At 48.1% G+C, this 72,089-nt stretch overlaps 2 protein-coding genes across 2 annotated transcripts; both read right to left on the bottom strand.

Moving 5' to 3' along the window:
* Nucleotides 1–14,170: 14,170 nt before the first annotated feature.
* LOC127329349 (uncharacterized) lies at nt 14,171–25,783 on the bottom strand. The gene is made up of 4 exons (XM_051355875.1): nt 25,237–25,783; nt 24,491–25,174; nt 24,159–24,283; nt 14,171–14,392 (listed from the first exon to the last, which is right to left on the bottom strand). The coding sequence occupies exons 1-4, from the start codon at nt 25,781–25,783 to the stop codon at nt 14,171–14,173; spliced, it is 1,578 nt and encodes a 525-aa protein (XP_051211835.1).
* A 22,766-nt stretch (nt 25,784–48,549) lies between these two features.
* LOC127335859 (zinc finger protein ZAT9) lies at nt 48,550–50,080 on the bottom strand. Its single transcript, XM_051362593.2, has one exon. The coding sequence runs from the start codon at nt 50,068–50,070 to the stop codon at nt 48,940–48,942; it is 1,131 nt and encodes a 376-aa protein (XP_051218553.1). The 5' UTR covers nt 50,071–50,080; the 3' UTR covers nt 48,550–48,939.
* Nucleotides 50,081–72,089: the final 22,009 nt, after the last annotated feature.

Below are 72,089 nucleotides of genomic sequence, written 5' to 3'. Positions count from 1 at the left end.
CGCCGACTGGCTGGCCATCGACGCCACCATCATCCGCTGGCTCTTCCTCACCGTCTCGCCGGACATCTTCAAGACCGTCGTTCGGGAAGGCGATGATGCCCGCACGGTGTGGGGAAAGATCAACGGCCTCTTCACCAATAACAAGCTCCAACGTGTTGTCTTTTTGCAGTAGGAATTCTTCGGCACACCCCAGGGCGATCAAACCTTGGACGCCTACTGCCTGCGCCTCAAGGCCATCTCCGACGAGCTCCAGGACCTTGGGTTCCGGATTGGCGACGAGCTCCTCCTCTCCACCCTCACCGCCGGCCTCAACGAGGACCTCGGCAACGCCGCCTCCAACCTCACCCTCATGACCAACCCTACGTTCGAGCGGGCGGTTGACTACCTCCGGCTGGAGGAACGGCGGCTGAAGGGTGTGCGCACCCGGGCGGTTCACACCGCTCTATGGGCCAGCGGCAACAGCGTTCTCCCTCATGGCGGAGGAGCTCCACCAGCGCCCACCCCCGCCCCTCCACAACCTGCGCCTCAGCCGCAACAACACCAAGGAGGAGGGGGCGGTGGCCGCGGCCGTCGCCGTGGCCGTGGTGGTGGCCGTGGCGGTGGCAACAACGGCGGCCCCGGCATCGTCGGTCCGCGCCCTGGGTACTCACACCCCACTCCGCCGTGGGCGGGCGGACACAACCCCTGGACGGGGGTCGTGCACGCCTACACCATGCCCGTCCCGCGCCCCCCCCCCGTCCCCGGCACCGTCGGCCCGCGCCCGTCGACGCACCAGGCCTTCATCGCCGCGCCACCGCAGGCTCCCGCCGGCCTGTCCTATGCTCCCGCCGGCCTGCCCTACGGCGGCATGATGCCGCCTTCCCCGACTGCCCACTGGGACCCCGCGCTGTACACCGCCCTTCAGCACGCCCCCTCGTCGGGCGCTTACTCTGGCGGTGGCGACTGGTTCATGGACACCGGAGCCTCCGCACACATGGCTGCTCACCCGGGTAACCTTTCCACTTCATCTCCGACATCGACTTCCTCTCGCATCATCGTCGGTAACGGTGCTGGTCTTCCCATCTCTCATATTGGCTCCACTCCTTTTCCTTCTAACTCTACACCATTGTCTCTTAATAATGTCTTAGTTTCACCACAACTTGTTCAGAACCTAGTTTCCGTCAAAACTCTCTCTCGTGATAACTCTGTAACTGTGGAATTTGACGAGTTTGGTTTTTCTGTAAAGGACGCCCGTACCCGGATGGTTTTGCACCGCTGTGAGAGTCCCGGCGACCTGTACCCCGTTCAGCCGTCTCCCTCCACTCACGCTGCACCTCGGGCGCTCTCTGCCGGCGTCGACCTTTGTCACGCTCGTCTTGGCCATCCCAGCTCCACCTCGCTCCATCAAATAATGAGAGGCTTTTCTTTTTCATGTAATAAAATGGCGGCTCACTCATGTGACGCCTGCCGACTAGGCAAACATGTTCGGCTTCCTTTTAGTACTTCATCCACAGTTTCATCTTTTCCCTTTCAATTACTTCATAGTGATGTATGGACGTCCCCTATACCGAGTCATTCTGGTTTTCTTTATTATCTTGTTATTCTCGATGATTTTTCTCACTTTGTCTGGACTTTTCCTCTTCGTAAGAAATCGGACGTTGCCTCCACAGTCACCGCCTTTTATTCTTATGTGTCTACGCAGTTCGGTCGTCCCATCCTCGCCCTCCAAACTGACAACGGCAAGGAGTTCGACAACACCACCATCCGCACCCTCCTCTCCACCCACGGCACCATCTTTCGCCTAACCTGCACATACACCTCCCAGCAGAACGGCCGCGCCGAGCGCGTCCTACGCACTCTTAATGACTGCGACCGTACCCTCTTGTTCCACGGCCACATGCCCCCCCAGTTCTGGCCGGACGCCCTCTCCACCACCACCCCTCCTAGTCAACCTACGCCCGTGTCGCCCTCGCTGGAATTACACACCCCATAACCTCCTGTTTGGCTCACCCCCTTCATACGACGGTCTCCGCATTTTCGGTTGTCGTTGTTTCCCTAGCACCGCTGCCACCACCCCTCATAAACTCGCACCTCGCTCCATTCCGTGTGTATTTTTCGGTTACCCGGCTAACACCAAAGGCTACCGCTGCTATGATCCGGTCTCTCATCGCGTCATCACGTCCCGGCACGTGTACTTTGATGAGCACTATTTTCCATTTGCGCAGGAACAGGTGAGGACTTCTCCTCCCGCGACTGACAGTCCGCGGCGTCGCGGCCCTACCTTGGTGGAGGTCCCTGGCTCGGCAGCGCCCCCGCTATACAATAACTACAGAGGATACACATCCGGATATACAAGATATGTATCTCAACACACATCACCCCTGATACTAGTACTTTTCCAGGTGCAGCTGAATTGACAACTCAGTTGTTAAGGCTTATAAGTATTCTTTACCCCCCTTGTGTCGAATCAATAAATTTGGGTTTTACTTCCCTCGAAGACTGTTGCGATCCCATATACTTGTGGGTTATCAATGATACGTGTATTTCCTATAATGAACTTGTTGAGTATGCTCGTACTCATCCCTCTCTGAATCCCCTGCTTAGTTATGGAGGCACCAGAGGAGAAAATACCGTGGAACTCAAAGACAAAGGAGTCAACTGCAACGTGATGAAGAATCCAATCAAAGAAGTCAATGGAGTCAACTTCTGCGCGCATCAGCTAGAGTGGAAACTTAGACTAGTAATAGAAGAGAACTCTTCCCTAATTCTAGCACCTAAGTAGCTAGAGTTCTATAGCAAGCCAAGTATCTCTAAAGCTAGAATTAGCAATAAGTTAGACTACGAGTCGTTCTGCTGGAGCTTTATTTGAAGTTTTACTTCACTGTAAACTAGGAGGCTGTGTTGATCTTATGTAAACAGTTTGTGTATCCTTGTATAGACATGCCTTGGACTCGCATATGTTTCTGTTGTACCACTCTGAGGGATGCAATATGAGTGGAACGGTGTTTCACTTGTGTTATGTCAACGACTTGCGTACTACACCATGCAGTGGTATGCTGGGTCACCGCATCCGCCCCCGGTGACGGTTCGGCGGTGGTACGCATGATCCACGCTGCCGTCCTCTTCCCTGGTGATCCGGCAGGAGGGACTGGCAGCGTGGGGGCTGCTGGTCTTGCTTTGTTTTTGGTGGCGGTCCTCGGGTTTCTCGCAAGCAAAGATGAAGATCTACCGGAGGTCAGTTTTCCTTGATCTGGCTGGAGAGATGAGTTCCGGAAAGCTCCGCCGGCGAATGGAACAGTGCATCTTTTGCCTGGAGTTTGCTGGATCGGGTGGTATCCGATCGCGCGCACCCATGTTTTTATTCCGACCGTTTGGTTCCGGAGGGAGGGCGCGAAACTGTATTATGTGTTGACATCAGGTGACTTTTTGGTTCATGGTTAAGTCAGAAGAAGGAATATCATGAAGATCGGATTGGTGGACCGACTAAAGGAGGTTCGAGTCTCCGTGATGCTGAGAGATTTGCTTGGCGTTCTGGGCTCCGCATCAGTGGTACGCATGTGGGGGCGGTAGCACAAGTAAAGTTCATAGTCTTACATCTCATGGTGAAAACTCAAGGTCTGTCCTTAAATGGTTGTGCCTGGCAATGACCTTGTTGGAGGCATTGTTTTGAGAGTGGGGACTATCTTCGGGATGAAAACCTAAGACCTTTGATCGGGCGCCGACAGGCTAGTGCATTGGTCCCTTCTTGGAGGCGTCGCTTTTCGAGAGTTTGTATTTCAGGTGTTGCCACGGTGGTGATTGTATTGCTATTGCCAGGTCTGAAATGTTATAGCGGGATTTTTATTTCTTAGTTTTCTTTACTCTTTTTTGGCTGTGTGCATCCATACTGTCACTAGGACGGGGCGTGTTGCAGAGATTGAGTGTAATTTGTATCCTTTGATATTAATATATTTCCTTTATCTAAAAAATCTCACGGAGTAGAGATGAATGGTCAACTTGGAAACTTTACCATTTTGTATGAGAACCTGATATATGTCACACAAATCAGCAGCGCCTTTCATTTTAAGCCAATCATATGCTCCAGAAAAAGGTTGGCATTCATACATTTCACCAGAACTGCACTCACCCTTTATAGATTTGCTCATAATAGGCAAGGTTCTTTGCTCTTATTATGCAATGATTTCGTTCTCCAACTAGTTCTCTCTTCCACTTTCTCAATGTACCATATCTAGGATAGGTATTCGGTTACTAACTGCTATAGTGACTTACCAGTTAGTATAACCAACCCGGAGAAAGGAGCACCCATGTTCTCTTGAATCCTTCACCAGCCTAGCAACTCCCCCTGAATTTTTTGTCGCTCTCTTTCTATTGATCTTGCTTCACTCATTTAGAGTGCTCGTGAAGCATATTAGAGCATCTCCAGCCGCGTCCCCCAAACCGTCCCCCAAACCGCGCCGGATCGAGCGTTTGGGGGACGTGTTTCGTTCGTGCCGCGTTTGGGGGACGTCGCTCCCCAGCCGCGTCCCCCAAACGCCGCCCCCAAACATTTAAAATAATTTTTTTGGCTTTTTTATTTCAATTTCCACAAACTAATACATAATTTGGAACGTGGTTTACACGAAAACATAATTGGGAACGTGGTTTTCCACAAACTAATACATAGTTTGAACCATCGTTGACACAAATATAAAATTTTGCAAAGAAACTAAACCTAACTAGGCCGTGCATCGAAGGTTTCCTGTGTTCGCTGCTAAGAAAGAACACTCGAGGGCACACCCAGTCACCTAAACTGGAAAATCCAGGTGGTGACGGTGCCCTTGTTGGTTCTACCGAGGAAGAACAGACAGAGACCTCCGTGCACGTATTCGCTGCGAAGAAACAACACTCATTCAGTCGTCCTCCTCGTCGGTGCTGTCGTCGTGGGAGTCCCTGTCGACGTGGTAGTCCCGGAGGCAGCGCCTCTCGTCGAAGACCTTGACGCTCATGTCCCTGTTGCCGAAGTAGGAGAACACGAGGATGAAGCCGGCTTCGAGGCTGTGGTGGCGCGCGAACTTCTCCCAGCCGATGTTGAGGTACATCTTGCCGCGCGCGTCGTAGATCGCCTTGACGATCCACCGGCAGTAGCCGCACGAATGCTCCCGCAGATGCATCGTGCGCGGGCGTACGCCGCCGACGTACTCGGCGAAGGAGTCCGGCAGCCTCTGGATGCCGCGCGGGTCGCCCTTGAGGACGTGGACGAACTCGAACAGGACGTCCGGCTCCACGTCCATCTCCGACGATGAAGACGACGGCGTGGGAGGCGACGGCAAGCGTTCAGCTATGCCGCGGCCACGACCATGACCACGACCACGGCCGCGGCCGCGAGGTCGGCCTCCGCCTCTACCAGACATAGCGTCGAGTCTTGTTGAGAGATGGTGGCGGCTAGGGTTTGGGAGAGAGGCGCTAGGGTTTGTGTGTGAGAGGGACGATGAGAGGCGCCCCTTTTTATAGGCCGGAGGGAGGCGGAGGAGCGGTGGCGCTCATTAACGCCGGCACGCAGAGCTAGGCGCGACGGGACGCGTCGCTGCGCCCTCTGCGGGAACTGCACCGTCGCTGCGCGCCAATAACTTCCGTCGCGAGGTAGGCGACGGTTAGGTTTAAATTAATTGTGCCGCTGACGGGTCGGCCCCGCCACTCCCCGCCTCGCTTTTCGTTGTGTCCGGCGTCCCCGGAGCGTCCCCTGTGGGACGGGGACGGGCTCGGGGCGCCGGACACCGTATGGGGGCGCGCCGGACAAAAAAGGGCTTTGGGGGACGCGGCTGGAACGCATTTTCTGTCCGGCGCGCCCCAAATCCCTTTGGGGGACGGTTTGGGGGACGCGACTGGAGATGCTCTTATTATATGATGATAGGTACTGAATCTGGTTGTCCTCAGTTCAGGTGGAATTAGAGCATCTCCAGTCGCATTCCCCAAATCTTCCCCCAAAACGTGTCGGATCGAGCGTTTGGGGACGTGTTTTGTTCATGCCACGTTTGGGGGACGTCGCTCCCCAGCCGCGTCCCCCAAATGCCGCCCCTCCGTCGCAGCTCTTGCTGCACGCGCCACCTCTCCGTGCGTAGGGCGGTGTCCAGACGCCACTGCTCCAGCAACGCGTCGACGTCCGCCCTCCCCTGCTGCGCCGCCTGGAGGGAGAGCTCGACGGCGCGACGAATCTGCACCTCTTCGTGGGCATGGGCGTCGTCCTGGAGCTTCTTCTCCGACTCAAAGGACTCGACGAGCGCGCGTTGCTGATCGGCCGTCTCGTCCGGGTGCGGCCCGTCGTCGTCGGACCACTCGAACTCGGCGTCATCGTCGTCCTCCACCTTGGTCTCCTCCTCCTCCTCCGCCTCGGCATCCTCCTCCTCCTCCTCCACATCCGTTGGCGCCTCCATCATCGCCGCCGCCAACTCGTCCGCCCGCCTCCCCCAGATGGCCGCCAGCGCCGCCTCCCGCTGCTGACGCTCCTCCGCGCCAGCTGCTGCTGGTGCTCGATCGACTCCCACCGCCGGCGCTCAATCGCCTCCCACCATTCACGGTACAGCACCTCTCGCTCCTCGCGCTGGCGGCGGCGCTCATCAACCCACCGCCGGCTCCTCCTCCATCCAGCGCCGCCGCGCCTATTCTGCCATCGAGGCGTTGAACGCCGCAACGGTGTCCGCCAGCGCCTCCTCGTGCCACGCTGCTGCCGCCGCGGCCTCGTCAGCTGCGGGTCCAGGGGCGTTGAACGCCGCTACATCCGCCGCGTGCACCACCTTACGCTGCTGGCGGGCCTGCTGCTCGAGTGCCTCCCGCTGCTGCCGACGATGTGCACGCCAGTTCTCTATCCCTCGCCGCCGCCGCTCTTCCCGGGCGACGACGTCGATGCCGAACTGCGAGTCCGGTGGTGGAGGAGGTGCTGGAGGAGACGATGGTGGAGGGAACTGGCCATCGCCGGGGCAGTTCGTCATTGTGCACTGGTGGTGGAGGAGACGGTGGTGGAGCGACGAGGGCTGTGTTTGTGGTGGAGAAAGGGGTGCCGGCGGCTGTGGATGCTGCCATTGAGCCGGGGGGGGGGGGGGGGGGCTTTTATAGACGCCGGCGTCGGGAAGAAAGCGCGGGAAGAGGCGGGAAGAAATCGCGGGAACGGGCGGTGGCGTGCGAACGCCGGTGACGCGTGGAGGCTCGGCAGCACCGACGAGACGTCTCGCCTGCCCCTCCGTCGCCATTAAGCAAAGATGCCGTCGTGTGTCACTGCGCGCGAATAACTTCCGCCGCGAGGTAATCAACGGTTAGGTCCAAACTTGAATGAGTCGCATACGCGTCGGGCCTGTGTCGCTTCGCCTCGCTTTTCGTTGTGTCCGGCGTGCCCGGTGTGACCCCTGTGGGACGGGGACGGGCTCGGGGCGCCGGACACCGTATCGGGCCGGCCCGGACAAAATTCGGCTTTGGGGGACGCGGCTGGAACGATTTTTTTGTCCGGCGCGCCCCAAATAGCTTTGGGGGACGCGACTGGAGATGCTCTTATTCCTACTTTTTCTTTTGAGGTCGAATTATTCTTACTGTAGTCCATGTCAACAAGTAAAGAAAAATGCAGTAACCAACTGATATTAAAGAAACTCTGCATTCCAGAGACAATCTTCAAATTTTGATGCCACTGGATGATACATACCTTCCTTCCATGATCCTTTGCTTCATAGATGTATCTATTTACCAAAAATAGCTCGCATGGCCCCTTTTAGGACTGATGGCTCATAGATAGTGAGGGCAATAAAATATGTTGTAACTGACGGTGAGCTCTGGAGATGGAAGAGGCGAAGAACGTCTTGGCCGCAGAAGCAAGCAAGAATCCTGCTACCACTTGGCGTGAGCACTTTGAGCCTACTAACAATAGCCCCTCAACAGTCCGGGAGGGCGCTGCACCAACCAAAGTGTGTGACCGGCACACTGATGATGGAGTGTCGGTTTGCAATAAGAGCGTCTCCAGTCGCGTTCCCCAAAGCGTCCCCAAAAGGGATTTGGGACGCACCGGACAGAAAATGCTTTCCAGCCGCGTCCCCCAAAGCCCTTTTTTGTCCGGCGCGTCCCCATTCGGTGTCCGGCGCCCCGAGCCCGTCCACGTCCCACAGGGGACGCACCGGGGACGCCGGACACAATGAAAAGCGAGACGGGAAGTGGCGGGGCCGACCCGTCAGCGGCACAGGGAAAATTCGTCTCACACTCCCGCCAAATCCCGCCGCTCCCGCCAAATCGCGCCTATACCGCCGCGCATTTCAGGCCTCCCAAAACATATCCCGCCGCCGATTCATTTCTCCTATCCCGCCGTCCACCCGCCGGCGCTACCCTCTCCACATGGCGCCGCCGACAGCCCCCAAAAAGATGGCGAAGAAAGCGGCCAAGAAGCCGCCTGGCAATGGGACGAAAGGGGCAACATCGCCGTTCGCGAGGCCGCGGAAGGCGCCGGCTTTGAAGAAGAAGCCTGAACGATGGACCGACGATGAATGGCAGCAAGATTGCCTGCGCCGGAAGCTATCGACGGCGGAGCGGAAAGGACGGAGGGCGGTGGAGCTGGAGAAGAAGGCTCTGGCGGCGCGCCAGCACCAGCACATACTGGCCGGGTGTATCGCCGCCACCAACGCGAGCCCATATAGTACGAACGTGCCGGTGTACGTTCCGGGAGTCTTCTCTCCGTCGTCATCCGCCTTCTACAACGACGGCCCCTCCGGCACTCCCGGGTGCGTGACACCAAACTTGTCGCCGCACTACCAGGACGCGCTGCCGCACGGCGGCTTCAACCCCAACAACCTCTACTCCCCGGCGTACGAGCAGCGCGAGCCAGGACCCGGTCCGGACGGCGTCCCTTTCACCGGCCGCAGGGGTCCGCTCGAATACGACGGCGCCGGTGCTGAGGAGGACGGCGGGGTTGAGGAGGAGGACGACGAGGAAGAGGACGACGAGGAGGACGACGATGAGGACGAAGAGGGCGGCGAGGAAGAGGACGACGAGGGTGCCGTTGACGATGATCTCGTGGAGGTAGACGCGGACGGCGTGAGGACGAAGAAGAAGAAGAAGAAGGCGTCGGGCACACGAGGCCCGAAGTGGACGCCTCTGGAAGATCTTTGTCTGTGCGAGTCGTGGGCGACGGTGAGCCATGACTCCATCATTGGCGCCAACCAAAAAGGCGGGAAGTATTGGGCGAGGATCAAGGCCGAGTTCGATGAGCGCAAGCTCATCAACAGCGACTACAACAAAGTGACAATGAAGAGGAGCCAGAAGGCAATGTCGACGCGATGGGCCATCATCCAGGCGTCGGTGAACTCCTTCCATGGGTACCATCAGGACTTAGAGACCAGAGGCGACAGCGGCGCCGACGTCGCCCAACTGGTACGACTCTTTCTTCCATAATCCATAGCGCCTACATTTTGTTCGATGAAATGACTATGCTTCCTTTGGTTAGTTTGATAGGGCCATGGAATTGTACTCGAGGCACTCGGAAGGTCACAAGCCGTTCGCGCTGATGCATTGCTATAGCAAGCTCAAAGTCAATGAGAAATGGCGGTTGACGCGCCTGTCGCTGTCCAAGGGGAAGGACGCCATTGATCTGGACGCGCCGCTGGCAACTTCGACAGGGCGTCCTACTGGCAACAAGGCTGCCAAGGCCGCCTTGGCCGACGCTGCGTCGTCTGAGAAGACGCAGGCGTCGATCACGAAATGCCTCGCCGACGTCTCCTCGACCTTTCTCTCCCGCGCCGAAAAGAACGACGAAAGGTGGGCGGAGCTGCTCAAGAGGCAAGAGGAGAAGCTGGAGCTCAAGAAACGCAGGGACGACATGTCCTGCTGAGAACGTCGACAGAGGGAATGTCTCCGCGGACGCGAGCGGCGCACAACTTCTTCAAAGGCCAGATTCTCGACGATATCGAAGCCAAAATGGCGGCGGCGGACGCGGCGGCCCGGGCAGCGGCGGACGCGGCGGCCCGGGCAGCGGCATCGGCGGCAGCGGCAGCGCAGCAAGAGCAGGCTGACGCGTCTTCTACTGCTACACCTGCGTCGGCCTCTGCGTCGGCGACGGAGCAGACGCACCATGCACAGCAACAGGCAGATCGCGACGAGGTCGTCGTGCTCGATGGGCCTGCGTCGACTCAGGATACGACGCCGTCGCCCAACCCCTTCCCCTTCTTCTAATTTGCATGCACCACCGGTCTGTAATATGATCGTGCGCCCAGTACTTTGATCGATCGCCGCTACTCTGATCGCGACGAATCGGCGGAAACGATCTCTTTTGAATGCATCTATTTGAATTTCTGATTAGGGGCGGCGTTTGGGGGACGCGGCTGGAGAGCGACGTCCCCCAAAGACGGCACGAACAAAACACGTCCCCCAAACGCTCGATCCGGCGCGGTTTGGGGGACGCGACTGGAGATGCTCTAAGTTTGCCAGTCACGAATGTTAGATGGAAGAGGGCTTAAACAGGTGATGAAACAAGATGTGCACATTTGCAAGTAACAAGCGAATTAAGGTGATTTCAGCAAATCAGATTATGCGGTATCTGAAAGTTCCTTTACTTCTCTGCAACTAGTCTACAGAAACGTGTGAGTAAAAGGCAAGATGGGCCTCAGTCGTAGACACTGAAAAACGACTAACACAATCAGCAAGTAAACATCGACTGTTAGTATACTCACACGGCCACACGGCTAGGATGAGTGTGAAGATGGCTCCGGGCGAAAACCCTGTCCGGTTCCCGGTGCCAACGACACAATGGCACCTAAGGGTGTCGTTCATCTTCTTTAAGGAGTTGCCATGAAGTCTGTTTTTTTCCCCTCATATTGGTCTTTGGTCTCTGGGTGACGCATTCGTGTCGTCCCCTCCTTAAAGGCGTTGCTCTTGAGTCTTTGACTAGCGTCCTTGCTCAACAGCCGGGTGCTGCTCATGTTCATCACATTTGCTGAAGATTTCCCTTGTGGATGCTGCTATGATGACTCCGGTGATGTTTCTAGCCGGATCCAGCAACACCCTATGCTCTTCTGTTGATGCCAAGGAGGTAGAGACATCATGCATTGTGTTGTATTGTGTTCCGAAATCTATTTACCTGTTGTACTATGGAAGGAGTCCTAACGGACTATGGTATCTAGACGTAGCACAGTACAACTCTATTTCGTGTCCGCCAAGAAAGAGAGTTGTTTGCCCCTATATATAGTCCAAGGTAGTCATAGAATAGAAGAGAGAGAGTTTCTCTATATTGATAGCACGTAGAGGGTCTGTCCTCTCGTGTAATGTAATACTCCTCCAATTATAGTGATACGCCGCCGTGCGTTCCGTGGTTTTTTCACGTTTGGGTTTTCCACGTAAAAATCTGTGTTCTTGTTCTTCGTTTGATCTACTTTTATTTGCGCGATTTTGTAACAAGTGGTATCAGAGCATCAGACTTCAAGATCGATCTGCTGCCCGCAAGACTTTCCGCTGCACTCCCGGGCAGCACCGCGCTACGTTGTTTGGATCAGCAGCCGCAAACCTCCGGCATCAAGCAACTTCACCTGATCAAAGCCATGTTGTGATTTCGGAGATTGGATCTAGATCGCAGTTGTTACGGGGCGTTACAAATCTCCAAGATCGAGGCTGTTTCGTGGCGTTCCGTGCGCCGTCTATCGGGATCATGAGTTCCTCAAAATCGCAGGCCACGACAAAAATTCCGCCGCACCGATCTTCCAAGACAAGGCGCTCTGGTGGCTGCACTTTCATCTCGCGTTCCGATCTGTTTCATGCTGCCGTGTTGGAGTCTGCTTCCGGCATGGATTAGCAAGGAGAAATCAATCTGCAGCAGTACTACTTCCCGTCCGTCCAGCCAAAGCAACTACAACAACACGTCCAGATCGATCAACGCATCACTCGATCAAGTTCCCGAGCGAGGTATCAAAAGGCCATCTGCTAGTTCAAGTGAAGCTGATATGCTACTTCTTCACGTGAAAACAATTTGCAACAGGACTGCTAGTTCAGATTTGTTTTTTTGGTCTTTTGACTTTCCGTGCTGCTTCGTCCACACAAGAAATTTATCAGGTGCTATCTGTTTATGTCATTTACTGTGCAGTTCTCTTGCATCTAGTACGAAGGACGTCACGTACACCAAAAACTGCCGATCTGTAATGGCTAATGAAAATCCATGACATGGTCAAAAATATCTCTGTAGAACAACAGCCGGATGAAGGAACCTCAACATGCAATGAAGCTTCAACTCTGGAATAGACCCTCTTGAAAGAGCATAGACAACTGAATTGCACTGAAACTTACAGTACTAAAAGTTGTAGTATCTAGCAGAAAATGAATCTCCTTCTTGCATGAGTATTGTTTGCCGAGGTTTGTGCTTTATGTTTAGCACGTTCAGATTCCATGAGATGAGTTCTTCACAATGTTATGTGCACGAAGATGTTGCACTATGAGCTATGTGCTCGTTCAAGCACCACAGGAGATATGATGACTTATGTCATTTGATGATTGAGCAGTTTTAGTTTTTCTTTGAGGTCAGTGGCACAGACTCAGACTTTTGCTGGGGTTTACAGGATGCCCAGGTTCACATGTCTGCTTTGTTGATAGCTGTGTTGTTTTCTGGACGACTCAAGATAGATTTGCTCAATTTGACTTCATGAGAAGTTTATTAGTCATATGGACGTTTCAAGGCACGAGGTTTACTTGTGATGACTTTAGTTGAGGAGTTGAATGCTATCTATGACTGTTGCAAGGGATTTTGGCTCAAGGTGGAGTTTGTTGTATTGTGTTCCGAAATCTGTTTACCTGTTGTACTATGGAAGGAGTCCTAACGGACTATGGTATGCCAAACGTGCTAGACGTAGCACAGTACAACTCTATTTCGTGTCCGCCAAGAAAGAGAGTTGTTTGCCCCTATATATAGTCCAAGGTAGTCATAGAATAGAAGAGAGAGAGTTTCTCTATATTGATAGCACGTAGAGGGCCTGTCCTCTCGTGTAATGTAATACTCCTCCAATTATAGTGATACGCCGCCGTGCGTTCCGTGGTTTTTTCCCGTTTGGGATTTCTACGTAAAAATCTGTGTTCTTGTTCTTCGTTTGATCTACTTTTATTTGCGCGGTTTTGTAACACATTGGACAACCTCTTTTAGCTTTTGCATGTTGTAGGCTCTTTCTATACTTTTTAAGGTTATTTTTTTTTCTTTTCAATTTGAGGTTTCATTGTAAGTTGGTAACCCAGCGAAGACTTTCGTTTACACTCCTCACTGGTAAAGCTTAGTTAATTCAGGGCTCTTTGAGCCTTCAGTCTAGTCTAGAAAAAAAGGAACAATGTCTGTAGATCCATAATTTGCTCGTGGAGTCGCAGTAAAGTATACACGCGCCATAACAACTGCTCTATCAAATCCGATCTAAATAAAAAATTACAGTCATCTACTCCATGACCAATATGCATCCTGGTGCCGTGGTGCTTCTGTGTATACATGCGCCATGACCTACTCCATTAAATCCGATCACAAGCGGCTGTGGACTTGACGAGCAAGCGAGCAAACCGGCGGACGTACGTACGTATTCGGTACTCTGTACCGTGTACTGCGGAATGCGGACCTCTACGGATACAGTTAATGGAAACGTTCCCATTTCATTCGCCTAAACGGTGTACTGCTCAACGCGCATGCATTTCTACCTGATTTTATGCACGTCACGGTACGTGACTGAAGCTTAAAAGAAGCAAGACTATCTCTTAGCCAGCATGAAAAAGTTTTCGCTGAACGATGATCCAAGGTCGATCGCAGCCCACTTGAAGCACGCACTGAGAGCTATGCGAGATCTGAACTCTGATCTCTAGCTGTCATCAGGGTTTCGCCGAAATCTCGGAAATTATGGCCGAGTAAAAAACCCCTGGCTGTCATACGGCAAGGCCACACTAATTTGTTTGCCCACACTACTCTACTTGGTGGTTGATCAGGCTTGTCGCCATGCCATTTCATCCGTTTGCTACTGCAAAAGAATGGCCGCCTAAACTGAATAACAAACAACTGCAGAACTCACCACACTTCTATTACTCAACCTCAGTTACATTTATACAGAGATCAGCACATCGTGCCGTTGTGGCATTGCCCACTACTCTACAATATCGGTGGATCTGAACTACCTCTAGGCTAAGTCATGTTACAAGTGACCGTTACATACAAAACGTGACAGGTACAGCTACAGATACTTCAACAGCCCCCCTCAGGCTGAACGTCGGAAGGGACGATGTTCAGACTGTATCGGAAATCTTGAAACACCGGGGTTGGCAATCCTTTCGTGAACACATCAGCAAATTGGGAAGATGATGGGACATGCAGGACCTTGACCTCACCAAGAGTGACCCGATCACGAACAAAGTGGAGATCGATCTCCACATGCTTCGTTCTCGGTTGGAGGAGAGATACACTGCACTGACATTGTCGCATAACACGATCATGGCTTGAGCAGGGGGACGATGCAGTTCTTGCAAGAGCCGACGAAGCCAACAAGATTCAGCGACACAGTTTGCGACGGCTCTGTATTCTGCTTCGGTGCTCGAACGGGAGACAGTCGGCTGGCGCTTCGATGACCATGAGATCAGGTTTGCGCCGAGAAACACACAGAATCCTAAGGTGGACTTCCGCGTATCAGGACACCGGCCCAATCGGCATCGCTGTAGGCGAGCAGATTCATGGACGATGAGCGGAAGAGTTGTAGCCCATAATGTGTTGTGCCGTGGAGGTACCGGAGTATACGTTTGATGAGCTGGTAGTGGGTGGTTCTCGGAGCGTGCATGAAAAGACAGACTTGGTGCACGACATAAGCAATGTCCGGACGAGTCAGCGTCAGATATTGCAGAGCTCCGGCAATACTCCGGTAATGGGAAGCATCATGGTAAGGTTCGCCATCATGAAGGGAGGGCTTCGAGGGGGTGTAAACAGGGGTGGAGATTGGATAGCAGTGGGACATGTTGGCGCGGGCAAGAATATCAAGGGTGTATTGTTTCTGCGACAGAAACAGGCCGGAGGTGTTGCGGTGAACTTGGATGCCAAGAAAATGGTGTAGGGGCCCTAAATCGGTCATCGAAAATTCAGAGGAGAGTGAGGTAGTGATGGAATGAAGCAGAGGCATTGTGTTGGCTGTCAAGATTATGCCGTCGACATATAAAAGCAAATAGGCAATGGCAGATCCTCGGCGAAGGATAAAAAGTGAGGTGTCACATTTGGAACCAACAAATCCAAGAGACGTGAGGAAGTTGGTGAAACGAAGAAACCAAGTGCGAGGTGCTTGTTTCAATCCATATAGAGATTTGTTTAGACGACAAATATGATGGGGAAAATGAGGATCAACAAAACCTGAAGGTTGTTGAGCATAGACCGTTTCCTCAAGCTCGCCATGCAAGAAAGCGTTTTTGACATCCATTTGGTTGATCGGCCAATTGTGAGAACAAGCAAGAGAAAGAACCACACGGATTGTAGCCGGCTTGACGACGGGGCTGAAAGTTTCTCCATAATCTACCCCGGCTTGTTGAGTGAAGCCCCGCACAACCCATCTGGCCTTGTACAGTGCGAGAGACCCATCCGAGTTCAGCTTGTGGCGAAAGATCCATTTGCCCGTTACCACATTCGCACCTGCAGGACAAGGAATCAACGACCAAGTGTCATTCCGTAACAACGCGTTAAATTCATCAAGCATTGCGGCGTGCCAATTTGGGTCTTTGAGTGCTTGGCGGTGATGACCCACAAGTATAGGGGATCGCGGCAGTCTTCGAGGGTAGTATAACCCAAATTTATTGATTCGACACAAGGGGAGGTAAAGAATACTTATAAGCCTTAACAACTGAGTTGTCAATTCAGCTGCACCCAGAAAAGCACTAGCAACAGGAGTGATGTGAAAGTAGCAGTAATATGAGAGCAGTAGTAACAGTAACACAGCAGCAGTAATAGCAATATGAGAGCAATGGCACCAGAAAATAGTTGATACTACTTCCAATGACATGTAGAACGAGTATGTAATGATGAGAGATAGACCGGGGTTCCCAGCGACCTACACTAGTGGTAACTCTCCAATAACAAGTGACAAGTGTTGGGTGAACAAATTACAGTTGGGCAATTGATAGGAATCAAAGCATTAAGCTAGAACATCAAGATTATTAATTATGTAGGCATGTTTTCCGTATATAGTCGTACGTGCTCGCAATGAGAAACTTGCACAACATCTTTTGTCCTACCAGCCGGTGGCAGCCGGGCCTCAAGGGAAACTACTGGATATTAAGGTACTCCTTTTAATAGAGTACCGGAGCAAAGCATTAACACTTGGTGAAAACATGTGACCCTCACATCACTACCATCCCCTCCGGTTGTCCCGATTCTTGTCACTTCGGGGCCTTTGGTTCCGGACAGTGACATGTGCATACAACTTGTAGATACAATCTAAGCAATACATATAGAGCTCAAATCTAAGATCATGCCACTCGGGCCCTAGTGACAAGCATTAAGAATAACAAGATTGCAGCAACAATAACTTCACAAACTTTATAGATAGACTAATCATAATGTATCATCCATCGGATCCCAACAAACACAACACCGATTACATCAGATGAATCTCAATCATGTAAGGCAGCTCATGAGACCATTGTATTGAAGTACATGGGGGAGAGTATACCGACATAGCTACTGCTAGAACCCGTAGTCCATGGGGGAACTACTCACGGAGCATGATGGAGGCGGTGGCGTCGATGGAGATGGCTTCCGGGGGCACTTCCCCGTTCCGGCAGGGTGCCGGAACAGAGTTCTGTCCCCCGAATTGGAGTTTCGCGATGGTGGCGGCGCCCCTGGAGTCTTTCTGGAGTTTCGTCAATTGGTACGGTGTTTTTAGGTCGAAAGGGATTTTATACGCGCAGACGCGGCGCAGGGGGGCACCTGGGGGCGCCACACCCTAGGCCGGCGCGGCCAGGGTCTGGCCCGCGCCGCCATGTGGTGTGGTGGCCCCCTGGCCCCTCTCCGACTCTTCTTCGGTGTTCTGGAGCCTTCCGGGAAAAATAGGAGGTTTGGCGTTGATTTCGTCCAATTCCGAGAATATTGCCCGAACAGCCTTTCTGGAACCAAAAACAGCAGAAAACAGGAACTGGCACTGTGGCATCTTGTTAATAGGTTAGTTCCGGAAAACGCATAAAAACATCATAAAGTGCAAGCAAAACATGTAAGTATTGTCATAAAACAAGCATGGAACGACAGAAATTATGGATACGTCGGGGACGTATCAGCATCCCCAAGCTTAGTTCCTGCTCGTCCCGAGCAGGTAAACGATAAAAAGAATAATTTCTGTAGTGACATGCTACTTACATAACCTTGATCATACTATTACAAAGCATATGAAATGAATGAAGTGACTCAAGACAATGATCTATAGTTGCTAACAAATAGATAACATATAGCAAAACTTTTCATGAAGAGTACTTTCAAGACAAGCATCAAAAGTCTTGCACAAGAGTTAACTCATAAAGCAATAAATTCAAAGTAAAGGCATCGAAGCAACACAAAGGAAGATTTAAGTTTCAGCGGTTGCTTTCAACTTTCAACATGTATATCTCATGGATATCGTCAACATAGAGTAATATGATGAATGCAAATATGCAAGTATGTAAGAATCAATGCACAGTTAACACAAGTGTTTGCTTCTAAGATGGAAGGAAGTAGGTAAACTGACTCAACATAAAAGTAAAAGAATGGCCCTTCTACGAGGGAAGCATCGATTGCTATATTTGTGCTAGAGCTTTGGTTTTGAAAACAAAAGAGAGCATAAAAGTAAAGTTTTGAGAGGTGTTTGTTGTTGTCAACGAATGGTAGTGGGCACTCTAACCCCCTTGCCAGACAAACCTTCAAAGAGCGGCTCCCATTTTATTTTTATTTTTGTGTGGCACTCCTTCCAACCTTTCTTTCACAAACCATGGCTAACCGAATCTTCGGGTGCCTGCCAACAATCTCATACCATGAAGGAGTGCCTTTTTATTTTAGTTTTATTATGATGACACTCCTCCCAACCTTTGCTTACACAAGCCATGGCTAACCGAATCCTTCGGGTGCCGTCCAACAATCACATACCATGGAGGAGTGTCTATTTAGTTTAATTAATTTGGGGCTGGGAATCCCATTGCCAGCTCTTTTTGCAAAATTATTGGATAAGCGGATGAAGCCACTAGTCCATTGGTGAAAGTTGCCCAACAAGATTGAAAGATAAACACCACATACTTCCTCATGAGCTATAAAACATTAACACAAATTGAGAAGCATTTTGAATTGTTTAAAGGTAGCACTCAAGCAATTTACTTTGGAATGGCAGGAAATACCACATAGTAGGTAGGTATGGTGGACGCAAATGGCATAGTGGTTGGCTCAAGGATTTTGGATGCATGAGAAGTGTTCCCTCTCAGTACAAGGCTTAGGCTAGCAAGGTTGTTTGAAGCAAACACAAGTATGAACCGGTACAGCAAAACTTACATAAGGACATATTGCAAGCATTATAATACTCTACACTGTCTTCCTTGTTGCTCAAACACTTTTACCAGAAAATATCTAGACCTTAAGAGAGATCAATTATGCAAACCAATTTTAACAAGCTTTACGGTAGTTCTCCACTAATAGGTTTAAACTACATGCAAAAACTTATGATCTTCTTGAGAGCTCAAAACAATTGCCAAGTATCAAATTATCCAAGACATATGAGGCATTTTCTGTTTCCAACCAAATAATAATAAGTGCTATAGCTTCCAACTTTTATCATTGAACATTAAAAGTAAAATGAAGAACAAGTGTTCATATGAAAAAGCGGAGCGTGTCTCTCTCCCAAACAAGGATTGCTAGGATCCGAATTTATTCAAACACAAACAAAAACAAAAACACACAGACGCTCCAAGTAAAGCACATAAGATGTGACTGAATAAAAATATAGTTTCAGGGGAGGAACCTGATAAGTTGATGAAGAAGGGGATGCCTTGGGCATCCCCAAGCTTAGACGCTTGAGTCTTCTTGAAATATGCAGGGATGAACCATGGGGGCATCCCCAAGCTTAGACTTTTCACTCTTCTTGATCATATATCATCCTCCTCTCTTGACCCTTGAAAACTTCCTTCACACCAAACTTCTCATAAACTTCATTAGAGGGGTTAGTACTCAAAAAATTTGAATCCACCTTGGTCCTGTAGTGGCACATTGCAAGAACTCAATAAAACATTAGCTACAGCTCTCTATGTCTAGAAAAGCTCGCTTAAAGTCCACAAGAGACAATGCAAAAAACAGAGACAGAATCTGCCAAAACAGAACAGCCAGTAAAGACGAATTTTAATAAAATACTTTCATTGCTCAAATCAGAAAACTCAAAACTGATGAAAGTTTCGTACATATCTGAGGAACACGCACGTAAATTGGCATATTTTTCTGATTTTTCTACAGAGAAAACAGCCCAGATTCGTGACAGATAGAAATCTGTTTCTGCGCAGAAATCCAAATCTAGTATCAACCTTCGATTAGAGGCTTCACTTGGCACAACAAAACACAAAACTAAGATAAGAAAAGGTTGCTACAGTAGTAAACAACTTCCAAGACACAAATATAAAACAAAGTACTGTAGCAAAATAACACATGGGTTATCTCCCAAGAAGTTGCTTTCTTTATAGCCATTAAGATGGGCTCAGCAGTTTTAATGATGCACTCGCAAGAAATAGTATTGGAAGCAAAAGAGAGCATCAAGAGGCAAATCCAAAACACATTTAAGTCTAACATGCTTCCTATGCAAAGGAATCTTGTACACAAATAAATTCATGAAGAACAAAGTGACAAGCATAAGAAGATAGAACAAGTGTAACTTCAACAATTTCAGCATATAGAGAGGTGTATTAGTACCATGAAAATTTCTACTACCATATTTTCCTCTCTCATAATAATTTTCAGTAGCTTCATGAATAAACTCAACAATATAACTATCACATGCAGCATACTTTTCATGATCCACAAACATATATTTTTTATCAAGTTCAAGAATAGTGGAATTAAAACTTTCAAGCTTTCTTTTATTAATAATATAACAAGGTAGTTGATCAATCTCAAGAGATATGGGACTCATAGAATAAGTCAAGAACTCTCCAATCCCATTTTCATTAGTAGTACAATTAATAGTATCAAGTAACATAGGACCATCATCTAGAGCTTTATCATAAACATTTGCTAAGCAAAATTCTTTAGTACCATACATTTCGACATCAGGCACAAACAAAGCATTATCATAAGATTTATCAAAGTAGCATGGATTATCATAAGTAACAGTAGCATAATTATTCTCACAAGTTTTACTCATAGGGAATATTTCAAGAGAATCCACAGGAACATAACATTCAACCTCTTTCGGTAAGCATGGCGGACAATCAAATAGTGTAAGAGATAAAGAGTTACTCTCATTAGAAGGTTGGCATGGGTAGCTAATCCATTCTTCCCCCTTTTGTTCGTCACTCTCCTCTTCTTTTTCATCCAATGAGCTTTCAGGTTCATCAATTTCCTCCTCTTTTTCATCCAATGAGCTTTCAGGTTCATCAGTTTCTTCTTCCACAGGTTCCTGCAAATTGTGAGTGCATTCTTGTGCATTAATGAGTCTCTCTTTATAATCAATGATATAAGGATTATCACCGAAGCATTCTATGCAACAATTAATGATAGAAGAGACATAATCTTTAAGGTCCTTACAAACAACACAAGTTTCATAATTCTCAACCATGAAGGATTCGATCTCAGAGGCTCCCATAAACACGACAAATTGTTCTACCTCTTCGAACCCATAATGAATATAGCAATTCCGATTATAGTTCTTAATTAAAAATTCCTCACTAAAGCCACATTGAAATTTAAGATGTTTAGTATCCTGTTGAGAGCAACAGTTTATATCATGGCGTTTAAGCAAGATTTTAGCAATTGTATTCACTTTTTCTATCATAGCACTCATTACTTCACCAGCTCTTGATTTCCTATAATTATTATAACATTCTATGAGCTCCAAGTAGGTTGTTGGTTCTCCCATAACAGCAGTTTTTAATTTTTCGATTTTTCAAATTTTTATGGATTTTTGGGTATATGAGGAAAATAAAACAGGACAAAAATAAACTAAGCAAAAGTAAACTACGCAAACTAATACTAGACAGAAATAAACTAAGCACAAATAAACTAGGCAAAAGTAAACTAAGCAAAGCAAAATAAAACAAATTAAAAACAGAGAGAGAGGTAGAGTGTACTCCCCAGGTGAACTTATGAGTAGAGCTATGCCTCCCCGGCAACGGCGCCAGAAAACAGTCTTGATGACCCACAAGTATAGGGGATCGCGGCAGTCTTCGAGGGTAGTATAACCCAAATTTATTGATTCGACACAAGGGGAGGTAAAGAATACTTATAAGCCTTAACAACTGAGTTGTCAATTCAGCTGCACCTGGAAAAGCACTAGCAACAGGGGTGATGTGAAAGTAGCAGTAATATGAGAGCAGTAGTAACAGTAACACAGCAGCAGTAATAGCAATATGAGAGCAATGGCACCAGAAAATAGTTGATACTACTTCCAATGACATGTAGAACGAGTATGTAATGATGAGAGATAGACCGGGGTTCCCAGCGATCTACACTAGTGGTAACTCTCCAATAACAAATGACAAGTGTTGGGTGAACAAATTACAGTTGGGCAATTGATAGGAATCAAAGCATTAAGCTAGAACATCAAGATTATTAATTATGTAGGCATGTTTTCCGTATATAGTCGTACGTGCTCGCAATGAGAAACTTGCACAACATCTTTTGTCCTACCAGCCGGTGGCAGCCGGGCCTCAAGGGAAACTACTGGATATTAAGGTACTCCTTTTAATAGAGTACCGGAGCAAAGCATTAACACTTGGTGAAAACATGTGACCCTCACATCACTACCATCCCCTCCGGTTGTCCCGATTCTTGTCACTTCGGGGCCTTTGGTTCCAGACAGTGACATGTGCATACAACTTGTAGATACAATCTAAGCAATACATATAGAGCTCAAATCTAAGATCATGCCACTCGGGCCCTAGTGACAAGCATTAAGAATAACAAGATTGCAGCAACAATAACTTCACAAACTTTATAGATAGACTAATCATAATGTATCATCCATCGGATCCCAACAAACACAACACCGATTACATCAGATGAATCTCAATCATGTAAGGCAGCTCATGAGACCATTGTATTGAAGTACATGGGGGAGAGTATACCGACATAGCTACTGCTAGAACTCGTAGTCCATGGGGGAACTACTCACGGAGCATGATGGAGGCGGTGGCGTCGATGGAGATGGCTTCCGGGGGCACTTCCCCGTTCCGGCAGGGTGCCGGAACAGAGTTCTGTCCCCCGAATTGGAGTTTCGCGACGGTGGCGGCGCCCCTGGAGTCTTTCTGGAGTTTCGTCAATTGGTACGGTGTTTTTAGGTCGAAAGGGATTTTATAGGCGAAGAGGCGGCGCAGGGGGGCACCTGGGGGCGCCACACCCTAGGCCGGCGCGGCCAGGGTCTGGCCCGCGCCGCCATGTGGTGTGGTGGCCCCCTGGCCCCTCTCCGACTCTTCTTCGGTGTTCTGGAGCCTTCCGGGAAAAATAGGAGGTTTGGCGTTGATTTCGTCCAATTAAAGAATATTGCCCGAACAGCCTTTACGGAACCAAAACAGCAGAAAACAGGAACTGGCACTGTGGCATCTTGTTAATAGGTTAGTTCCGGAAAACGCATAAAAACATCATAAAGTGCAAGCAAAACATGTAAGTATTGTCATAAAACAAGCATGGAACGACAGAAATTATGGATACGTCGGGGACGTATCAGGCGGTAAGTGGAAGGTAGAGGAGATATGGTGGAAACGGTGGTCTCAGAAGTGGCGGTGTTTAGGTTAAATAATTTGGGTGGCATAAGATAACCAAGTTTGGCCCGAGTCTGCATTCTGTGTGCGTTTTGGGGTGGCTCTACCAGAACGGCATTGTTTGGCAGGTTGTGGTGATGTGGCGCGTCAGGAGTGGTGGGTGGTGGGCTCAGGTGGGGAGCAGGCCCGGTGGATGAGGAGGATAGGTGGGAGGGCAATGATGAGGACGCGCTTTCTGCCGCGGGGTCGTTATCTGGCACGGAATGAGAGGAGGATCCGATTCTGGTGGATCCCAAGGAGGATACAGTGGCTGTGATTGGTTGGAGACGGATCCCGGTGTGGATCATGGGTGGATCGTGTGCGGCTGGGGAGTTTGTGGTCTCGGCTGTGGCAAAGTGTGGGGGAACATATGGAAACCTGGACTCGTCAAAAATTACGTGCCGTGAAATAATAACGCGGCGAGAGGAGAGATCAAGACATCTGTAGCCCTTGTGTTCACGTGGGTAACCAATGAAGACGCAGCGTGTCGAGCGAGGTTGGAGCTTGTGATCAGAAGTGGCATAGAGGTTGGGAAAACAGAGACATCCAAAGTTGCGGAGATGGGTGTAGGTTGGGACTTGACCAAACATAAGGAAGTAGGGTGTGGCATGGTTGATGACGCGAGAGGGTCGAATATTCAAGAGATAGGTTGCGGTGTGGAGGGCCTCGACCCAGAATTCTGGGGGAAGATTGGCCTGCACAAGGAGAGTTCGGAGGACGTTGTTGATTGTGCGCAACATGCGTTCAACTTTACCGTTTTGTGGTGAGGTATGCGGGCAGGAGAGACGGAAGGAGACACTGTTGACGGAGAAGAAAGAGCGAAGGGAGGTGTTGATGAATTCGCCGCCGTTATCGCACTGAACACACTGAATAAGTTTGTTGAATTGTGTTTTAATGTAGGTGAAGAAACGTGGTAAGGTTGAATCTGTGTCGGATTTTGTTTTGAGAGGAAAGGACCACGAGTAGTGCGAGTAATCATCAACAATAATCAGGTAGTACTTATAACCAGAGAAACTTGTGATAGGGGCGGTCCAAAGATCACAATGGATGAGCTGAAAAGGTACAGTAGTGAAACTAGAAGAAGAAGCAAAAGACAGTCGAGGTTGTTTCCCCAGATGACAAACCTCGCAAACTGAAGAGCTACTGCTAGGTTTATTACAAGTAATGGGTAATTCATGGGAAATTCTGGACAGACTACTGTTATTGGGGTGTCCAAGCCGGCGGTGCCAAAGATCGCGAGTGGTGGAGACCGTCAGGGCTGCAGGAGAGGAGTGGATGTCGCCGAAGAAGGGGTAGAGCTCGCCGCTGCTGCTGGAGCGCATAAGGATTTTCCGACTGGCTAGGTCCTTCACAAATAAGTCGAAGGGGTCAAATTCTATGGAACAAGAATTATCGCGGGTGAATTTACGAACAGATATGAGGTTTTTGATGAGGGAGGGAGAGAAGAGCACATGGTGGAGATAAAATGGATGATCAGTTAATTTAGCGGAGCCAACAGAATAGATGGGTAATTTAGACCCATTGCCAACCACAATGCTACGAGAATCAACGAATGTAGGGGAATGAAACGAGGTGAGATTACCTTGGTTGTTGGTGACGTGGGTAGTGGCGCCGGAATCCATCACCCATTCGCCGCCTGGATGGAGTCCTCCGGTGTTGCTTGGTGCTGAGTTGAACATGGCGGCGTAGTTGTACGTGTGAGCTGCGGGAGGCATCAGCACGGACTGCAGGGGCGGCGCAGGAGTGGGGGCGACCGTGTGGTACACATGCTGTGGCATGCCAGGGCGAGCACCGAGGACGCCAGAGGCGTTTGGTGGCACCCACTGGTGAGATGGAGGAGTGTAGCCAGGCTGCGGTGACCCATACTGCTGCGGATGATGCCCGTAGCCAGGGTTGTAGGCGTCGCGCCCACCGTGATCACCGTGTCCGCGTCCACGACCACGGCCACGGTAGTTCTGGCCGCCGTAGTTGTTCTGGCCGCCGCCGTAGCTGTTTTGGCCGCCGTAGTTGTTCTGGCCACCGTAGGTGGGGTGCCCGCCACCGCGTCCTTGTTGTGAGCCGCCGCCGCGTCCGCTGTTCTGACTGCGATCACCGCCGCGGGTGGTGTAGTGCCGAGCCATGTGCTCGGGGACGCCGCAGGCGTAGCAGTTTCCGTTGAAACGGAAGCCGGGGGCGTCGGTGTTGTTGGCGTTGGCGTGCAGGACTTGGGGTGGATCCGCCTCCTCCGCTTTGAGCTTCTGTTCGGCCAGTTGAAGCCGTGACTGGCCTGCATAAAGGTTGGGAACGGCCTGCCGCCGGACAGGAGCTCGCCGTGTGTCTTGAATCGACGGTCTAGGCCGTCGATGAGCCGCATCGTGAGCTTCTTGTCCGTGATCGGTGCACCCACGTCGCCGAGCTGATCGGCAACGCCCTTCAGTTTGCGGCAGTAGGCGATCACGCCCATGTCGCCCTGCTTGATGTTGTGAAATTCTTTGTCGAGGTGGATCTCGCGTCCTTCCGCGTTCTCGGTGAAGAAGTGTTCAAGGGCGCGCCAGGCGGTGAACGCGGTGCTGTCGGCCTTGAGGATGACGTCCTGGAGTTCATCAGAGATGGTGATGTAGATCCAGATGACGATGTCGACGTCGGCGGAGCGCCATGCGGCATCGGCGAGATGCGGATCCGTCTCTTCCTCGACGTGATCGCGGGCGTCGAACTTGGAGAGGACGAAGAGGAAGAACTTTCGCCACATGTTGTAGTTGCCGATCTCGGCGTCGAGCTTGAACTTGATGAAGCGAGTGATGTCGATATCGTCCATGGTCGGAGGATCAGGAAGAAATTGTACGGAGGTGTTGGCGAGGTGGCGCGCCGGAGAGGCCTCGCCGTCGGAGTCGGCCATCCTGGAGAGAGGTAGAAGAAGGGAGAGAAGGCTCTGATACCAAAGTGAATAACAAACAACTGCAGAACTCACCACACTTCTATTACTCAACCTCAGTTACATTTATACAGAGATCAGCACATCGTGCCGTTGTGGCATTACCCATTACTCTACAATATCGGTGGATCTGAACTACCTCTAGACTAAGTCATGTTACAAGTGACCGTTACATACAAAACGTGACAGGTACAGCTACAGATACTTCAACAGCCTAGCTAATTAGCAAGAGCAAACAAGCTCGTTTCCCAGCTTCTTTTCTCGATACCTCCCATGATGCTAATTTTCATGTTATATTGGAGAGAAGTGTGTAATACAAGTTCAAAGCTCTCCCTTTCGGCATGGCATCGTCTCTCCAAAGGAGCAAATTGTGGCTTGCCATGCCATACTTAATTTCAAGGAATGCAGGAATGTAATTACACTTCAGTGCTCATAGTTGATCTAGAGGTCTATTTGTAATTTTTATTATCTTTGGTGTTCTTTTTTATTTTAGAGAATCTTTGGTGTTCTTTGTACTAATGTTGATGATGATTAGCGGTATTTCGCAAAAAAAATCAATCTCACTAGTTCATTCTAGTAATCCATCCGTCTCAAGATATAAGGTGCAGTTGACTTTTTACCTTCAAGGACATGCTAATGCACAAATTTGACTATGAATTTCCTTTCTAAAATTATTATAGATATATAAAAAAATAAAACTAATGTGCAAGACAATATGACAGCATATGTTATTTTGGTCAAAGACTGGTTTAAGGGACCGAGAATTATTTCACACATTTTATATTTTAGGACGGAGGTAGCTAGCAAGCAAGTAGTACATTTTTTTCGATAAAGGATGCTTTATTACCTCAAGAAGCAATTACATCCAGCCTCTGCATAACCAGGATGCACACAGCCGTTTTGTTGTCTCAAGTGACCAAAGTTACATAAAACAAAAATAGGCGAAATACATATCAGAACGATGAATCATATAATGCCTAAGAGATAGGTGGAGCTTCTATCCGTAGATTATGCTGCCACCCATGTAGGGAAAAAGTATCCCTCGCCGTATCCTCCAACCGTGTACAGATCTCCGTAAACAGGTCTCGGTTCTCCACCCGCTGAAGAGGTAACCACGAACGGAGAATACTTGTGCATCTGTAGATAACCTGCAACAAAGAGCAATTTTTGTCATTAAAGATCTTGTCATTTCTACATAGTCAGAGCGCCCAGATAACTGCTAGCGCCCCCATCCTAAGAAGCATTTTAAACCTTCAGTTGATACCATGAAGCCAATTGCCAAAGACATTAGCGACACTAGGCGGAGGATACAAGGTAGACGCTACTTGGATGATTGACCATATAGATCTCGCAAACTGGCACTGGAAGAATAAATGATTGATGGTTTCATCATGATGACAAAAGACACATCGAGTACTTCCATGCCAATTCCGCTTAACAAGATTGTCTTTGGTGAGAATAACCCCTCGACGAAGATACCATCCAAAAAATTTAATTTTTCATGGTATCTCCATCTTCCAAATTTTCTTATTATTATCAACTGGTAAATCAGAAAGCAGCATCGCATTGTATAAAGATTTTACAGAAAAAGAACCATCTACGTGGAGGTTCCATCGAAATTCATCTGGCTCTGGCGATAACTGAATATCTCCAAGCCGCTGAATTAGGTTGTTCCATGCCACGAGTCTTTGTCCTAGTAAAACCCGTCTGAACGTCACATTCGGGGGTGAGGTAGCCATTACAGTTGCAATGGTATCACCTTGGCGACGCGCAATTCTATACAAAGCGGGATACTGTTCACATAGGGGTGCATTGTCGAGCCAAGCATCTTCCCAGAACCGTATCTGTGCTCCATTTTTAATGGAGAAAGTCCCATGTCGAAAAAAGACATTTTTTGTCGCTATAAGACCAGCCCAGAAGTGTGAATCCCCAGGTTTCCAAACCACTTGAGATAATCTCTTCGAGCCGATATACTTTCTCCGAAGTATAGTTTGCCAAATCCCATCCTCAGTAAGTAGCTTAAAAATCCATTTACCCAGTAGCGCTGAGTTCTTGACCTCCAGGTCATGAACTCCAAGCCCTCCTTGATCTTTGGGACTACAAACTATACTCCATTTAACTAGTCGATATTTCTTTTTCTCGTTGTCCCCTTGCCAAAAGAATCTGGATCGATAATAATCGAGTTTGTGCAGAATTCCTTCGGGTAAGATGAAGAATGATAACATATACAGGACCATATTAGTTAGTACTGAATTAATGAGTACCAATCTTCCACCCAGGAACAACAGTTTACCTTTCCAACTACTGAGACGTTTTTGTAATCTTTCTTCCACTAATTTCCATTCCGCAATTGTCAGTCTCCGATAGTGAATCGGAATACCCAAATAACGAATCGGAAATTGGCCTTGCCCGCAACCAAATAACTCTGTATACAGAGCTACATCGTCTTGGGCATCACCGAAGCAGAACAATTCACTTTTATGGAAGTTAATTTTCAATCCCGATAATTGCTCAAAAGCTGCTAAAATTAATTTCAGATTTCGAGCTTTTTCAAGATCATGATCCATAAAAAGAATTGTGTCATCAGCGTATTGAAGGATAGATAAGCCACCATCAACTAGATGTGGAATCACCCCTTCAATTTGACCATCAGACTTGGCCCGCTCTATGAGTACCGCCAACATATCCGCTACGATGTTAAACAACATCGGAGATAACGGATCCCCTTGGCGTAACCCTTTTCGCGTTTGGAAGTAGTGTCCGGTGTCATCATTGACCCGTATAGCCACACTACCACCATACACGAAATCATTAATTAGAGCTCGCCACTCAGGCGAAAAGCCTTTCATCCTGAGTGTCTGTTGAAGGAAAGACCATTTAACTTTATCATACGCCTTCTCAAAATCAAGCTTTAAAATAACCCCATCTAATTTCTTAGAATGCATCTCATGTACCGTCTCATGCAAAACCGCCACTCCATCAAGGATATTCCGTCCTTGCATAAAGGCTGTTTGCGATGGTAAAACCACATGATCCACAACCGTATTAAGTCTAATGGTGGCCACTTTAGTGAAAATCTTGAAACTTACATTTAATAGGCAAATGGGTCTATATTGTTGGATCCTTTCTGCCTCACTAATTTTCGGTAACAAGATAACTTCACCAAAATTTAGACGAAATAATTCTAGTTGTCCAATGTGTAAATCACTGAACAAATCTAGAAGGTCCGATTTAATAGTATCCCAGAAGGTTTGATAAAACTCTGCTGGAAAACCATCTGGACCCGGTGCTTTGTTGCATTCCATTTGGAAAACTGCCTTCTTAACCTCTTCCTCAGTATAAGGTGCGGTTAGCAAGCCGTTTTCTTCCAAAGAAACTTGGGGTATATCATCCGTTAAGTCCTCGTTAAGAATAAAATTACTTTCCTCCGGAGGACCAAACAGACCCTTATAATAGTTAGTAATGTAAGACTTGAGTTGCTCATGGCCTTCAATCAACCCTTCATCTTGAATAAGAGAGTGAATACGTTTTTTCCGGTGTCTCCCATTGGCCAAGCCATGGAAATACCTCGTATTTGAGTCTCCTTCCAAGATGAATTGAGCCTTGGATCGTTGATACCATTTGAGTTTCTCTTCGCGAAGAAGACCAGCCATCTGTTCATTGGATTGATTTTTAAGTTCAATCTCATGTGTAGACAGTGGTCTAATCTCCGCAACAGCCTCAAGCTCATCAATCACATTTGATAAGCGAGTCTTTTCTTTTTTATGAATACCAGCCGTATGGGCAGCCAAACCAGAGAGATGTTTGCGCATAGACCGCATTTTATTATTCCATCTCAAGATAGGTGTACTTCCCCCGACCGGTCTTTCCCAAACCCTTTTAACCATATCATGAAATCCCTCTCGATATATCCAGCCAAGTTCAAATTTGAACGGCCGTTTACAAACGGGTCTGGAATTCCCAGTGGTTAGAAGGATGGGAGCGTGGTCAGACAGTTTTTCAATACGTTCTAGTGCACGGACTGACACCATAGGGTATTTACTTTCCCATTCGGTATCCATCAACACGCGATCTAGTTTCTCGTATGTGGGCTCCGGCAAGCTATTTGCCCAAGTAAACTGCCGACCAGTCATAAACACCTCTCTTAAATCCAGGCTATCGATGACAGCGTTGAACAAGAAAGGCCAATGACCATCAAAGCGGCCTTTACTTTTCTCATGAGGGAACCTCAACAAATTAAAATCACCTCCGATTAAAATCGGATAAGGATTATCCTTTGTAAGGTTTACCAACTCACGTAAAAAGTCAGCCTTAAACACTTCCTGGGCGGCACCATACACAGCGACCAGGCTCCATATGAAACCGTCTGCTTTATTCTGAATGTCGAGTTTAATGTGATACTCTCCATCAGAACTAGCCAAAACGGTCATGGTGTCTATACGGACGCCGAGTAAAATGCCCCCAGACCTACCATGGGGCGGGCGAGAAAACCACTAAAAGTTAATCCCGCCTGACAAACGGTCGAGAAAACTTTGAGAGAAATTCCGCCTACCCGTCTCCGAAATAGCAAGAACATCTAAATCATAATCTCTACAACCATCAGCAATGTGGGAATGCTTAGCCAAGTCACGAAGACCTCTACTATTCCGGAACATGCCATTCATCGAGAAACTATTTTAGCAAGTAGTACATGCGTGGCTAGAGTTTGCAACTTTAGATTGATGGGAAAACACTACTCATTACCCATTCAATTTCTCTTTGACCTCACGTAGTAGAGACGCGAGGACAACTTGGAAGCTTTACCATTTTATTTGAGAAGCTGATATATGTTGCACAAATCAAGAGACCTTTTTATTTTAGCCAGTCATGTATGCTCGAGGAAAATGTTGCCATTCATTATTTTTGTGGCTGCCATTCATGCATTTCATCAGAACAGCTCTCACCCTTCACTGATTTGATCAAATATAGGCAAGGTTCTTTGCCATTATTATGCAATTATTCCTTTTTCCAACTAGCTCCATCAAATTGGACGTCTCCCACTTCCTCAATGTATCTTATCTAGGATAGGTCCTAGGTCACTGACTGCCGTAGCGCATTACGAGTTAGTATTACGAGCTCGGAGAAAGGAGCATCCATATGTTCTCTTGATATCCTTCACAATCACTAACCTAGCAAATCCCTGATTTTTTTCGTCGGTCTATTGATCCTGCCTCATTTTAGTCATTTAGAGTACTTTTGAAGCATCTGGCTAGAGCATAGGTACTCAATATGGTAATTCTGAGTTCAGCTGGAATTATTTTCTTCCGAGGTCGAAGTATCCTGACTGTGCAGTATATGTAATGAACTGAAGAAATAAGAAGAAGTTTTGCATTTGGGAGATGTTCTTCAATTTTCACTGGATGAGAGATACTCATATACTACGTGTGTATTTACCTTCACTCATTGATCCTTTTGCTTCGTAGCTGCATCGAGTATTTGCCAAAATTAGGTCGCATGTTCTAACTGGCATTCAGGACCGGTAGATAGCGAAGGCAATAAACTATGTTCTAGCTGATGGCGAGCTCTAGAAGTGGAAGAGGCGAAGAACCGTCTTGGCCGCACAAGCAAGCAAGAATCCTGCTACCACTTGGCGTGAGCACTCTTGAGCCCTACTACTAGCAGGAGCCCCTCAACACAGTCTGGGGAGGCGCTGCACCAATCAAAGTGTGTGACCGGCACACTGATGATAGTGTCGGTTCGCAATAAGCCAATAACTTTGCGAGTCAAGAATGTTAGATGGAGCAGGGCTTAAGCAATGTGATAAACAAGTTGTGCACATCTGCAAGTAACAAGCAAATTAAGGCGTTTTCAGAAAATCAGCCTAGGCGGCATCTGAAAATTCCTTACTTCTCTGACTTTACAGATACTTGCTAGTACACCCATACGTACGACCGGTAAGTCCTTCATTTCTTGCTCCAACTCTATGTCTGGACTGGATTGAAACGGGATGAGCACTATCACAAAGGCTGACTAAACCAGAGATGGGGAAAGCGGAATGATGCGGGCAGATAATAATTAATTTTACAAGTTTTGAATCATAATTTGAAACACTTAAAACTACGCATTTTCTTTGAGCATACATAAATGTTCCACCAGATCGTCTTGAAGTTGATGATGAGTATTTGGGTCTCGGATTTCCTGACACGTAGCGTGGAAGGCAGCAAATATGGCCGACCCATGTTGATCAACATCCGTAAGAGGACCCTACCGGTAATACGGTTCACTGTCATGCACTGGATGCTCCCGCTCAACCATGTACTCTATCTCCATCACCATGTACATCATCTCCATAATTGTGTGACTAGTTCTGTTAGCAACCAAACGAAACGGACTTGTCTATAGAGGGAAATTCGGTTGTTTGGTTATGTGCAAATCTAAGATGTGGTTACCTGATGAGTGCATTTTTGGTCATGTGCAAATCTAGGATATTTTACGACGCTAGTGCGCACTTTTTATGCTTGTTTCCACATGACCCCAAATTATGAAGGTATTGATAAACCTATTATTTGGAGCTTTTATATTGGACATAAATATGATATTTTAAAGTGATAAAAGTCATTTAAATGATTTTCTGTACCATATGGGCAGGGCCCGCCCGTACCACGTGTCCGTACCATGTGGCACCGACTTCGCCTCGTCAAATTATTTCACCACGCGAAGACGGATCTGTGATCCGATATCCAAAGCCACCAGAAATCGCATAAAATCTCACCTCCGAAAGGGATCTGGAGGGGAAACTTGCAGAGGCCACCATCCTTGCTGGCCTGCTACAGGATCATTGAAAGAACAAGGCATCATCTCCTCCATCAACAGCTGCATCTACATTCTCATCCCATCTTGTTGTAATTCCAATTGCTATTATGGATTTACACTTGTATTCATCCATATACATGTATTCATTCCACATGTTTATACTGATGTTGTTGATTCCTTCCATGAGTAGGTAGTTTACCTTGTTCTTGGGGAGATGGAGAAACACCTTGGCAATATTATGATATGAAATAAAAATGATTTATAACTTCGGTTCATGATTGTGTGTTAGTTTTCTCTCTAGATATTATATGAAATCGATCATGTAATATTTGCCTTCGGGATTAGAGAGGGAATTAACCTTGGACATGTCGTAGCATGCACGGTGCTACGTGGCATAATGTATCAGCATGATATTCATGTAGTTCAAGGAGGACAAGGAGAGAATCATAAATCTTACATCAATATCTATGGGGAAACCTTAATTATGAGGGGTCAGAGTGGCTTGCTTATGGTCATCATAGTGGTTATTCGGGATGAACTAACATGGCGTTCTGTGATCATGTTTTTTATGGAACTCTCCCTACACATGTTACGACGAAATAAAGAAATTTTTTTTTGAAACGGAGGCAAAAGCTTTGCCTCATCCATTAATTAAGAAGAAAGTGCCCAATTTTTAGGAGAAAATTGGGCGGAAACCAACAACACACAGTGGACATCCCGACCAACCTGGCTACCCACACGGAGCACACACGCCATCAAGAAGAAAAGCCATCGATGAGGATGTCATCGAGCATCATCGTCGTCACTCCTCCACGAGCCAGCGATTCCGACTTCACCTTAGACGACCGCCACCGAGACCCTCGCCGCGAACGACACTGGAGCCAAAGTGAGCCTATGCCAAACAGTCGACCCCCAAGCACGTCGAGGAGGAGGCAGCTCCGACTTCAACCGTGACCTTCATAGGAGAAAGTTGCATGCCTTGCACCGACGCAAGCACCAGTCAAGTGGCATCGTTGCCACAAGTCGCCTCGCAGCTCCGACTTCACCATCACGGCAGGGGTGACGAAGAACATGCCGCAACTCCGATCCGCTCACCATTGTCATCGTTGCCACGCAGCCCACGACGCCAAAACCAACCATCTTCCACGGGTCCCTCCGACCAAAGCAGCTCCAAATCGATGCCCTCAAGAGGGAAGACGACACAAGAGCGCCACCATCGACCGATCACGGGGAATCTAGGGATTACCCCAGAGCTTTTCCAGACATGATGACAAAACATCACCTCGGCGATGCCTTCAAGAAGGAAGCGGCGCCCGAAGCCGTCGCCATCGCCAGGCCACCGAGGACAAGGCATTAGCCCGGAGCTTATCATGCCATCCTGCTTCATGCTTCTGGCCAGACCACCTCCCATCCCTCAACCACCATCACCACCACGCACTACTAGGAAAAGGCCTATAGATGGAAATAGGCCTACCGGCGCACCAGCAAACCCATGCGCCGGTGGCAAATAGTGCCGACGCACCAATATGTTGCCGCGCCGGCGATGGAGGCTTACTGCTGGCGCACAAGCAAAAAAGATGCGCCGGCGATAAATTTCAAAGAGGACCAGACCAGCCCGAAAAAATTGAACCCCTTACTGCCGGCGCATCACCATGTTGGCGCGCCGGTGGTAAGTTTCTTATTGCCGGCGCTGCAGCATATTGGTGCGCCGGCGGTAAGGGCAGCCATAATTTTCCCTCTACACCCCCCCCCCCCCCCGTGGACCGCCTTTTCAGTTTTGAAAAAAATAAAAGAAAATGATAAAAAATTCAAAAAATGAAATCCTTTGAAACGCCCATGTAATATGTCATCTAGGTTTAGTGAAAATTGAAAAAAAAAATGACTTTTGATATATTATGCAAAATGGCGTCATCTTTCGGTAAAACGGGTTTTCTGGTTGCATACGACCTCCGATGAAAAACTTTTTTATATCAAAATCGATCTACTCGAAATTTCCTATTCGAATTCAACCGCCTACGGCCATTTGGACAAAAAATGGATTCGTCAATTGGAAAACAGAAACAGGACTTTTTTCAGGTTTTAGATTTTGATGAAAAAAATTAAAAAAATAGCCCCGGCGCACCACCCTACTTGGTGCGCCGGCAGTAACAGGGGCTATATATGCCAAACCAGCCCGACGCACCTTCTCTCTCTTCCATTTCCTCCATCTTCTCTTTCACTTCTCCTCCTCCTCTCTTCCTCCCTCCGGCCACCTTCTCTTCTCCTCCACTATTCCCCCTCTTCTACCTTCTTACCCCTCTAATCCCTCCAGCGAGAACCTCCTCAAGCTACTCACCGGAGCACCTCCTCAAGCTACTCACCGGCGAGCACCTCCTCAAGCTATCTCATCGGAGCACCTCCTCAAGCTACTCACCGGCGAGCACCTCCTCAAGCATCTCGCCGGCGAGCACCTCCTCAAGCATCACCTCCTCTCACCCCCACAATCACCGACGATCACACCGGAAACCACCTCCTCTTTCTAAGCAGATGACCACCGTGGCGGCGGTACATCTCCAAGGCACGACCTAGAACTTGACCGACGACCTAGAACACGACCGACCTAGATCTAGATCTAGATCTAGATCTGCTTTTTTTTGAATCCTGGAAAACATAGCGCCGGCGCACCAGCCCGGCGAATTAGATGGTGCGCCAGCAATAAGCCTTTATCACCGGCCCGTTTGCACTGGCGGGCTCTGGTGCGCCGGCAGTAGCCCAAATAGGTGCGCCGGCAATTAACCTTGGACATGTCGTAGTATGCACGGTGCTACGTGGCATAACGTATCAGCATGATATTCATGTAGTTCAAGGAGGACAAGGAGAGAATCATAAATCTTACATCAATATCCATGGGGAAACCCTTAATTATGAGGGGTCAGAGTGGCTTGCTTATGGTCATCATAGTGGTTATTCGGGATGAACTAACATGGCGTTCTGTGATCATGTTTTTTATGGAACTCTCCCTACACATGTTACGACGAAATAAAGAATTTTTTTTTTTGAAACGGAGGCAAAAGCTTTTCCTCATCCATTAATTAAGAAGAAAGTGCCCAATTTTTAGGAGAAAATTGGGCGGAAACCAACAACACACACTGGACATCCCGACCAACCTGGCTACCCACACGGAGCACACACGCCATCAAGAAGAAAAGCCATCGATGAGGATGTCATCGAGCATCATCGTCGTCACTCCTCCACGAGCCAGCGGTTCCGACTTCACCTTAGACGACCGCCACCGAGACCCTCGCCGCGAACGACACTGGAGCCAATGTGAGCCTATGCCAAACAGTCGACCCCCAAGCACGTCGAGGAGGAGGCAGCTCCGACTTCAACCGTGACCTTCATAGGAGAAAGTTGCACGCCTTGCACCGACGCAAGCACCAGTCAAGTGGCATCGTTGCCACAAGTCGCCTCGCAGCTCCGACTTCACCATCACGGCAGGGGTGACGAAGAACATGCCGCAACTCCGATCCGCTCACCATTGTCATCGTTGCCACGCAGCCCACGACGCCAAAACCAACCATCTTCCACGGGTCCCTCCGACCAAAGCAGCTCCAAATCGATGCCCTCAAGAGGGAAGACGACACAAGAGCGCCGCCATCGACCGATCACGGCGGATCTAGGGATTACCCCGGAGCTTTTCCAGACAGGATGACAAAACATCACCTCGGCGATGCCTTCAAGAAGGAAGCGGCGCCCGAAGCCGTCGCCATCGCCAGGCCACCGAGGACAAGGCATTAGCCCGGAGCTTATCATGCCATCCTGCTTCATGCTTCTGGCCAGACCACCTCCCATCCCTCAACCACCATCACCACCACAGCCGCCACACCCAGCCCTGGACTGCACCGCCGGCCGACCTCCGGGCGCCGGCAGAAGCACCACCGTGCCCCTCACGGCCACCCCAACCTCCCGTAGCACTCTAACACGCCCCTGGGAGGGCCGCCACTGGCCAGGGCCACCGCCTTGGCCCACGAACGCCGGCAAGCGCCAGCAAAGAAACATTCCCGCAGCCTCGCCCAGAGCACGACCTCCGTCGTCTCCACCACGCCTAATCATGAGTAATTAATAACAATGCTAAAGGTGGATCATACATTTTTCGAGAACATTTCGCCTTACTAAAGTTTCACTACCTTTACATTGTGTCTGTCTTTTCTGTTTACTTCACTTTTGAGTCTTTACTTTACACACCACAACAACTCACTTTAAAACACTCTTACTTGGATTCAGGGGAAGATTATAAGTATCGTTTGATAGATAGTGACGAGAGACATAAAGGCCTTAACGAAATAGCTCTTTGTGGTTCCATACTCTTACTTTTAAAACTAGCTACAATATATATACACACGTGCACTTGTAGTCATCATTACCTTGTTTGAATGGGGTTATCTTATTACCACCACCAAGAACATAGCCATTAGGAGGCACACACATCAGACATAGCACATATAAGTATAGCACATATAAGTATAGCACATAGGTTGTTAACTGCATATTTAGTAAGCATGTTAACACCTCTCTAACAGTCAAGGGTGTACACCAGCACCCGTGATCAATAGATAACATGTTCCTGGGGCATACAAGCCTCTAAACATCAAGGTTGAACCCATAATCAAAGGCCACCAAAAAAGTCATAGCATTATCAGTTCAACACATACTTAACTACTATTACATATATACATCATCTAGACAAACACAGAGATATAAAACATGGGCGGCCGCCGCCTAGCCGTGGTCAGGGCAGGTGGAAATAATGGCGGTAGAGGTGTTGGTCTTGTAGATCTTCATCTTGAGGACCTAGGCCTAGATCTTCAACTCGGAGGTGTCGATTTTACTGGAGATCGTACATGTCGACGATCTCCAGTCAGTTCCTCGCGAACACCAATGTCACGACCATGGCAATAGCAAGATCATTGCCAATTGCATGGTAAGTGCCAATGGAAACAACATTGTCAATGGCAGGATCATGCCAAGATTTGTGCGAGTGCACACCTACTTGGGAAATTTCCCAATTTAGGGAGTGCACAAATTAGAATTGTGCACATCGAACTTACCAAAAATGGGAAATCACCTATCCTAATCACTGATACATCAAATCTACAATGTAATGTGCGTGCATCTACACTAAACACCCAATCTGCATTATGGCCGCTCATGGAAGATGCAAAATCCATGGTGATAACCGCTGCTAAAAAAACCTAACAACTTTTCTAATATGCTAGTGAGAGGACTTACCTTGGAGAAATTGGGTGCCGGAGTCGTCAAAGGGGCCCTCCTAGTTTCCAATAAAGCCTTCGCAGCTGTGGACAAAGACCCCAGTGCCAGCGGTGCCGGCGCCACGCCATGAGCGAAAATCCCCTCCTAATCGAGGAGGTAGCCCCGGCGAAAGCAAGCGCTTTGCCTACAACCGTAGTGGAAGGCCCGGCCACCGCCAACGTGGTCGCCTCGCCTAGAAGAATGGTGGTTCTCGATGTCGTTGCCGTGGTCGACGCCCTCGTGGCACGCGGCCTTGAACACACCGAGGAGGCGCCCTTCAGAGCCGCATAGAGGTCGGTCTTGCCGGTAGCGATCTTGTCTAGCGCCTCAGAGAGTAGGAGGGAGTGGGGAATTAAGGGAGACATCCCATCTCCTGCGCTTTTCAAAGCGTGCAAGTCATCGGCTAGGGCATGTTCACAGGAAAATGGCCAAATCGAGTGTTGCTCGAGAGCCAATTTCTGGGCTGCTTTTAAAACTCGTGGTATGCAGAAATTCTGTGCGAGCAAGTCAACCATTAAATTAGGCATTTATAATTTAGAGCTAGGCGCAAGCCCTCCGACCCATAATACACGTGTTAGTGAATGATATGTAGATGTATGTAGACGTATTTTACTTTGTCTATTCGCTGGTTTCACCTACAAGTACTTCCTCCTCCCAGTTTAGAGGGCTTACGCATATTCTTGGTCGTAAATTTGATGATGATAATGCAACATATGTATTACAAAATATATATCATTAAAAAGCTTGTTCTACTTTCTAATGATATAATTTTTATATTATACAAATGATATTATGTTGGCCAAATTGATAACCTAGAGGTACACGCAGGTACTATGAACTGGGATGGAGGGAGTACTATGGCTCGGATGGAGTAGTGTCGACGCAAACGGACGCTGAGCGACCGTTTTCGTCCGCCGTGACCGGAAATGCGTCTGGGACCTGCTCCAGCGGGACGGCGCAAAGTGACCGGGCAGTCCGCGGAGACGCAAACCTGGCCCAAATATGCGCCAGGTTTGCGTCTCCTCGGACGCTCGGCGGTCGCTTGGAGTGTCCTCCATTTCTTACCCGGTCCCGCATGTCAGGGACAGCGAAATCGACCGCTTCGATTTGCTTCTTGTTCCCCTTCTTTCCTGCCCTAGTGCGACGCCACCATCCCAACCCCACCCGCCGCCGTCCGGCTGCAGTGCCGCAGTAGTCGCCGTCGACTCCGTTCTTGCCGCGCGGGAGAGCAGGAGCGTGCTCCGCCGCGTACCTGCCGGCTGTTTTCGGGCGAAACGCTCCCGGTTGCGCCGCCCACGACCTGTTCGGTCAATTACGTCGGTAGGTTTCTTACTCATGTTTTCGGCGCTATCGTGCGCGGCCATTGATCCGTAGTTTGTACCCACGCAGATGGACATGTGGCAGATGTTGGACAAGTTCCACGCGGAGGTCGTCGAATCCTCTTCCGACGAGGAGTCCGATCAGTCGACGCAGACTTTGGCAACAACTGTGGCCTCCATGATCCACGAATTCACCTCTATCCCGGGGCCGCAACACCGGGGCTCTGTGAAGGGGCGCTCCATAAACCTGCCGCGCAACAGAGTTGAAGGGCAGGCCCGCCTCCACAAGGACTACTTCCACCTCACCGATCCGATCTTCCCGTAAAAAATGTTCCGGCGCCGATACAGGATGTCAAGGGACCTTTTCTTGGTCATTGTACGGGGCGTCAGAAACTACGACCCCTACTTCCAATGCAGGCGCGATGCAACAGGTGCGTTAGGCTTCACCTTCTACCAAAAATGCTCCGCGGCTATTGGCATGCTCTCATATGGAATGGTTGCGGATATATTCGATGAGTATCTTCGAATGGGTGAGGGCACCTGTCTTGAGGCCATGTAGAGGTTTTGCCGAGCCGTGATTGCCGTGTTCGGAGAGTATTACTGTAGGGAGCCAACTGTTGAGGATACAAGGCGCCTCCTGTATATCAACGAGTCTAGAGGCTTCCCAGGAATGATTGGCAGCATAGATTGCATGCACTGGCAGTGGAAAAACTGTCCATTTAGATGGCAGGGTGCGTACAACGGGCATGAGGAGGGAAGAACTGTCATTCTTGAAGCTGTCATATCTTAAGATTTATGGATTTGGCATTCATTCTTTGGCATTGCCGGTTCCAACAATGACATCAATGTGTTGCACCGATCACCGGTTTTCAACCGGCTCATGCAAGACAAAGCTCCCCGGGTGAGCTATGAGATCAATGGAAATGCATATGATAAGCCATATTATCTTGCTGATGGCATCTACCCTGACTGGGCCACATTGGTGAAGACTGTCCGTAATCCAAACTCCGAGAAGACGAGGAGGTTTGCCAAGATGCAAGAGGCTTGCAGAAAAGATGTGGAGCGCGGATTTGGTGTGCTCCAAGCTCGGTGGGCAATTGTCCGTCACCCGGCAAGAACATGGTCGCTAAAGACCATGCATGAGGTGATGACATGCTGCGTGATCATGCACAACATGATCGTTGAGAACCAATGGGATTTCCAAGGCGAGCTGGTTGCGCCACTTCCTGGAGCTTTATCTTGGCAGGACTATCTACATAAGAATGTAGAAGTCACTGACGAGAACGTCTCCAAACAGCTGCAAACTGATTGAGCATCAGTGGACATTGGCTGACCATGAAGATCATGCGTAGAGAAATACTATCTTATTTTCATGTCGACTTTTAAATGTAATAACTATGACTTTGTTGATTTCCTTATTTTGTTGTTTGGAAACTTCATAAATTGATGCAAACGCGAAAATGCGTCGGCCCGCTGGAGCCACCTCTAGATGCAAACGGACGCGCGGACAAAAACGGTCTGTCGAGCGTCCGCCGCGCGACGCAAACGGATATTTCGGACGCCCGAAATGCGTCGCACCGCTGGAGATGCCCTCATGCAGTGTCGAACTATTTATTGGCCAACCTGTGGTGATATATAGTACGGTCGAATGTACGCACATTCCGTTCCATGATCTCCACGGACTTCTCCGCTGGCCACGCATGTACGGCACTTCTCACTGTTGGCCGATCTCGGTTTTCCGGGGTCCTCGAACCGTGGTACTACAGGGTAGTACGGTGGAAAATAGAAAGAGAGAAGCATGGCGTCAGTCACACGAACAACGCCGGCGCGGCACTGTGCAGCACGCACGGAGGTCCGGACCTAGCTACTCTCGTAGTCGTAGCGGCATGCAGCAGCCAAACAAGTGAGGTACATATGGACCGAAGGTGGTTAGGGCATCTCCAACCGGCATGCGCTGGACCGTCCGTTTTGGGCCGTTTGGGTGGCCGACCGGACACGCGGACAGTGGCCCGCATCCGCGTGTCCGTTTAGGTCGCGCGCTACGCCCAACGCGCGGACGCAGCGCATATGAAATAAATGAAACAAAAATTAAAATGAAAAAGGAAAAACAACAAAACATAAATTTAAACTAAAATCAAAATGAAAAAGGAAAAACAACAAAACATAAATTTAAACTAGTTGGTAATTAAACTTAGCCCTATTTTGGGCAATTTTTACACAAAAGAAAGCCTATATGGGCTTTAAACTAAAAAAAAAAACCTAGCCAGGGTTTGCGAGCAGGCGGTGGCCGCCGGCAGTACTACCCCCAGTAGTACTCGTCGTCGTCGGCGTCGATGACGACGAGGCCCCCCGGCGGCGAGGCGCTGTTCCGGCTAGAAACGCCGGAGGGCGGCGGGGACTCCGGCCAGGGCGACCACTGCGCCCTTTCCCAGCCGGAGTGCGGGTTCGGCGGGCTCGCCGGCCTGCGCAGTCGCGCCCTCCGCGCGGACTCCTTGCGGAGCTGCTCCTCCTCCTCCGCCCGGAGCGCGGCTCGGCGCTCCTCCTCCTCTCGGAGCGCCGCCTGGCGCGTGTCCTCCTCCTGCCGGCGCGCCATCTCGAGGAAGGCCCACGCCTCCGTCTGGGCGTTCTCCTGGGCCTTCCTGGCCTTCTCCGCCAGGGCGGAGACGCGCAGCGTCTCGGCGAGGTGTGGCCATTTGACCAGCTCGTCGAGGTCGCACTGCTCGCGGGACGCCGCGAGCGCCGCCTGCAGCTCCGGGTCCTCTTCGTCCTCCTGCTGCTGGGCCTGCGGCAGGGGCTGCTGCTGGGGTTGCGGCTCGTCGATGTACAGGCCGCCGGGGCGGCGGCCTGCCCGCCTTGCAGGTGTGCGCGGCTGCGCGCGAGGCCGCGCCGTCGCCGACGTGAAGCACGTGTGCCGGCGCGCATCGTGCTCCACCTCGAACCACAAGTCCCAGTTGGGACTTGCGTCGCCGTACGCGGGGTCCTCCTGGAGGTCCGCCGGCAGCTGCGCGCGGCGCCTCCGGATCTCCGCGACGCGGGCGCGGCCTGACGCCGGGATGGGCGACACCGGAACCCGATCTGGGCTCAGGTGCCAGCCGTGGGGGAGGTGCACGTCCCCCCACGGCATTGGGACGCCGGCGTCCCAGAACATCTGCGCCACCGCTACGGTGACGTAGATCCGGTCGCGTCTGGGCATCGCCGGCGGCCCCATGGAGAACGCCGGCGGCGCGACTGGCCGGCTACTGCCGGCCTCGTGGTCGTTGGCGGACGGCGCGAACTCACGCTTCGGGGTCATGGCGGCGCGGAAGCTTCGAGCTCGCGCGTGCGGCCGGAGTGGATAGTGGGGACTGGATAGGGACAGTCCCCCTCCCCAGTCCACATTTAATAGGACTGGGGCACCGACATGTGGGCCAGCCATGCGGACCAGCCGGACACGCGAGGACGGCGTGTGCCATCCGCGGCCACGCAAACCCGGCCCAGATTTGGGCCGGGTTTGCGTCGTTCCGGACGCCGCGGCCATCCGCTTTTGCGGTGCGTCCCCGAGTTGGGCCGCATTTTTTGTCCGGCTCGACCCAAACAGACGCGCGGGCGCGGTTTGGGTCGCCCCGTTGGAGATGCTCTTAATGCACGCGCTACCTGTTCCAGCGACCTGTTGGCCTGGCTTAGCTGGGTTTTGCCGATCACACCAAACCCGTACCCCTATGCGTGTAGGGAGACTACAGCTAGACATGGGCAGCCCAGCCCGGACAGCCCGACCCGAAAATCCCAGGCCGGGCCAGGCTGGGCTTGCATGTTGGGCCGGGATTGGGCCTAAATTTGGAGCCCGAAGGTTGGGCCGGGTCGGGCTCGGGCTTGAAGAAAACAGAATTTTAACCTAGTTCGGGCTGCGCTTGTCGGGACGGGCCGGGCTTTTATCAGTTCGGGCCAGGTTTGGGCCCGATTTGCAAGCCCGAATGTCGGGCTAGGCCGGACTTGGGCCTGGGAAATTAGGTTCGGGTTTTTCGGGCTTGGCCCGAAACCCAGCCCGAGGAATGCCCAGGTGTAAGGGAGACGGGCCATCGACCCCACAGTCGGTTCTACAGTTGCCCCGCCCTTTCTAGGAACTTCCGTGCCTGCGCCCGGCTGTAGACGGGTCGGGTGAACGACTCGTTGGGTATATGGGAATCTCCAATAATTTCCCTCCTTCCCTTTCTCTCTTATTTCCCTCCTCTTGAGAGCTCCGGTATAATCTCCGGCGGGCAAGCCTATGTCTCTAGGTTTTACCCATGTGGATAATAGCTTGATGTACATGGGGTTCTTGCTGCCGTGGGGTGCGACCTGCTTCCGATGGTTCTCGTGGTTGCTTGCAGTGATCCGATGGAGGGAGCCGAAGGTGGGCGGCGGCATCAGTTGAGGCACTCGAGATCCGACCGATGAGTTCGTCTTTCAAGCCACGGAGGTGGTGGAGAAGAAGAGGAGCTTTGATGTGTGAGGTACGATAGCGAAAAAAAAGCAACAACCTCGCTCTCGTCGACACCCCCCGGGTGACAGGGGCGCCCCCACCTCCGTAGCCACAATGTCCCTTCCCCTACCGTCGCCAATGGTCCCCTCCCCCCGCGTGTTGGGAGGACAGACGGGACGGGCTTGACCTAGCGGCGGTGGATGGTGCCAATCCCGATGTCGGCCATCGTGGCTCCCACCATGTTTGGCGGCGAGGTGGGCGGTCGCGACAGTGGTGCCTGGATGGAGCGTCTAACCACCGGTGATGCTAGGCTCCATGGTAGTGCGATCATATTTGTCAATTTGTGCATGCGAGCCTTAGATGTGGCCCTAGCAAGCCTGGCTGTGATCTTAGGGATATGTGGGTTGTTTGCGGGTGCGGGGTCTGTGCTCATGTGGAGTCGACGACCTACCTACTCGGCCATGTCGGTTTGTTTGGCTTCTGGTAGTTTTGGTGTCGTTGTGAGTGATGTCCTTGCTGGCTCTCTAGGATTGGGTCCCTCGAACGACGCGTGCTCGTTGGGGAAGGCAACATGCTTCGTGTTGCAGCTACTCGCGCGGTTGTGATTTTACCTCCGACCATCGTGGTCGTGCTGGTGCATGTGTTATCGTGCTGGGGAAGGTGTTGTCGTCGTGGTGCTACCGCTCTAGCGTCGCTAGTGGCGTCTGGCCAGGTCTGGCCAACTAAGTCTTGCGTTCGTCCTGCCCATAATTATAGTTGGGGCTAGATCATAGTGGAGCTTGGATTGGTGGCAGGACATTGATTTCTACTCTTCCATTCTATGTCGTGGCGACGATGACCCGATTTTTTATCGGCTTGGATCTCGGCAAAATCTGCACATGGCTTTGGCTAGCGCCGGTGATGGTGTCACCTTCGGGTGTCATTTTCTTGTTTAAGGCGTACGAATGATGATCCTCCGGTTCAAATTGATGGACTTCGTCCCTCTGACTCAAACTGCTACTCTTGGTGGCCTCGCTTCGAGCAAGTTTCTATTTTAGTGTCTTCTGAATTACCCTTTGATCTCTCTGGTGTGTCAGCCCTCTCGCAACAACGGCCTGGCTACTTCTACACGGTCTTGCTTCAGTTGTTGTCGGCTTTCCTAACACCTTGGGGGCCTTTGCTAGGTTGGCTTCAGGCCATAGTTTTTGTCGGTGTTCCTATTCCCAACGCCATTGGAAGATGTCGTGTTTTTTGGTCTATACCTAGCCCGAGCGTTGGGGGTGGTGGTTTGTGGTCTGGGTAAAAACTTTGCAAGAACTCGGTCTCTAGCGACGACGATGAAACGTTCTCGTGCCATGCACCTTCTTAGATGTGTTGCCGCAAGATCCCTTCTCCTTTGGATCCCCAAGTTATGCTAGGCTGCTGGCTTGTCGTCGAGTTCCCCCGTAGTTGCGGTTTCGGTGCGGTAGAGGTTGGTTGGCGTGGAGACGGTCTTGGCCGCTCTAGTGCAACATAAGACAAGGCTCGCTCAATCTGAATCAAGCTGGCGCTTCAGCTTGGCTTTTTTTTGTATTATGTTGTTGGTTTTGGTGGGCACTTGCGTGCTCGCATGCCCGCGCGTGTGTGTTGTGAGCCACGATTTAATTCCTAACCGGTTGATGGCTTTGGTAATTTAAAGCCGCACCTATTTCGAGCATTATGTCTATGTGGTGTTGTTCTTTGCGGATCCACGGAGCGGGAAGGATTGGAGACTACATCAGTCTTCTAGGGCTGATCCTCGGTTGCCTCCCGCAGGCCTTAGGCTAGCTTAACACCGACTATCATGGCCAATAGGCAGCTGCTCCAAGCAATGGTAGCTGGTATTGGTAACTGCCTGGGGCCATCTCACATACAACGTCCAGGCCTTTGTGCCCATAGGAGTCCCTTCATCAGCTTCGACGCGGTATTTCCCCACCCATACCACCCCAAGTGGCGTAGTCCCCGGGGGTGGTGTAGTTGGTCGCGCTCTGAAGTGCAAGTTCATCCTCTCCGAAGAAGAAGGGTCATGTGTGTAAAGATTAGGATGTGTCTAAACGTTCAGTCGCAGTCGAATTACATCAGTGTATTTTGATACGGACTAAACAAAGTACAAACAGCAGTAAACACGAATCTTCAAGCAGAAACAAAATCCAACGATGAAGCACGTGACTGAGACATAAGCTACGTCTCAGCTAGCTGAAACTTAGCAATTCCGTAATGATGGGTCTTCGGAGCCTTCCCATGTTCTGAAAAAAAAATGCACGGGTGGTGGTTAACCCACGCGCTACCTGTTCGATCGTGGGGCAGGCAAGGTGACCTGTTCGCGTGACCTGATGATGGACCGTCCGTCCTGTACTCCGGTGTGGCTGCGTTTCGGCGATCACAGCAACCAGTTCCGCTAGGCGTAGGGAGACGGGCTGCCTACACGTACGGGACGCGTTCCGTGAAGGACTGAACGGCTCGGTGGGTATACGCGCGGCGATGACAACCAAGTACTACTACGTGAGGTTTTGTATACTACACCGTACTAGGTCCGAAGCTAGGAGGAACTCCGAGGAAGGCGTCAACCTTGGTGCGAGCTTACCGGAGTCGCCTCCACTCACGGTCACGGGAATCCTGCGTGCGGTGACGACGACGCCAGACAGCAAGCTTGGCAATCCATATCCATCCACAGTCAAACACCACTTTGCTACATCCGGTTTCATAGCAGTAGACATACTTTTCACCCTGCAAAAAACCATACCCCCTCCATTTTGAATGGATAAACGGCATCGTTTTTCTTGTTTTTCTTTGATCAAAAGTTCCTCCAATAATATACAAAGATTGTTGGTATAAATTAAAATTATCGTCGTTTAAAAATGTTTTTCAATATGAAGCCAGTGGTACTAATTACGTGCCGCAAATAATCAAGATTTTTTTGTCCAAATTTTTAGGTGAAATTTCGTTTTTGAAATACGTGTGCACATTATTCATCGAAACAGAGATAGTAAAGGCATCACCAGCGAGCCGACGCGATAACAAACATAAAGTGACCGTCCGCGTCCACGCGGGCAATAAAATGGGGTAAACCACAACCCTGTGGCCCGATGTAAACTGACCGCCTATCCGTGCCAACGCATTCGTAGCCCAGATTTTGGCTCAGAATACATCGTCGCGGATAGCAAGCGAGTGCATGTGCGTCCTCCACTACTCAACCCGGGGCCTGCATGTGCGTCCTCCACTACTCAACCCGGGGCCTGCCTGCCAGGCACACCAAACCCAGCACACCAATTTGCATCCCTCCCCCCCCCCCCCCCCCCTTTGCAACCCTAGAGTTGTTGTCGATCAACGAGGTAAGAGGGTTTTCATGGTTATCGGAAGCATAGATTGCATCCACGGAGAGCGGAAGAACCGTTCATTCTCATGGCATGGTCAGTATAGAGCCTTGCCGAGGGGTGCACTGTTATTTTTTGAGGCATTGGCATCATATGATAGTCATCGCATATAATTTTATTTGTTTCATTATGAATTTTATTTGCATGTGAACATTGTCGTTTATTTGTTTATTTATTTGAATGTAACAACGAACTTAACATTATATTATTATTGCAACATTATTATTCTATATGGCTATGTGTTATTTGTATTGAAAATATGGCGAGAAATGAACTTGAGTGTATTATAGGCCGGACAATCCGTCTCACCACTTCTTTTAGGGATGTCTCATTATCAATGATAAGGCCAAAAAATAACCCACTGTAATTATATTTTCTTGTTATATCTAGATTACATGACGGAAGTAATATAAGAGGAGTCTTAGCAACCATTGTTCATGCCCTAATAAATTTTTTCGATTTTTTCGATTGACCAGGATCCACGTGTCGCCACGTTAAACAGCCCCAGCCGGCTCTATTGCGGCTGAACAAGGCGGGACCCCCTTGTCCTACCTCACACCTCGCGGCTGCTGTGTGGACCAAGCAGTTGGCCCGCGTGATCCGCCTCGGGTGTCGCGCGCCCGCAGCTTCACCTTCCCAGCCACAGCAGATGCGATTAACTAAGAATAACCCCCGATTAAGCGTGCTTTAACCCTCCCCTCGTGCTAATTCCAGCACGAGCCAATCGGCCACTAACCCAAGTTAGTAGTGGCCACTGACCAGCCGAGGGAGAAGGACGGGCGCCACGTGGGCGGGAGGCGTGGGCCACACCATAACTGCCCGCCGCCGAACGTGGAGAGCAGCTCCTGCAAAATCGACGCCCGTTTCACGGCCGCCGCTGCACAGGCCTCGCAACTGTTCTCAGACGGATCCAAGTTCCAAACTAAAACTATTTTCCCTCAATCTAATCCAGCTTACAAAATCAAAAGAAAAGACCACCAATTCTGGAGTACGTACAAGATTGTACAGTAATCGTGATCAAAACCAGCGTTGCGCTGTGCTAGCTGCCGAGATGGGCGATTTGGTTACCACTGTTCGACGCATTTGTTCTGTGCCGGACCGCCGTGGGGGTCCCACCGCACAGTGGGCGAACGAGAATGTGGGAGGAGCAAACGAACAAAATGTGGGCTAGGCGAGTAAAGTACAGCGCTTTCTGCTTCTCCCAGCAGCAGCAGATGCAGGTGGTGGTGGGCAGGAGCAGAGGAGGAGGGGATAAACCAAGCGATCCAAGCTACGGGCCAAGCAAAAGAAGCCATCCACGGTGGCTTTATCTGAAGCCGCAAGCATGAACCAACGCTTGCTTTGGCCGATCCTGCATTGCATTTGCATTATTACCCAGCATTGGCATTGCTAATTTGCTGCTATTTTGTTGCTTACTACCACTAGTTGTGCCTGCTAATTAGTGTGTGTGAGCGGCATTGGTTGCATGGTAAAGTCACACACTATGGACAGTTGGAACAACAACAGCTGGAGACTGCAACAGAAAGCAACGGTTTAGCTGAATTCCGCTTTTCCATGATTTTTATCCCCCTTCCTTGCTTGCTACACTACCAAGAGCCCAAGATCAATAGAAACAAGAGCAGCAGCTACTATGTTCCATAGCATGAAACAAACAAAAAGACAGACCAGAGAATCGAGCTTGAACTACGAACATCAAGCTGCTGTTTTGTATAGCATCGACGCAACAACTTCTGTAGAAAGAAACTACCCAAGCAAAAGACGACGTTTCTCTTGTGTTCTTAATCCACTTCTTTACCTTTTTGGCTGATCGGCAGCTACCTCTTTCTCGCTAATCCAAGGCCCGCCCGATTCCTCGACCGAAAGGAGCGCAAAATAAAGGCGGCCGGATCGCTTGCTCTGCTCGTCTTGCTTTCACGAGCCTGGCGACTTGGACGAGAGGAAGGGATCTGACACGGCGGAGAGCTCCACCACGTCGTCCCAGCGCACCGGGAGGTTCAGGTCGATGAGGTCGATCGCGGCCGCGGGGTCGGCGCCCGACGCGGCGGCCACCGCGGCGGCCGAGCAGAGCTGGGACCGCTTGTGCCCGCCCAGGGCCTTGCCCGACGGGAACGCGCGGGAGCAGTAGGGGCACACGTGCGGCGCCCTCGACCCCTCCTCTCCCCCGCCGCCGCCATCGCATTCCGGCAATGGTTGCAGGTGGGTCGGCACAGCACGAGGCGGCGGGTTCAGCGGGGGCGCGCAGCAGCCTCCCCGGCCGCCGCGCACGTGGCTGGCGCGGTGCCCGCCCAGGGCCTGGTACGACCGGAACACCTTCTTGCACGCCGGGCACTGGAACTCCGTGCGCCTCGTTGGCGCCGCGCGCGCCACGGCGCGCGCGTCTCCGCCGCCGCCGTCGCTCCCGTCGTCATCGGAGTAGTAGTAGTACGGCCACGCCGCGGGCGCCGCCGGGGCGACGGGCCAGGTGTCGCGGGAGAGCATCATGAGGGACCGCGCGACGTCCTCCTCGGGCGTGGCGGCGTCCGACACCGAGCTCACCGGCTCGGCGGCGTCGCCCGATCCGGCATGCGCCCTGCGCTTCTTGGCGCCCGGCGATTGCGGCGGCGGGTACTCCGCGTCGCTCTCGCGATCTGAGAAGCCGTCGGACTCGCCGAGCCGGACCCGGCGCTTGGGCTTCTCGCGGAGCACGTACGCCTGGACGGCCATCTTGGCGTCGTTGTCGTCGTCCCCGGCCGCGACGGAGGAGGAGGCCGACGAGATCTGCTGCGACCGGGCGGCGGCGGTTGCCAGGGAGTGGGAGCGCATGTGGCCGGACAGGGCGCGCGGGCTGGCGAAGCGGCGGGCGCACAGCTTGCATGTGTTCTTGGCCATGGCGATCGAGAGCTGGGAGGAGAGCTCGACGTCTCTGGCTGGCTGGAGGTAGCTAAAAATACAAGCTTGGAGGAAGGAAACGGAGTGTGCGAGAGAGTAGGAGGGCCAGGAGGAGCCGCCTCCGTGGGGGTCTCGGGAAGTTGGAATATAGCGCAACTGCCAAGCTTCCACCATCACATTTTTCCCTTTTGCCCCCCTTGTTTTGTGGACGGCCTCCTCGTATGCCACTAGTATTCCGAGTAAGTAGACCCGTATTGTGGACTTATTATCCTGCGGAATCAAATGTATTTATGTATTTATTGGTAGAAATATACTACTGAATCTAATGATTTTGCTGTCAATGCGTGTGGTCCATTGCACATTCTTTGGTATACTAGCATTGCACCGAATTACTCTTTTGGTGACGAGAATCAAGTCATTATTTGTTGCCATATACGGGAATGATTGTACATATACGCCACTTCATAGTTTTCCATGGGAGGCATCTCCCTACTCTCAATGCAGAAATTATGAACATTACTTTGGAAGGTGTCTAACTAGCACATGGCTGTCAATTCTTCCCTTTTCCGGACTTGCCCAATATAATTAAGGTTTTCCTTGTAAAACCACCGGACCAGAGCATCTCCACTCGCGCCTGGGCTTGGTATATAGAGGCGCCGACCCAATAATAGCGCGGGATGGGCATTAGAGGCACCAACTAGTTTGCGTGCATGAGGTTGCATCTTCCCGACCGCGCCCCCAACAGGATATTTAAAATCAAAATTGAAATTTAGATTTATTTAAATTTCCTTATAGATTACAAATTGATTTAAATAGCTGGTTCCTCGCCCTTGACGACACCACCATCGTCCCTGAGGTCGACGTAGTTTCCCAACTCCATCACCAACTAGGTGAGGCCGACAGACAACTGCACCTCCATAACGCGGAGGTCATTTTGAGAGTTGATGAGGGCTAACGACAGTCTTGGGCTATCGCCCGGGTCTTCAGGGGTGTGCAACATCGCATGCCTCCTTGCGCATGCCCTCTCCCATGAGGCCATGACTACTCCTCGACGTGCTGCTTCACTGGGAGCCCTAGCTCCTTCTGCCTGTAAAACCGAAACTCCACATGGTGGTGCGGCCCGCTTCCTGCTAAGGGACAACGCCTCCTCCTTCACCTCGCGCTTGGGGACGATGAAGGACATGGTCCGCAACGTTTAGGATGACGATCGCGTTGTCGATGATGATGAGTGAGAGGATGACTAGAGCAACGTTGTCCTCCACGAAGCCTACCGCGGGGGCAAGGGCAGCAGAGGTGGATCACCAGTGTTGTAAGAGTGCTCCATGACAGCGTCAATGGTGCCCCTAGCACCCCTACCAGCACTCGCGAACGAGTTGGTTTAATTTGATTATCTAAATCTAGAGCCGAATTGAATTTCCTACTAAGTTTCTATGTAGCATGATTGCATGACATTCTTTTTTTGGGACCTTTTTTCACATCTCATACGGTTGGATTCTTAAAACTTTTGTGCTCAAAATTTTTGCTATTGTATTTTCCGTATTGTGAATAGAAATAAATCGTGGTGTTGTTCCTCCTCAGCTAAAAATTTAAAAGTACTTAGTTTTAAAATTTGTGTGGTAGAATTTCATCTATAATATTTTGTCTAGAAAAAGAAGAAAAAAGCAAGGGCTCATGTCCTCTAGAAATGATCAACTGATAGTCATAAGGAACCATTACACAAAAAATTAAAAAATTGAAATAAAGAATGCTACTTCTTCTAATCCATATAAAGTACGGTGATTTTAGTTCAAATTTGACTAAAAAATAACTACAATACTTATTATGGATTGGAGGAGTAAATTTTTTCTCAGAAGGCCTCCAATTTTCTCTTGCCATAGGGCTGCCGAAAGGTCAAGAAGGGCCCTGGGAGCGGGCGGGGCAGGCGGGATTTGCGGCGGCTGTACAGGAACAAAGGGGAGGGGAAATGTCCTTCGTGCCAACGCCTTGCACATATGAGGATCGCCTCCAGTTCAGTTCTAGAATCCGTTCTTGTGCAGGTTGGGAGGCAGCGTTTACCGATCCCCTTTTTTTTATTAAAGTTTTAGCGAATATATACGGAGTCTAGTGCACCCTTTTTTTTCCAACCAAAAAACTGCATAGAAACTGTTTATATATGAATTGGGGCAACATACAGGGTCTACTAGAGATGCTCTAAGAGAATCTCCATTCGCGTCCCCCAAACCTTCCCCCAAATGGTGCTGGATTGGGCGTTTGGGGACGTGTTTTGTTCGTCCCGCGTTTGGGGGACGTCGCTCCCCAACCGCGTCCCCCAAACGCCGCCCCCAAACTTTTGTTTAAAGAGTTTTTAAAAACACAACCATTTATTAAATATAGCATACAAATAAATATATTTGCGGAGATTATTTTGAAATTAAAATACAACAAACAATAAAACAACTAAATAAATATAATAAATAAGGCTAGATCAAGGTGCCGCGGCATTTGCTGATAATCCTTTGATTCTCCACACATGCTCAACGAGATCAGCTTGAAGTTGATCGTGAACATTGCTGTCACGGATCTCTGCGTGCATGACGAGGAAATCAGCAAAATCTACATGCAACTCATGATCAACCTCCGCAAGATGGTCCTGACACTCAGAGGGACCAACATGTGTCCTGGCATGATTCTTGCGGTCATCCTCGATGATCATGTTGTGCATGATCACACAAGTCTGCATCACCTCCCACATTTGGCTGTGTGACCAGCTTAGAGCAGGGTACCGGACAATTGCAAATTGAGCTTGAAGCACACCAAATGCCCGCTCGACATCCTTCCTGCAAGCCTCCTGTCACGCAGCAAAGTGGGAATTCTTCTGACCTGATGGAGCCGAGATTGTTTTGACAAAAGTGGCCCATTTTGAATATATACCATCGACTAGATAATAGCCTTTGGCATATTGGTGGCCATTGATCTCATAGTTGCATGGTGGAGCATGCCCTTCCACTAGTCTTCTGAACATCGGAGACTACTGCAACACGTTGATGTCATTGTGTGATCCTGCCATGGCAAAGAAAGAATGCCAAATCCACAGGTCAGAATCTGCCACAGGTTCGAGCACCACACTGCAATATTCATGACGCCCTTTGTATATACCTTGCCAAGCAAACAGACATTTCTTCCATGACCAGTGATACGTCTCAAACGTATCCATAATTTCTTATGTTTCATGCTAGTTTTATGACAATACTCACATGTTTTATACACACTTTATATCATTTATATGCATTTTCCGGCACTAACCTATTAACGAGATGCCAAAGAGCCAGTTGTTGTTTTCTGCTGTTTTTGGTTTCAGAAATCCTACAAAGGAAATATTCTCGGAATTAGACGAAATCAATGCCCAGGGTCTTATTTTTCCACGGAGCTTCCAGAAGACCGAAGAGCATACGAGGTGGGGCGACGAGGCGCCCAGACCACAGGGCCGCGCAGCCAGGGTGGGGCCCTCTGCCTCTACCGACCCTGCCCTTCCGCCTACTTAAACTCTCCGTCGCGAAAACCCTATTACCGAGAGCCACGATACGGAAAAAGTTCCAGAGAAGCCGCCACCGCCAATCCCATCTCGGGGGATTCAGGAGATCGCCTCCGGCACCCTGCCGGAGAGGGGAATCATCACCGGAGGGCTCTACATCACCATGCCCGCCTCCGGATTGATTTGTGAGTAGTTCATCCTTGGACTATGGGTCCATAGCAGTAGCTAGATGGTTGTCTTCTCCTCATTGTGCTATCATGTTAGATCTTGTGAGCTGCCTATCATGATCAAGATCATCTATTTGTAATGCTACATGTTGTGTTTGTTGGGATCCGATGAATATTGAATACTATGTCAAGTTGATTATCAATCTATCATATATGTGTTGTTTATGTTCTTGCATGCTCTCCGTTGCTAGTAGAGGCTCTGGCCAAGTAGATACTTGTGACACCAAGAGGGAGTATTTATGCTCGTTAGTGGGTTCATGCCTCCATTGAATCTGGGACAGTGACAGAAAGTTCTAAGGTTGTGGATGTGTTGTTGCCACTAGGGATAAAACATTAATTCTTTGTCTAAGGATATTTGTGTTGATTACATTACGCACCATACTTAATGCAATTGTCTGTTGTTTGCAACTTAATACTGCAAGGGGTGCGGATGCTAACCCGAAGGTGGACTTTTTAGGCATAGATGCATGCTGGATAGCGGTCTATGTACTTTGTCGTAATTCCCTGATTAAATCTCATAGTAATCATCATGATATGTATGCATCTCTATTTGTCAATTGCCCAACTGTAATTTGTTCACCCAACATGCTATTTATCTTATGGGAGAGACACCACTAGTGAACTGTGGACCCCGATCCATTCTTTTACATCTGAATACAATCTACTGCAATCATTGTTCTCTACTGTTCTTCGCAAACAAACATCATCTTCTACACTATACATTTAATTCTTTGTTTACAGCAAGCCGGTGAGATTAGCAACCTCACTGTTACGTTGGGGCAAAGTATTTTGATTGTGTTGTGTAGGTTCCACGTTGGCGCCGGAATCCCTGGTGTTGCGCCGCACTACACTCCGTCACCAACGACCTTCACGTGGCCCTTGACTCCTACTGGTTCGGTAAACCTTGGTTTCTTACTGAGGGAAACTTGCTGCTGTACGCATCACACCTTCCACTTGGGGTTCCCAACGGGCGTGTGCTTTACGCGTCATCAAGCTAAATTTCTGGCGCCGTTGCCGGGGAGATCAAGACACGCTGCAAGGGGAGTCTCTCACATCCAATCTCTTTACTTTGTTTTTGTCTTGCTTTACTTTATTTTATTTTATGCTTTGTTTGCTTTCTCTATATCAAAAACACAAAAAAATTAGTTGCTTTACTTTATTTCATTTGTCTTGTTTGCGTTCTTTATATCAAAAACACACAAAAAATAGTTACTTGCATTTACTTTATTTACCTTTTGTTTATTTCATCATGCTTCATCCTAAGTTCACTCTGAAAGATATACCGGTAGGGCAAGGGTCTATCATTGGAAGAGATAATATAGAAGAATTTTTCACTCATGTTAGTATGGTTGAAGATTTTGAAGATAGACACTTGGTAGAACTTGCTCCTAATTATGAAATTGCTACTGCCTCTTTAGTGCATATGTTGGAAGCTAGATTTGTTAATCTTAATCCAATAATGCAACATATGTTTCTTACACTCGGTGGTAAGAAGGAGAGAAGAATTTTTTTTGTTTTAGAAACCCTTCTTAAAGAATTTGGTGATGTAGCTAGAGAAGCTAGGAAAGTTTTTATTCGACATAAGATTCTAGGCTTTTGTACCAATTTTGCAAATATCCTTGAAAAGAGGGAAAAATATAGGCTAAGATATACTAATAAAACCAATTATGAGGGGGAGATTAAAGTACCAATACCTCATAAACTCATGGGAATGCATGAAGCTCTAGAAAATAACTATGCTTGGCTTGTTCCTGAAAATTTATTTGATGAGGATAGTAAGCCTAGGAGCAACGAAAGAGGAGTTACTTATATAGACAAGATACAATGCATTGTTGAGAAAACTCCCAACTCACCTGGTAATAATGTTGATGCTTCATCTCTCGATAATACTTGATTCGCACTTTCTGCGCCTAGCTGAAAGGCGTTAAAGAAAAGCGTTTATGGGAGACAACCCATTATTTTAATTCTGCACTTTTGTTTTATATTTGAGTCTTGGAAGTTGTTACTACTGTAGCAACATCTCCTTATCTTTATTTTATTGCATTGTTGTGCCAAGTAAAGTCTTTGATAGTAGGGTTGATACTAGATTTGGATTACTGCGCAGAAACAGATTTCTTACTGTCACGAAATTGAGCAGCCCCGTCTGTAGGTAACTCAGAAAAATCTGCCAATTACGTGCGTGATCCTCAGATATGTACGCAACTTTCATTCAATTTGAGCTTTTTCATCTGAGCAAGTTAAGTGCCCCAGAAAAATTCGTCTTTACAGACTGTTCTGTTTTGACAGATTCTGCCTTTCGTATTGCCTGTTTTGCTATGTTTGATGGATTTCTTTGTTCCATTAACTTTCAGTAGCTTTGTGCAATGTCCAGAAGTGTTAAGAATGATTATGTCACCTCTGAATATGTGAATTTTTGATTATGCACTAACCCTCTAATGAGTTTGTTTTGAGTTTGGTGTGGAGGAAGTTTTCAAGGATCAAGAGAGGAGGATGATACAATATGATCAAGAAGAGTGAAAAGTCTAAGCTTGGGGATGCCCCCGTGGTTCATCCCTGCATATTTCAAGAAGACTCAAGCATCTAAGCTTGGGGATGCCCAAGGCATCCCCTTCTTCATCGACAACTTATCAGGTCACCTCTAGTGAAACTATATTTTTATTCAATCACATCTTATGTGCTTTACTTGGAGCGTCCGTTTGCTTTTGTTATTGTTTTTGTTTGAATAAACTCGGATCCTAGCATTCTTTGTATGGGAGAGAGAGACGCTCCGCTGTTTCATATGAACACTGGTGTTCTTAGCATTTACTTTTAATGTTCATGGCGAAGGTTGAAACTGCTTCGTTCATTGTTATTTGGTTGGAAACAGAAAATGCTTCATGTGGTAATTGGTATATTGTCTTGAATAATTTGATACTTGGCAATTGTTGTGCTCAAATAGATCATGTTTAAGCTCTTGCATCATGTACTTTGCACCTATTAATGAAGAACTACCATAGAGCTTGTTAAAGTTTGGTTTGCATGATTGGTCTCTCTAGAGTCTAGATATTTTCTGGTGAAGTGTTTGAACAACAAGGAAGACAATGCAGAGTCTTATAATGCTTGCAATATGTTCTTATGTAAGTTTTGCTGTACCGGTTCATACTTGTGTTTGCTTCAAACAACCTTGCTAGCCAAAGCCTTGTACTGAGAGGGAATTCTTCTCGTGCATCCAAATCCTTGAGCAAAAACTATGTCATTTGTGTCCACTATACCTACCTACTATGTGGTATTTCTCTGCCATTCCAAAGTAAATTACTTGAGTGCTACCTTTAAAATTTCATTCCTTGTCTTTGCAATACATAGCTCATGGGAAAATAGCCTTAAAAACTATTGTGGTATTGAATATGTTGCTATGTATCTTATTTCTTATAAGTTGCTTGTTGAGCGGTAACCATGTTTCTGGGGACGCCATCAACTATTACACCTTTGTTGAATATCATGTGAGTTGCTATGCATGTTCATCTTGTCTGAAGTAAGGGCGATTTATCATGATCAAATGTTTTGAGTATGCATATTTTTAGAGAAGAACATTGGGCCGCTAACTAAAGCCATGAATCATGGTGGAAGTTTCAGTTTGGACACTAATCCTCAATCTCTTATGAGAATATTATCTGTTGTTGAATGCTTATGCATTAAAGAGGAGTCCATTATCTGTTTTCTATGTTATCCCGGTATGGATGTCTAATTTGAGAATAATCAAAAGCGAGAAATCCAATGCGAACTTTCTCCTTAGACCTTTGTACAAGCGGCATAGAGGTACCCCTTTGTGATACTTGGTTGAAACATATGTTATGCAATGATAATCCATGTAAATTCAAGCTAATTAGGACAAGGTGCGAGCACTATTGGTACTCTATGCATGAGTCTTGCAACTTATAAGATGTCTTATGCATAACACATATGAATTATTACTACCGTTGACAAAATTGTTTCTATGTTTTCAAAATAAAAGCTCTAGCATAAAAATAGTAATCCATGCTTCCCTCTACGAAGGGGCCTTTCTTTTACTTTATGTTGAGTCAGTCTACCTACTTCTTTCTATCTTAGAAGCAAACACTTGTGTCAACTGTGTGCATTGATTCCTACATACTTGCTTATTTGCATTCATCATATTACTTTGTGTTGATAATTATCCATGAGATATACATGTTGAAGTAGAAAGCAACCGCTGAAACTTATATCTTCCTTTGTGTTGCTTCAAAACTTTCTACTAAGAATTTATTGCTTTATGAGTTAACTCCTATGCAAGTCTTATTGATGCTTGTCTTGAAAGTACTATTCATAAAAAGTCTTTGTTATATGATTCAGTTGTTTAATCATTGTCTTTACCATTGCTTCGAATCACTTCATTCACTTCATATGCTTTACAATAGTATTGATCAAGATTATGATAGCATGTCACTTCAGAAATTATCCTTGTTATCATTTACTTACTCGAGGGCGAGTAGGAACTAAGCTTGGGGATGCTTGATACGTCTCAAACGTATCCATAATTTCTTATGTTCCATGCTAGTTTTATGACAATACTCACATGTTTTATACACACTTTATATCATTTATATGCATTTTCCGGCACTAACCTATTAACGAGATGCCGAAGAGCCAGTTGCTGTTTTCTGCTGTTTTTGGTTTCAGAACTCCTACAAAGGAAATATTCTCGGAATTGGACGAAATCAACGCCCAGGGTCTTATTTTTCCACGGAGCTTCCAGAAGACCGAAGAGCATACGAGGTGGGGCGACGAGGCGCCCAGACCACAGGGCCGCGCGGCCAGGGTGGGGCCCACGCCGCCCAATGGTGTGGGGCCCTCGTGCCTCCACCGACCCTGCCCTTCCGCCTACTTAAACTCTCCGTCGCGAAAACCCTATTACCGAGAGCCACGATACGGAAAAAGTTCCAGAGATGCCGCCGCCGCCAATCCCATCTTGGGGGATTCAGGAGATCGCCTCCGGCACCCTGCCGGAGAGGGGAATCATCACCGGAGGGCTCTACATCACCATGCCCGCCTCCGGATTGATGTGTGAGTAGTTCATCCTTGGACTATGGGTCCATAGCAGTAGCTAGATGGTTGTCTTCTCCTCATTGTGCTATCATGTTAGATCTTGTGAGTTGCCTATCATGATCAAGATCATCTATTTGTAATGCTACATGTTGTGTTTGTTGGGATCCGATGAATATTGAATACTATGTCAAGTTGATTATCAATCTATCATATATGTGTTGTTTATGTTCTTGCATGCTCTCCGTTGCTAGTAGAGGCTCTGGCCAAGTTGATACTTATGACTCCAAGAGGGAGTATTTATGCTCGATAGTGGATTCATGCCTCCATTGAATCTGGGACAGTGACAGAAAGTTCTAAGGTTGTGGATGTGCTGTTGCCACTAGGGATAAAACATCAATGCTTTGTCTAAGGATATTTGTGTTGATTACATTACGCACCATACTTAATGCAATTGTCTGTTGTTTGCAACTTAATACTGGAAGGGGTGCGGATGCTAACCCGAAGGTGGACTTTTTAGGCATAGATGCATGCTGGATAGCGGTCTATGTACTTTATCGTAATTCTCTGATTAAATCTCATAGTAATCATCATGATATGTATGCATCTCTATTTGTCAATTGCCCAACTGTAATTTGTTCACCCAACATGTTATTTATCTTATGGGAGAGACACCACTAGTGAACTGTGGACCCTGGTCCATTCTTTTACATCTGAATACAATCTACTGCAATCATTGTTCTCTACTGTTCTTCGCAAACAAACATCATCTTCCACACTATACATTTAATCCTTTGTTTACAGCAAGCCGATGAGATTGACAACCTCACTGTTACGTTGGGGCAGAGTATTTTGATTGTGTTGTGCAGGTTCCACGTTGGCGCCGGAATCCCTGGTGTTGCGCCGCACTACACTCCGTCACCAACGACCTTCACGTGGCCCTTGACTCCTACATGTTCGATAAACCTTGGTTTCTTACTGAGGAAAACTTGCTGCTGTACGCATCACACCTTCCACTTGGGGTTCCCAACGGGCGTGTGCTTTACGCGTCATCAACCAGTGCATGCAATCGATGCTTCCAAGCATTCCAGGGAATCCTCTGGCAGCATTTTGTGTTGGAGATATGCCCAAGAGGCAATAATAAAATGGTTATTATAATATATCTTTGTGTTTATGATAAATATTTGCATACATGCTATAATTGTATTAACTGGAACATTGATACATGTGTGTTATGTAAACAACAAGGAGTCCCTAGTAAGCCTCTTGTATAACTAGCTTGTTAATTAATAGATGATCATGGTTTCGTGATCATGAATTGGATGTTATTAATAACAAGGTTATATCATTAGGTGAATGATATAATGGACACACACCCAAATAAGCGTAGCATAAGATCACGTCATTAAGTTCAGTTTGCTATAAGCTTTCGATACATAGTTACCTAGTCCTTTGATACGTCTCCGACGTATCGATAATTTCTTATGTTCCATGCCACATTATTGATGTTATCTACATGTTTTATGCACACTTTATGTCATATTCGTGCATTTTCTGGAACTAACCTATTAACAAGATGCCGAAGTGCCGATTCTTTGTTTCTGTTGTTTTTGGTTTCAGAAATCCTAGTAAGGAAATATTCTCGGAATTGGACGAAATCAAAGCCCAGGGGCCTATTTTCTCACGAAGCTTCCGTAAGTCCGAAGGAGAGACGAAGAGGGGCCACGGAGGGGCCACACCCCAGGGCGGCGCGGCCCCCTTGGCCGCGCGGCCTGTGGTGTGGGGCCCCGTGCCGCCTCTTGACCTGCCCTTCCGCCTATATAAAAGTCTCCGTGACGAAACCCCAGCATCGAGAGCCACGATACGGAAAACCTTCCGCAGACGCCGCCGCCGCCGATCCCATCTCGGGGGATCCAGAGATCGCCTCCGGCACCCTGCCGGAGAGGGGAATCATCTCCCGGAGGACTCTACGCCGCCATGGTCGCCTCCGGTGTGATGTGTGAGTAGTCTACCCCTGGACTATGGGTCCATAGCAGTAGCTAGATGGTTGTCTTCTCCCCATTGTGCTATCATTGTCGGATCTTGTGAGCTGCCTAACATGATCAAGATCATCTATCTGTAATTCTATATGTTGCGTTTGTTGGGATCCGATGAATAGAGAATACTTGTTATGTTGATTATCAAAGTTATGCTATGTGTTGTTTATGATCTTGCATGCTCTCCGTTACTAGTAGATACTCTGGCCAAGTTTTTGCTATTAACTCCAAGAGGGAGTACTTATGCTCGATAGTGGGTTCATGCCTGCATTGACACACCGGGACAGTGATGTAAAGTTCTAAGGTTGTGTTGTGCTGTTGCCACTAGGGATAAAACATTAGTGCTATGTTCAAGGATGTAGTCACTAGTTACATTACGCACCATACTTAATGCAATTGTCTGTTGTTAGCAACTTAATACCTGGAGGGGTTCGGATGATAACCTGAAGGTGGACTTTTTAGGCATAGATGCAGTTGGATGACGGTCTATGTACTTTGTCATAATGCCCAATTAAATCTCACTATACTCATCATGATATGTATGTGCATGGTCATGCTCTCTTTATTTGTCAATTGCCCAACTGTAATTTGTTCACCCAACATGCTGTTCGTCTTATGGGAGAGACACCTCTAGTGAACTGTGGACCCCGGTCCAATTCTCTTTACCGAAATACAATCTACTGCAATACTTGTTCTACTGTTTTCTGCAAACAATCATCTTCCACACAATACGGTTAACTCTTTGTTACAGCAAGCCGGTGAGATTGACAACCTCACTGTTTCGTTGGGGAAAAGTACTTTGGTTGTGTTGTGCAGGTTCCACGTTAGCGCCGGAATCACTGGTGTTGCGCCGCACTACATCTCGCCGCCATCAACCTTCAACGTGCTTCTTGACTCCTACTGGTCCGATTAAACCTTGGTTTCTTACTGAGGGAAACTTGCCGCTGTGCGCATCACACCTTCCTCTTGGGGTTCCCAACGGACGTGCCAACCACACGCATCAAGCAAATTTCTGGCGCCGTTGCCGGGGAGATCAAGACACGCTGCAAGGGGAGTCTCCACTTCTCAATCTCTTTACTTTGTTTTTGTCTTGCTTAGTTTTATTTACTACTTTGTTTGCTGCACTAAATCAAAATACAAAAAATTAGTTGCTAGTTTTACTTTATTTGCTATCTTGTTTGCTATATCTAAAACACAAAAAAATTAGTTTACTTGCATTTACTTTATTCATCATGTTTCCTTTTAATTTTACCACAAAAAACATACCGGTAGGACGTGGGTCTATAGTTGGGAGAAATAATATAGAAGAATTTTTCAATCATGTTAGTACTATTGAAAATTTTGAAGATAGACACTTGGTAGACCTTGCGCCTACTTATGAAATTGCTGCTGCGCATTTAGTTCGCCTGTTGGAAACTAAATTTGTTAATCTTAATCCTATAATCCAACACATGTTTTTCACACTTGGTGATATGGAAGAGTGGGAAAAGAAAGATTTTGTATTAGAAACCCTTCTTAGAGAATTTGGTGGTCTAGCAAGAGAAGCTAGAAAGGTGTTTGCTAAATTTAATATGCTTGGTTCTCCTACTAATTTTGTTAGTCTCCTTGAAAGGATGGATATGGATAGAATAAGATACACTAATAATATTGATGATGGAGGGGAGATCAAAGCACCAATACCATGTAAGCTCTTAGCTATGAATGATGCATTAGAAAATAACTATGCTTGGCTAGTTCCTGAAAATTTGTTTGATGAGAGTAGCACGCCTAAGACTAATGAAAAGGGAGATGCTGAAACTTATGTATCCAATATACTATGCCTGGTTGAGAAAACTCCACACCCCGCTGAGAATGCATCACCCTTCGATAATACTTGATACACACTTTCTGCGCCTAGCTGAAAGGCGTTAAAGAAAAGCGCTTATGGGAGACAACCCATGTTTTTACCTACAGTACTTTGTTTTTATTTTGTGTCTTGGAAGTTGTTTACTACTGTAGCAACCTCTCCTTATCTTAGTTTTGTGTTTTGTTGTGCCAAGTTAAGCCGTTGATAGAAAAGTAAGTACTAGATTTGGATTACTGCACAGTTCCAGATTTCTTTGCTGTCACGAATCTGAGTCCACCTCCCTGTAGGTAGCTCAGAAAATTAAGCCAATTTACGTGCATGATCCTCAGATATGTACGCAACTTTCATTCAATTTGAGCATTTTCATTTGAGCAAGTCTGGTGCCATTTTAAAATTCGTCAATACGAACTGTTCTGTTTTGACAGATTCTGCCTTTTATTTCGCATTGCCTCTTTCGCTATGTTGGATGAATTTTTTTGATCCATTAATGTCCAGTAGCATTATGCAATGTCCAGAAGTGCTAAGAATGATTGTGTCACCTCTGAATATGTCAATTTATATTGTGCACTAACCCTCTAATGAGTTGTTTCGAGTTTGGTGTGGAGGAAGTTTTCAAGGATCAAGAGAGGAGTATGATGCAACATGATCAAGGAGAGTGAAAGCTCTAAGCTTGGGGATGCCCCGGTGGTTCACCCCTGCATATATCAAGAAGACTCAAGCGTCTAAGCTTGGGGATGCCCAAGGCATCCCCTTCTTCATCGACAACATTATCAGGTTCCTCCCCTGAAACTATATTTTTATTCCATCACATCTTATGTGCTTTTTCTTGGAGCGTCGGTTTGTGTTTGTTTTTTGTTTTGTTTGAATAAAATGGATCCTAGCATTCACTTTATGGGAGAGAGACACGCTCCGCTGTAGCATATGGACAAGTATGTCCTTGGTTTCTACTCATAGTATTCATGGCGAAGTTTCTCCTTCGTTAAATTGTTATATGGTTGGAATTGGAAAATGATACATGTAGTAATTGCTATAAATGTCTTGGGTAATGTGATACTTGGCAATTGTTGTGCTCATGATTAAGCTCTTGCATCATATGCTTTGCACCCATTAATGAAGAAATACATAGAGCATGCTAAAATTTGGTTTGCATATTTGGTTTCTCTAAGGTCTAGATAATTTCTAGTTTTGAGTTTGAACAACAAGGAAGACGGTGTAGAGTCTTATAATGTTTTCAATATGTCTTTTATGTGAGTTTTGCTGCACCGGTTCATCCTTGTGTTTGTTTCAAATAAGCCTTGCTAGCCTAAACCTTGTATCGAGAGGGAATACTTCTCATGCATCCAAATACTTGAGCCAACCACTATGCCATTTGTGTCCACCATACCTACCTACTACATGGTATTTTCCGCCATTCCAAAGTAAATTGCTTGAGTGCTACCTTTAAAATTCCATCATTCACCTTTGCAATATATAGCTCATGGGACAAATAGCTTAAAAACTATTGTGGTATTGAATATGTAATTATGCACTTTATCTCTTATTAAGTTGCTTGTTGTGCGATAACCATGTTCACTGGGGACGCCATCAACTATTCATTGTTGAATTTCATGTGAGTTGCTATGCATGTCCGTCTTGTCTGAAGTAAGAGAGATCTACCACCATATGGTTAAGCATGCATATGTTAGAGAAGAACATTGGGCCGCTAACTAAAGCCATGCTCCATGGTGGAAGTTTCAGTTTTGGACAACAATCCTCAAATCTCAAATGAGAAAATTATTAATTGTTGGTATATGCTTATGCATAAAAGAGGAGTCCATTATCTGTTGTCTATGTTGTCCCGGTATGGATGTCTAAGTTGAAGAATAATCAATAGCGAGAAATCCAATGCGAGCTTTCTCCTTAGACCTTTGTACAGGCGGCATAGAGGTACCCCTTTGTGACACTTGGTAAAAACAATGCATTGTGATGATCCGGTAGTCCAAGCTAATTAGGACAAGGTGCGGGCACTATTAGTACGCTATGCATGAGGCTTGCAACTTATAAGATATAATTTACATGATGCATATGCTTTATTACTACCGTTGACAAAATTGTTTCATGTTTTCAAAATCAAAGCTCTAGCACAAATATAGCAATCGATGCTTTTCCTCTATGGAGGACCATTCTTTTACTTTCAATGTTGAGTCAGTTTACCTATTTCTCTCCACCTCAAGAAGCAAACACTTGTGTGAACTGTGCATTGATTCCTACATACTTGCTTATTGCACTTATTATATTACTCTATGTTGACAATATCCATGAGATATACATGTTACAAGTTGAAAGCAACCGCTGAAACTTAATCTTCTTTTGTGTTGCTTCAATGCCTTTACTTTGAATTATTGCTTTATGAGTTAACTCTTATGCAAGACTTATTGATGTTTGTCTTGAAGTGCTATTCATGAAAAGTCTTTGCTATATGATTCACTTGTTTACTCATGTCATATACATTGTTTTGATCGCTGCATTCACTACATATGCTTTACAAATAGTATGATCAAGATTATGATGGCATGTCACTCGAGAAATTATCGTGTTATCGTTTTACCTGCTCGGGACGAGCAGAACTAAGCTTGGGGATGCTGATACGTCTCCGACGTATCGATAATTTCTTATGTTCCATGCCACATTATTGATGTTATCTACATGTTTTATGCACACTTTATGTCATATTCGTGCATTTTCTGGAACTAACCTATTAACAAGATGCCGAAGTGCCAGTTGTTGTTTTCTCGCTGTTTTTGGTTTCAGAAATCCTAGTAAGGAAATATTCTCGGAATTGGACGAAATCAAAGCCCGAGGGCCTATTTTCTCACGAAGCTTCCGTAAGTCCGAAGGAGAGACGAAGAGGGGCCACGGATGGGCCACACCCTAGGGCGGCGCGGACCCCCCTTGGCCGCGCGGCCTGTGGTGTGGGGCCCCGTGCCGCCTCTTGACCTGCCCTTCCACCTATAAAAAGTCTCCGTGACGAAACCCCCGCACCGAGAGCCACGATACGGAAAACCTTCCGGAGACGCCGCCGCCGCCGATCCCATCTCGGGGATCCAGGAGATCGCCTCCGGCACCCTGCCGGAGAGGGGAATCATCTCCGGAGGACTCTACGCCGCCATGGTCGCCTCCGGTGTGATGTGTGAGTAGTCTACCCCTGGACTATGGGTCCATAGCGGTAGCTAGATGGTTGTCTTCTCCCCATTGTGCTATCATTGTCGGATCTTGTGAGCTGCCTAACATGATCAAGATCATCTATCTGTAATTCTATATGTTGCGTTTGTTGGGATCCGATGAATAGAGAATACTTGTTATGTTGATTATCAAAGTTATGCTATGTGTTGTTTATGATCTTGCATGCTCTCCGTTACTAGTAGATACTCTGGCCAAGTTTTTGCTATTAACTCCAAGAGGGAGTACTTATGCTCGATATTGGGTTCATGCCTGCATTGACACCGGGACAAGTGTGAGAAAGTTCTAAGGTTGTGTTGTGCTGTTGCCACTAGGGATAAAACATTAGTGCTATGTTCAAGGATGTAGTCACTAGTTACATTACGCACCATACTTAATGCAATTGTCTGTTGTTAGCAACTTAATACTGGAGGGGGTTCGGATGATAACCTGAAGGTGGACTTTTTAGGCATAGATGCAGTTGGATGACGGTCTATGTACTTTGTCGTAATGCCCAATTAAATCTCACTATACTCATCATGATATGTATGTGCATGGTCATGCTCTCTTTATTTGTCAATTGCCCAACTGTAATTTGTTCACCCAACATGCTGTTCGTCTTATGGGAGAGACACCTCTAGTGAACTGTGGACCCCGGTCCAATTCTCTTTACTGAAATACAATCTACTGCAATACTTGTTCTACTGTTTTCTGCAAACAATCATCTTCCACACAATACGGTTAACTCTTTGTTACAGCAAGCCGGTGAGATTGACAACCTCACTGTTTCGTTGGGGCAAAGTACTTTGGTTGTGTTGTGCAGGTTCCACGTTGGCGCCGGAATCACTGGTGTTGCGCCGCACTACATCTCGCCGCCATCAACCTTCAACGTGCTTCTTGACTCCTACTGGTCCGATTAAACCTTGGTTTCTTACTGAGGGAAACTTGCCGCTGTGCGCATCACACCTTCCTCTTGGGGTTCCCAACGGACGTGCCAACCACACGCATCATCCTTCGACCATGAGATCATGTAAATCACTTAAACCGGAAGGGTACTTTGATTACATCAAACGCCACTGCGTAAATGGGTGGTTATAAAGGTGGGATTAAGTATTCGGAAAGTATGAGTTGAGGCATATGAATCAAGAGTGGGATTTGTCCATCCCGATGATGGATAGATATACTCTGGCCCTCTCGGTGGAATGTCGTCTGATTAGCTTGCAAGCATGTGAATGGTTCACAAGAGATGATGTGCCACGGTACGAGTAAAGAGTACTTGTCGAAGACGAGGTTGAACAAGGTATGGAGATACCGATGATCAAACCTCGGACAAGTAAAATATCGCGAGACAAAGGGAATCGGTATCGTATGTAAATGGTTCAATCGATCACTAAGTTATCGTTGAATATGTGGGAGCCATTATGGATCTCCAGATCCCGCTATTAGTTATTGGTCAGAGAGGAGTCTCAACCATGTCTGCATAGTTCACGAACCGTAGGGTGACACACTTAAGGTTTGATGTCGTTTTAAGTAGATATGGAATATGGAATGGAGTTTGAATGTTTGTTCGGAGTCTCGGATGGGATCCAAGACATCACGAGGAGGTTCGGAATGGTCCAGATAATAAGATTCATATATGGGAAGTCATTTTCTGGGGTTCGGAAAAAGTCCGGTGTTTTGACCGGAGCTTCTAGAAGGTTTTGGAAGGACCGGAATAGTCCGGAATATTGTGGAAGGTTCCAGAAGTGTCCGGGATGACCCGGGCTGTCTAAGGAAGTCCGGAGGGTTCCATAATAGGTGTATCCACGTTTTCCTTAAGGGTTAAGAAGTTTCCCCTAAAGCAGATTCGGATTTGGCAAAAGAGTCCTAGTTCTATTAGGTTTCGGCTGACAGAAACCTACCGGAACTCTCCCAAACTTTGGGGGCAGGTCTTGGACGACCCAAGGACCTTTTCCACCTATAAAAGGACGGCAAGGGGAGCCCCAAGAGCTCCACAAGTCGCAGCCCTAGCTCCCCCTCTCCCAAACCCTAGCTACTACCTCCTCCTTCTTCTTCCGCAGCGCTTACGGCGAAGCCCTGCCGGAGATCTCCACCACCACCGTCACCACGCCATCGTGCTGGCGGGATTCCGAGGAGGATCTGCTACATCCGCTGCCTGCTGGAACAGGGAGAAGGACGTCGTCATCAACACCGAACGTGTGACCGAGTACGGAGGTGCTGCCCGACTGTGGCACCGTCAAGATCTTCTACGCGCTTTCGAAACCGGCAAGTGATTGACTACAACAACAACAAGATCTAATCTCGTAGGCTTTGGAAATCTTCGAGGGTTAGTCTCATGATCTTCTCGTTGCTACTATCTTCTAGATTGGATCTTGGCTTGTTATTCGTTCTTGCTGTAGGAAATTTTTTGTTTTCTACGCTACGAATCCCATCATTTTGTGCCATGATCCTTGCAGTCTCTTCCTCAGTTGGCTCTTTCAAGTAGTATTTACCAAACTTTCCCACCACAGCTCGGCAAAACTTGTACATGCACCTGATACGTCTCCGACGTATCGATAATTTCTTATGTTCCATGCCACATTATTGATGTTATCTACATGTTTTATGCACACTTTATGTCATATTCGTGCATTTTCTGGAACTAACCTATTAACAAGATGCCGAAGTGCCGATTCTTTTTCTGCTGTTTTTGGTTTCAGAAATCCTAGTAAGGAAATATTCTCGGAATTGGACGAAATCAACGCCCAGGGGCCTATTTTTCCACGAAGCTTCCAGAAGTCCGAAGACGAAACGAAGTGGGGCCACAGGGTGCCCAAACCCTAGGGCGGCGCGGCCCACCCCCTGGCCGCGCCGGCCTATGGTGTGGGGCCCCTGTGCCCCCTCCTGACTTGCCCTTCCGCCTACTTAAAGCCTCCGTGACGAAACCCCCAGTACCGAGAGCCACGATACGGAAAACCTTCCAGAGACGCCGCCAACGCCGATCCCATCTCGGGGGATCCAGGAGATCGCCTCCGGCACCCTGCCGGAGAGGGGAATCATCTCCCGGAGGACTCTACGCCGCCATGGTCGCCTCCGGAGTGATGTGTGAGTAGTCTACCCCTGGACTATGGGTCCATAGCAGTAGCTAGATGGTTGTCTTCTCCCCATTGTGCTATCATTGTCGGATCTTGTGAGCTGCCTAACATGATCAAGATCATCTATCTGTAATTCTATATGTTGCGTTTGTTGGGATCCGATGAATAGAGAATACTTGTTATGTTGATTATCAAAGTTATATCTATGTGTTGTTTATGATCTTGCATGCTCTCCGTTACTAGTAGATGCTCTGGCCAAGTAGATGCTTGTAACTCCAAGAGGGAGTATTTATGCTCGATAGTGGGTTCATGCCTGCATTGACACACAGGACGATGACGTAAAGTTCTAAGGTTGTGTTGTGCTGTTGCCACTAGGGATAAAACATTGATGCTATATCTAAGGATGTAGTTGTTGATTACATTACGCACCATACTTAATGCAATTGTCTGTTGCTTTGCAACTTAATACTGGAGGGGGTTCGGATGATAACCTGAAGGTGGACTTTTTAGGCATAGATGCAGTTGGATGGCGGTCTATGTACTTTGTCGTAATGCCCAATTAAATCTCACTATACTCATCATGATATGTATGTGCATGGTCATGCTCTCTTTATTTGTCAATTGCCCAACTGTAATTTGTTCACCCAACATGCTGTTTATCTTATGGGAGAGACACCTCTAGTGAACTGTGGACCCCGGTCCAATTCTCTTTACTGAAATACAATCTACTGCAATATTTGTTCTACTGTTTTCTGCAAACAATCATCTTCCACACAATACGGTTAATCCTTTGTTACAGCAAGCCGGTGAGATTGACAACCTCACTGTTTCGTTGGGGCAAAGTACTTTGGTTGTGTTGTGCAGGTTCCACGTTGGCGCCGGAATCCCTGGTGTTGCGCCGCACTACATCCCGCCGCCATCAACCTGCGACGTGCTTCTTGACTCCTACTGGTTCGATAAACCTTGGTTTCTTACTGAGGGAAACTTGCTGCTGTACGCATCACACCTTCCACTTGGGGTTCCCAATGAGCGTGTCCTTTACGCGTCATCAGCACCCAATGGCAGTAGACTCACTCATGCGAAGGTAGTCGTCATGTGTATCGGCAGGTGTCCCGTATGCAAGCATCCTCATGGCGGCGGTGCACTTCTGAATCGACCAGAACCCGACAATGCCTACAACGTCGTGCTTGAGCTTGAAGTAGGGGTCGGACTCTCGAACGCCGTGGAGGATGCTCATGAACAAACCCTTGCTCATCCTATACCGGCGCCGAATTTTTTTGGCATGTGTTGCGTCATCTGCGAAGTAGTCGTTGTGCAGCATGGTATGCCCTTCCATCCTCTGCTGGGTGATGTCTACGCACGCTTCTATTCCTGTAGACAGTGTTGGGCCACCAAGAGCAGAGGTTTGTAGAACAGCAACAAGTTTCCCTTAAGTGGATCACCCAAGGTTTATCGAACTCAGGGAGGTAGAGGTCAGAGATATCCCTCTCAAGCAACCCTGCAATTAAGATACAAGAAGTCTCTTGTGTCCCCAACACACCTAATACACTTGTCAGATGTATAGGTGCACTAGTTCGGCGAAGAGATAGTGAAATACAAGTAATATGGATGATTATAAGTAGTAATTGCAATCTGAAATAAAAATGGCAGCAAGCGAACATGTAGCAGAACTTGTTGGAAACGGTGTTTCAATGCTTAGAAACAAGGTCTAGGGATCATACTTTCACTAGTGGACACTCTCAACAATGATCACATAATTGAATAAATAAATGCTACTCTTAAACACTCTCTTGTTGGATAACAAACACCATTCATTGTGTAGGGCTACAAAAGCACACCTCAAGCCGGAGTAAACAAGCTCCACAACGTCATAAATGAATCACACACGATGCGCACACTGTCACCATCACACCGTGGAGAGTAACTCCAGAGTTCATATTAAAGTAACCTCTAAAGTACATAATAGACAAGAGTAACATCTACATATTCAACTAGATCACAAAGCTCATGATCACATAAAGATCACACCATGGGAGAGAGAGATGAACCACATAGCTACCGGTAGAGCCCTCGGCCTCGGGGGAGAACTACTCCCTCCTCATCATGGGAGACAGCAACGGCGATGAAGATGGCGGTGGTGTCGATGGAGATGACTCCGGGGGCAATTCCCCGTCCCGGCGGCGTGCCGGAACAGAGACTTCCTATCCCCCGAAACTTGTCTTCGCGATGGCGGCGGCTACGGAACTCTTCGTGGAATATCACTGGATATTTTAGGGTTTTCGCGACGGAAAGAATATATAGGCGAAAGGGTGGCGCGAGGGGGTGCCCGAGGGGCCCACCCCATATGGCGGCGCCCCCCCTCTTGGCCGCGCCCCCCTATGGTCTGGAGGCCATGGGCCTCCCCTGGCTTGCCCTTCTGGCTCCGTGTGTCCCTCGGAAAAATAGGAAGTTTGGCTTTTGTTTCGTCCAATTCCGAGAATATTTCCTGTGTAGGATTTCTGAAACCAAAAACAGCAGAAAACAGGAACTGGCGCTTCGGCATCTTGTTAATAGGTTAGTACCGGAAAATGCATCAAAATGATATAAAGTATGGATAAAACATGTAGATATTGTCATAAAACTAGCATGGAACATAAGAAATTATAGATACGTTTGAGACGTATCACTGGGGCTTCGACTTCTTTCTCCCCGGCCTTGATCCTCCGCGCCGCGGCCTCTTCCTCTTCTCCGCCTCAGCGTCAAGCATGTGCTAGAGGGACGCGATGATCTGCAAATGCTCCCGAAGGTCGTCGTCGAAGGCTTTCTCATCCTCCAGCAGTCGGACAAGCATCTCGCGTCGCTATCCATGTCTGAAGCAAAAAATCAATGGTTAAAATTGTGCCGCGGCAGACGAGGCAACGAACAACGACCAATCGCGCCTACTTGGCAAGTCGTCGAACATCTTGTGTGCGCGGAGGTGGGACGGATTTGACGCCGCGTTATGAGACGCGCTGGCGAAGCGGCTGCGGCGAAACGTCCGGCGAGAGTGCCAGCCGCGACGACGGTGCCGACTCTCAGAAGAGATCAGTCGGCGAAACGGTTGACAAATCCAGCGGCGGCGGAGGGGTGGGAGGCGCGGGAGGGAAGGCGCGACAAGAAAAAAAAAAGGCATGAACCAACGATTTATGGAAATAGTCCCCGACAGGTGGGAGCCCGCCTCGCTTTTCGTTGTATCCGACGTGCCCGGAGCGTCTCCTGTGGAGCGGGGACGGGCTCGGGACGCCG

Source organism: Lolium perenne, chromosome 2 (assembly GCF_019359855.2).
Source record: "Lolium perenne isolate Kyuss_39 chromosome 2, Kyuss_2.0, whole genome shotgun sequence".
Taxonomy (NCBI): domain Eukaryota; kingdom Viridiplantae; phylum Streptophyta; class Magnoliopsida; order Poales; family Poaceae; genus Lolium; species Lolium perenne.
Note: the sequence above shows the minus strand (reverse complement) of the source record. Positions and strands in the feature narration are given on the sequence as shown.

Bases quoted from the DNA above. Each gene is read 5' to 3' on its own strand.
- LOC127335859 (XM_051362593.2), bottom strand. From the start codon at position 50,070: ATGGTGGAAGCTTGGCAGTTGCGCTATATTCCAACTTCCCGAGACCCC.
- LOC127329349 (XM_051355875.1), bottom strand. From the start codon at position 25,783: ATGGCCGACTCCGACGGCGAGGCCTCTCCGGCGCGCCACCTCGCCAAC. The intron at 24,284-24,490 runs GTAATCTCACCT...CTTGTTCCATAG, and splicing joins CCACGTCACCAACAACCAAG to AATTTGACCCCTTCGACTTA. The intron at 14,393-24,158 runs GTCTCCACCACT...CGACAATGTCAG, and splicing joins CCTCTCCTGCAGCCCTGACG to TGCAGTGTATCTCTCCTCCA.